The sequence below is a fragment of the Carassius auratus genome, chromosome 32 (assembly GCF_003368295.1).
Source record: "Carassius auratus strain Wakin chromosome 32, ASM336829v1, whole genome shotgun sequence".
NCBI classification, from domain to species: Eukaryota; Metazoa; Chordata; class Actinopteri; order Cypriniformes; family Cyprinidae; genus Carassius; species Carassius auratus.
The window spans coordinates 7,250,950-7,311,897 of NC_039274.1; the positions used below are offsets into that span (position 1 = coordinate 7,250,950).

Genomic DNA, 60,948 nt, shown 5'->3' on the forward strand with positions numbered 1-60,948 from the left:
TGTTTCTCTGATGATGCCAGTGCTGGAATAAATAGAGTGAAGTGAGAGCCTCAGAACAATAAACCGAAAGAAACAACAACAACAACAACAACAATAACCCAGTAAACACATCTTAAATTTAAACATGAATTGATGTGCTAAAAGCTTGGGCTTTTCAGTTCTCGGTTAAATGTCAGCTGAATAACACAAATAAATAAAAAAACAACAACAACAACAACAACATGACAGCAGTTTCAAGGTGGATGTCGTCTTAAGGTGTCACTCAGAATCAAAATCAAGCAATTGTGGAGCTTCACTTTTCATAAATTTTCCTGCATCATCCACCTTGTGTACACGCAGGTTTGAGACTGACCAGAACTGATCATTCGGTATTAATGTTATACAATTTATTTCAGAACACAGTTTTTCATACATCTTTGGATGACTCTGAGTTTTTATTATTATTGGTTGGGGAGGGGAGGAAGGATCAGGAGAATTCAAGGCCATTGAGGACAGCTGGATCAACTGATAAAATAGAATAACTCTTTGCAATTTTGCCTTGGAAACTAATTCCAGTATAGGGTCCAGCTCATCGGAGTGCGGCATATGGCACATAATAATATCTGTGGCTCTGCATAGACCCCTTGCAGAAAGAGATTCATGCGGTTGTCATTGTAATATCTTAACTCTTCTGAATATTTGGACATTTTGAGGGGATTTCACAATAAATAAAAAAATTACAATTAAAGTGTAAAATGTAAGCTAAGTCAACTGAGGGCAATTTTTTTTTCATTAGTTTGAAATTTGTATTCTATTTATAGTTTCTTTACAAGTGTCTTCAGTAAAGGCATCTTTACACAACGTAACACAGGCTGCTCTGTGTCTGCTCAAAATTCTGTGTAGAGACATAATGCAGCATAAAAGCCAGACAAAATTAAGACTGCCCTGATCCACCAACAGCCTAAAGTGTCAAAGTACACCATTATAATTGCTGTTTAAATTAATTTATAATCATATATGATTTATAAATAAAATCATATATAATCAATAGTATGGGAATGATTATAATTTGTAAATATACTATTGATCACTGTTAATCAAAATACATTAACATTGTAATTTACATAATTCATAACTGATGTCTAAAACAATTGTAGTTCTGTATTAACATTAACCTTAAAATAAATGCTTTAAAGTACTGTTTATTGTTAGTTTATGATGAACAAAGCATTAGCTAATGTTAACTAACTGAATTAGCTAATGTTAACTAACTAATAATGTATAATGTATATTTAGGCAGTACCAATATGTGCAAATGAGCATTTTAATGTAGTGGTGAATGAAAAGCATTTTCATATTGAAGAAAGCACACAGTACAGTAACTTTACTAGGTATATTATCCTGTACTTCCACTGTACATGATGCTAAATTCTCCAGTAAGTGTATTTTTCAATAATTGTATTTCACATGTTTAAAGTTCAATGTACTTTCAATGTTTGAACTCAGATGTTGCTCTGCATTGCTTTCACAATATTGTATTACGGCTCAATAGGACAGAAAGTATGAAAACAAAAGATATGGAATTATTCAATTTATCTGAATGCAATGGCTTTTTTATCACATTTGATTACACGAGCAGTAATTGCATAATGTCTCCATCTTCCCCTTAGTGTATCTCTTTTTATTTTCTGTTTCATTTTATTCATAACACTCAGCCTCATCTCCATAATAGTCTAAGTCATTTATTTGCATCACTCCTTCTTTTTCTTTTACCTCTTATTTCTTATTACCTCTTGGTTTGTGTCCTCCCTTGGAAATAATCTGTGAACCTAAGGCACCTACTCCTCAAATGAACTAGATAGCTTTCATGTGTTTTATCTGCCCACAGTTGGAAAGAGAAGATCAAAACTGCCAAAGTCAAAGTCAGCAGGACATGAGAGTAGCAGCCCACCTGGGACACATGAAGTGTGCTATTCTTTGATACTGCTTCTACCTACATAGTGAACGAGTGGATGAGTTTGTGAGTGTGTGAGGCTTTAAAAATTCTCCAGTGGTGAGAACTGAGACCCATCCTAAACTTTCACCCAACACCCCTGTCTGTCAATATACCACATTTTGTACCTGTTTCTTTGTTTAGCTACAATCAGATCCTGAAAGAACAGTCCATACAGCCTCTCCATTTGCTCAAGACTTGCTCGCTCGCCCTCACTCTCTCTCCTCGGGCCTGATGATATCAACCTCACTTTTGACTTCTGAAAATCCCATAGTCCCACAGCCTTCATTTTCCATTCCTATTAATTATTTCCTTCACTACGTTCTTATTGTTCACATAATCTTGAGGCGAATTAAATTTACTTTAAGATTTAATCTACAAACACTAATTTACAATGAAAGTTCCAAAATCTTTTCTGGGGCTAAATGAAAAATATTGAATATACAGCCTATGAACAGCTCTTTATTTAGCCTTAGCATGTTAACTGCAATAATCTCTCTCATTTCAGGCATAACATAATTAAAATATCCTGATCCTGGTGGAAAAACACTAGGCTACAAAAATCCAACATTAAATGTCATTAGGGTTAGTCTAGTTTTGTGTATGCATACTGAACACCATTATATGTATATTGTTTTAAAATGTCCAATGAACACATTGTGTGGTTGCATAACCTCAGCAATGTTCCACTTCAATAAATGAGGAGCATGGCAACATCACTCATCTGTTGACAGCTCTTAACCTTATCAGAACATTGACCAGAAATTATGAAAGGGATGAACTCTCCAACTGACAACTTATAGCAAGACAATTTGGTTTCTGATTCCTCACAAATAAACAAATTGAGTGTGCCAGAGAGTTAAAATAAACCCATTACGATTAGAAAAGATGCTTTTTAAAACATGTACACCAATAAAAAGAAAGATTAAGTGCATGGCAGGAGGAGTCCAAGGAGAATGTTGTGGATGTCCAGAGAAAACATTTGGAAACCTTGATCCAAGTGTATTTAGATCATTCATCATACTCCTTCCACAAAGAATTTCTAACTAAGCACCTTGAAATAAAACAACCAAAAGCCTTTAAAATAACACTGAACTAAAGAGCTTTACCCACCCCACTGGGCATGGAGAAACATGTTCCAGCTGATTTCTATCCCTCTGACCCAGCTCTTACACATCTCACACCACTGCTAACACATGGCTATATATACATTTCCTGTCCTTGACTTTCTTTAGTGTTTATTTTCATAGGACTTCTCATTGGTGATAAAAATTTATCTTGATTGCCCCACAACCTTGATTTTAAAACAACTTTGAAGATAAATTGATTCAAGGACGAAATGTCTGAATCATGGTCTTTAGAAGTACATACTTTAAGATGGCTGAACATTTTCTTATACAGTGTTTATGCTATTTCACACCAGTGTAGTTATTTTTTAGTTTTACTGTCTGTGCTAGGAGAAAACAAAAATATATCAGATAATCAGGTTAGTCAGGTGAGAAAAATGTTGCTAACTGTTGATAGCGATCAACAGTAAAGCATTGTGTTAGCAACAACAGCATCATAGCTTTGAATCCCAGGGATTGCATTATGTGAGGAAAATTGACCTTGAATATAAGTTAAACTGTTTAATATCAGTATTGTAAGAAAGAACATATACATTTGTACTTGGTACTCCGTATACTTTCAGGTTGACAATACAGGCAAAGTTTGCTTCCATAACTAGCAAACTTGACTGACCATATTGGAAAGAAAATATCCAAAAATACACATCTACTTGCTTTTGTATAGTTTTATTACAATACATAACCTTAAAGTTTTTTTCTCTCCTGCAGAAATCTCCATTTCAATAGCACTTAAATACACCAAAAGTTTTATTTCTATCTGTAGGTTTTTACAGAGGGGTTTGTTAGTATATTATTTGTCTTATTTAAGAAAAATTGTAATACAAAACAGCTGTCCTAATGTAATTTGACTTATCAAACTGGGAAAGTATGTTGATATCTATTAGTTCAAAATTTTACCCTACATGTGGTGTCAAGACCCATTGCTTTTTGCACTTGTTACTCCTGGACTACCATGGTGCATTCATCTGAATGCTGTTTGTGAGATTTAGTTCTGAAAGAAGTACATTTAACACCATCTTTGTGCTAGTGGATAACAAACACCTGGGATACAACCTGTCAAACCACATACTATAACTGTGAGGACTGGAGTGCTTCAGCGTTGCTCTTTCTGCCTCTTGAAAATGAACCCATCTTTTCTTGGAAATAGGAGCGGCTGCAGATATGATTGAGTTACTTAAATTCCTTGGGAATAACCAGTCCCTTTACCACAGCACATTAACACAATGGAAAAAGAAGGCCACATGTGAGCCACATGTAAGATCTTAGTCCAGTTCTGAAAAAAACATAACTGTGTGAGACTCCTCCGATCCATAATAGTCGATATGACTCTTCCCTTCCCTCTTTTATGGGAATTCTGCCACATATTTTCTGATGAGAAGAACACAGTGCCAGAACAAGGTTGCATATTAATTCCCCACCTCAATCAAAACAATAATACTATGATTCTGAATCATCTAATGAATCATCTAATGTACCACTCAATTTCAACTTGAATGCAACATGAATGTTTCTGAAAAAAATGTATAGCCTCAAGCATTTAGTATGCACAATAGGACAGTGATATTTAAAACTAATTATAAAATTAAAGAAATAGAACAGAATCATACCTGAGTGACATTTCATTGGATTTTAACATTGAAAAATGTACAACCTTGCCATTCATTAGTAAGCACAGAAAACACTTACAAAGCAGTTTCAATGTTAATTATTTCCAGTGCTATTATATAGCAAATATATAATTTACAACTACATTTACCATATTTCACTCAGGTGTTGCATTTTTCTTACTAGTTTTGCTCTGAATTTGTATAAGCTAGAAAAACATTGCACCCTAATGCATCCCCAAATTTCTTTTATTCATTTTAACATATACAGTCAAAACTTTGGATTGCTGGGTTGCTGAAACCTCACTGAAAGTTTTATCAGTTTATTTATGAGTGGATCTCGAATGTGTCTCCAGGGACCCCACAATCCTGCAGTAACCACCATGCCAGAATCTACTCATGTCATATCTACCAAGCCAGAGCCTGCTCGCGTCATGCCTGCTGCTTCAGAGCCTGCTCACATCATTCCTGCTACGCCAAAGCCAGCTACTCCTGGGCCTTCTAACGTCATGCCTGCTACTCCAGGGCCAGTTCACATTATCTCTGCTACGCCAAAGCCTCTTCACTTCATGTCTGCCAAGCCAGAGCCTGCTCACGTCAAGCCGGCCTTCAAGAGTCTCTTTGCAAAATGGCAGCCCCGCCTGAGTCCCTGGCCAGGATGGCCACTACACATGAGTCATCAACCAAGATGGCTGCCATATATAGTACTGAAGCTCCTGCAGATGCGGAGCTTGGGCCAGGACTGATTGGCAGTCTAATGGACCCCCCACTGATGTCAGTGTGAGCAGATGGCATCCCCAGGGCCTCGGCACTGGCTATCACAGAAACAGTTCCCCTATCCTCTGTATTTCCTGTTATGGCGGTAGTCATCCTGAGTGTTCTGGCTGCACACTGCACTTTAGAGGCCTCTCCTGTCCAAGAGTCTGTCCCAGAGGTGGTGGATTCCACTGCAGAACCTCCCAAGGCAGTAGCATCCACTCTGTCTGTTCAGCCATGGCCAAGGAGGCTTTTCTTGAACTCACAGTCCTCCCTGTCATGACCATGGAGGCCATCCATGAACTCTATACCTGTCCTTTTACGGCCGCAGAGGCCGTTGTTAACCTCTCTGATCCGCCTTGGTGGATACTTGCTTTGGTGTGGTGGTCATCTGTTCCACTGTGGGAATCTTTGCTCCTGTAGGCTCTGCTGACCTGGTGGTCCTCTGTTCCGCCAGGGCTCCATGCTCCTCTGGATCTTACCTGGCAGACTTCTGCTCCACTGTTTCATGGGGCGTTTCTCAATGTCAAGGATTCTTCCTTGGCCGGACTGGACCTTCCAAGTCACTTCCTTCAGAGGCTAGACAAGGCTCCTCTTTAGCATTTGAAGAACACGTAAATGGAACAGGCTAGCAAGTGCACGTCATTGCGTCATTATGTCAGTGACAAGGTCCACTTTTCTAAAAATAATTTGCTTTCTCACCGATATCCGTTCGCCATGGTATCCCCGGTAAACAGCTGCTTGTTTTTCTCCACGGAGACATATGAACGCCTCCATTTGTTACTTGGTCCTTGTTAAAAAAGACAAGAAAGCTATGAATAACGCTGTGAATGGTATAATGGTATAATATTAACGTTGAATTACTTTGGACAACTTAACTAGTTGTTTATAAAGAAATGACAGTAACAGCAACCAAGCTAACAATTGTTAAATGACAGTTCCGAATTGAATTCGGTTGAATTTTTTTAACAAGATAGCAAAGCTGCACGCATAGGATTGTGGGTGATTTGAGACCGCAAAGAGCGCTAAGGCTACACATTTGCATACTTTCCTGTATATGGGACATTTTTCAAACAAAGGACTCAGTCCTTGGTTGAAATTCCGAGGATCCTTGACATTGGAGCAGTCCTTCGACGGATGTCGATGACGTAGCATCCTCAAAATTCTGGCTTCCAAGGATCCTTCCTTGACATTGAGAAATGCCTATGGTCTGCCTCTACTCCATGGCCCTTCATCCATCCCCCTGTTCCACCTTCACTCTACCACCCTCCTGGACTTTTTAGGATTTGTTAGGGCATTTGGAGCCGCCCTGAGAGGGGAGATATGTAATGGGGGATTTGTTCCTTGTTCATTGTTTTCATGTCTTTTATTTTGGAGTTTAATCATGGTTCCTGTTTAGTCATGTGGTTCCTTTGCACTCTTATATTCCTGCTATTGGTTCCTTTGTTCATTGTGTTATGTTCTGATTGGTTGTCTTGTGTCCTGTCTCTTATTGGTTGGTTCTTGTAATGTGACCTGCACTGCTTGGTATAATGTCGAGTATTGATGCTATAACCTGCTGTTTGTGAGTTAAGTTTCTTCATGCAAAGTCAAGTCTGTTCATGCCAAGTCAAGTCTGTTCATGCCAAGTCAAGTCTGTCCATGCCAAGTCAAGTCTCTATTTTGCTTAAGTTTGTATCTCGGATTACTTTTGAAATAAAGTTTCACTTGGGTTCTTAATCTCGCCTTCAGTGGACTGCTCGTTACAGTAGTTTGGGAGCTCTCAATACTCAGGGTTTCACTACTATCCGGGCTGCTATTCGTTATGATCAAGAATTAAGTATATTTATCTATGTTTACTCTACCTGCAAATAAAAAGAGACTAGATAATTCAATTGGAGGACCTAATTAAAAATTACATTTCTAAAGTGGCAATCCATCACCTGTGCACAGATTACTGCTCTGCACACTCTCTTCCACATTCTCTCAACAACTTCATAAGGTGCAGCCTGCTGTGCTTTTGAAACAGTATTGAAGGTGTTCTTATGCATGCTGTGTTTTTGTTGGCAGCTTTTCTTTTACTTTCTAGAAGTCTGTGGTGCTGTGGTAAGTTTTGGAGCATTACACTCAAAATCAGTATCCACTTTTATTGTATAGAAAAGAGCAGCTCGCAGGCCTACAGCTAAAAGTCTGAAAGTTGCAGGAAAGAGTACTTATTATGTCATAGCACCAGCACTGAGGGTAATTTTTTTTCCACTTTGAATGATTCTACCACTTCTTTTCCCATTTTCGATATTTTGAATTTATGTAAGTTTAATTTTCATTGCCATGTTGCTTTTGCAGTTATTGTGGGGCAGCTATTCATGGATTAATCTATTTAATTAGTCTTTAGAAAAAAGTCTGTTACCTTGATCCAACCTTTGCAGTTTTTCTGCATTCAGCCTTTTGACATCAGGTCATATTTTTCATTATTTATTTATTTTAATATCATATTCATTATTATTTTCCATTAGCACATTTAATTATTTATTTTCCTCCTATATTTTTATCAGTTTTTTTCTATCTTTCACATTTACCTTGTGTAACCTGCCTAACTAACTATCTAACTAACTAACCACAAACCAATTTATATAATAATTTGGATTTCACACCATCCTACTGGAATGAAAGCAAAAATTAATTATCTTATTGTTTATTAGTAAACTGGTTTGAGTACTACTTTGGTAATGGGAGTTACATATCATAAAGTTTTTTTGACTATGACAGTGCTCTTACCAAGCTTAGAAGAGCTTAGCACAGTGTCATAATTGGAAAATTGCTAGCCTCACACAAAGCCTCCTGACAGTCTACGATTGAAAATGTCACTCTGTTAGAACCAGCTTCATGATATTTACGGAATTAAAGCTGAAAGACTGAATGAAAGAAATAAATGGTGAGGTTGAGCAAAATTCTCCTGACCTTGAAACGCACTGGAATCTATTAAATGTCTCTAAATAATTGGTTTCCAGGTCATGATTATGGAAGCATATGGGTAGCATTATTCAATTTGGGGTGTAATATGTAAAATGGCAATGCATTTCTGTATTTGCATTTACATTTTCCAATACATTTGTGCAACGTTTGGTGCAAAATGAAAATGAAAATTAAATAACATAAGTTTAATTTGCCATTTCATACACATGTAAAATGAATACTAATTTTAACGCTTTATAAGTTGCAAAATTAAAATGAAAATGTATTACAGAAATGATTAGATATGTCTAACACGTTAAAGCAAAAACTGTGGCAAAATGATCATTTAAATGCTATTTTTCTTAAATGCATTAACACTCACAGTCAAGACACTTGCGATTGCATTTTCATTCAATGACCCGCAATGAATGTAGCAAAATTCAATGTGCACATTGAAAATGCATTCCGAGCCGATCACATCTCCGCCCCCTCCCGCCCTGTCAATCACTGCGTGAACAAGGCGGGGCTTACAGAAGGTCAAGAGACTCAAGTGAGAGAAAATGGAGAAGACAGTTGGCCCGTGTACGATTTGATCATTTCGGTTTATGGCTTCAATATTTCATTCGCACTTGTGGGCGGAGCTGAAACGCTGCTTTCATCTGATTGGTCGAATCGATCCGCTTTCAGCTCGGTCTTTTTATTCTTTCAGGCAGAATAAGAATCAGTGCAAGTGAAGCACTGTAATGTCTGAAACCACCGCTCACTGTTAATTAGCATAATATTTGAATCAGATATAGTAGCTGGGCACATAATTTGTGCTGCTGAGACCTGCAAGAGAACCCGTTAAATTATTGTGTGAATATTGTCCCACTGATAAATACAGTGCAAATAGTTCTCTCTCTTTGGATAAAAGTGAAGTGGAAATAAAAATCAATAATAGACTGAACAGTTCCATGTCTGTAAAATTGACCACTCTCATCTTTTAAGTCATAAGGCACTAGGTATGTGTGTGTGTGACATTAATAAATAATTGTAAAAATTAATATAGTTACATTTCTAAATAAAAATAGTAAAATTAGCTCTATGCTGCTCAGTGCTCATGCTGCTCAGTGCTCCTATAGCCTACCTCAGAGCGCCCTCTCGCGGCTGTAGACGGTAATGTTTTCTCTTGGTCCTGAATAAATGCGACTTATAGTCCAGTGCGACTTATATATGTTTTTTTCCTCGTCATGACGTATTTTTGGACGGATGCAACTTATACCGAAAAATGCAGTTAACATTATTATTATTATTTATTATGAGAGTAAATGACACAGACTAGAACTTAAATGTTTCACCCAATTCAGCTCAGATCTTCAGAATCGTCCGACTCGTGTTGCTTGTATAACTGGCCAGACTTACCTTCCCAAAAAATCCTATTTAATTTTATTTCATAAATGTTACTATATTTATTTCCACTTCACTGTTATCCAAGGAGACAGAACTATTTGCACTGTATTTATTAGTGGGACAATATTCACACAATAATTTAACGGGTTCTCTTGCAGGTCTCAGCAGCACAAATTATGTGCCCAGCTACTATATCTGATTCAAATATTATGCTAATTAACAGTGAGCGGTGGTTTCAGACATTACAGTGCTTCACTTGCACTGATTCTTATTCTGCCTGAAAGAATAAAAAGACCGAGCTGAAAGCGGATCGATTCGACCAATCAGATGAAAGCAGCGTTTCAGCTCCGCCCACAAGTGCGAATGAAATATTGAAGCCATAAACCGAAATGATCAAATCGTACACGGGCCAACTGTCTTCTCCATTTTCTCTCACTTGAGTCTCTTGACCTTCTGTAAGCCCCGCCTTGTTCACGCAGTGATTGACAGGGCGGGAGGGGGCGGAGATGTGATCGGCTCGGAATGCATTTTCAATGTGCACATTGAATTTTGCTACATTCATTGCGGGTCATTGAATGAAAATGCAATCGCAAGTGTCTTGACTGTGAGTGTTAATGCATTTAAGAAAAATAGCATTTAAATGATCATTTTGCCACAGTTTTTGCTTTAACGTGTTAGACATATCTAATCATTTCTGTAATACATTTTCATTTTAATTTTGCAACTTATAAAGCGTTAAAATTAGTATTCATTTTACATGTGTATGAAATGGCAAATTAAACTTATGTTATTTAATTTTCATTTTCATTTTGCACCAAACGTTGCACAAATGTATTGGAAAATGTAAATGTAAATACAGAAATGCATTGCCATTTTACATATTGCATTGTCATTTTGCATTTTACACCCCAAATTGAATAATGCTACCCATATGCTTCCATACATGATAGAATAAAAGGTGAAGTCATTCTCAGCTCTATGACTTTTGAAGGCCAAAAAATAAAAGTATTAAAATAACCACCCACTTCCAATATTACTGCCATACTGTTTACAAGTATTTAATTCAATTTGGAAAAATGGCATCCATAGCATCACACTGTTGTTGGTCAGTCAGTTATTTTGTGCTTTGGTCACATAATTTGATTCATACACATATGAATAAATACGGTAGGCTGAAAACGAAGGTCTATGCGAAGAATTTCTCTAACCTGCAAATTTACACAGCAAAATAACATTTAACCAATAAAGCAATTAAATATCATGGCTTGACCTCATGGCTGAACTCAAAGTACACAAACTACCCCATTTTGCTGTGGGGTCGGAGCCTAGTGTCTGCAGCTTTACTGTTAATGTAGACAGTTCTTGGGCAGAATAAGCTAAAATGTGAAATCTCAAGCTAACTAGCATTTTGCATAACGATAACTATTTAACATGTCACAGTAACAGTAACAGCTGCTATAAAATGCAGGAAACTGTTTAGGGATATTCTTTTATTGAGTTCAATGAACACTCTTGCATCATTTTATTAAGGCTATTTATGTGGGTGGAATGCTGCTTGTGTTAGCAGGTTCTTATAAAGAACTGGGTTATAAGAGTACTAGTAATACATGAAAAGTATATACCTATTAAAAAACATATTGCTTTGTGAGTTGTGTATTTCAGCAGTAGTAGCTGATTAAATGCAGCCTACAAACACTGAGTCTGCGCGTCTTACTGTAGGTTATCTGTATTGTGACACTGACACCTGAAGATAATGTGAGAACAAGTGTAAAGGTCCAGGAAAGGCGTTTTTCTAGATGAAGCCAAGTTCATAATGACAAATACAAACATGTTTGTGCTCTTTGACCCAGCGACATAGTTATCTTTACGACAAGTAAAGATGTTTATACGGCTGATTAAACTTCCGAAGAACTCTACTATTATAACACTGAACCGATCACGACCGAATCACGGGGCCGTTTTAAGCGCTTCCGGACGGGAACTTTACGCATTGAGCGTGTGTCCGCGTTCCAGCTTCTTGCCGTGAAAGAACACGCGCCAGTGTTGAAGCCTATGATGTGCATTTGCATTTCCCAGCCTGCCGGAGTACTTCACAAATGAGCCAAAGATTTGTCAGCCCGCGCTAACTTGGAAAAAATGAGAAACCAAACCGGGGAATGATTGTTCTGTGTTTCTGAACGGATTTATGTTTTTTGTTTCGATCGGACTTATTGAGTTCCTTGTAGGCTAAACATGGGGTTATCCCGAAATGAAACGGAAATTTGGACAGAGGAGCATATGGACACGAACCACACGACCGACACTTTCGGTCCGGAGGTAGTGATTGTGCCCGTCATATTTGGATGTATATTTTTCGTGGGAATCATTGGAAACACTCTTGTGATGATTGTCATTGGGAAAATAAAGTCGAGGCGCTCGAGAAGTACCACTAACATTTTCATCCTAAATCTCAGTATAGCAGATTTATCTTTCCTCCTGTTTTGCGTCCCGTTTCATGCCACCATATACTCTCTCCCCGAGTGGATTTTCGGGGCTTTTCTTTGTAAATCTGTGCACTATTTTCACATGGTCAGCATGCTGGTGAGCATTTTCACGCTCGTGGCCATGTCGGTGGACAGGTACATTGCCGTTGTGCTCTCCAAAAAGTCCCCGTGTATTCGTAACCGGAGGAATGCGCTCATTGCCGTCGGTGTCATTTGGATGCTTTCCTTCATCTTTGCAGTCCCGGTTGCGCAGCACCAAATTTTGACGGATCACCCCAATGCTCCCAATAGCACGTTCTGCTGGGAGATTTGGACCGAAAGGTTGGCCAAGCACACTTACAAAGTGACTATTCTCGTGATAGGGTATCTGTTACCGCTGGTTTTGATCACATGCTGTTATGCCAAGGTAAGGCAAGTTAACGTTAGAACATTTATATGCAGAGTGCAATCATTTCATTTTGTATCAGCCGATTCATTGTTTAAAGTGAAAATGTGAAGATGATCATGTTTTTATGAGCGTTTACGCAATTACACGGTTTTAAACTGCAAGCTCTTTTGGTGCGTGTTTGTTTACTCCAAAATGAATGCGTGTTCGCTTCCTCGTGTCCTAATGACTATCTAATAATAATGTAATAATCCACTGTGATCAAAATAACAGTGCTCATATCACTCGAACTTTCAGAGAGCATTCGTGTTTTAGGTTAGCCTAGCACGTCATGGATGCAACAGGTGGCCACGCGCCCACACGGAGAGTTAAGATTCCTCCCGTCTGGATTCGGAGATTTGGGCAAAGTCGCCTAAAACAGTAGCCTAAAGCTCACAGGAACGTCACTGAGCATTTGGTAATCTTTTCCAGACTCTTCATAATCAATTAATGCCCGCTCCTCGGTTTTCTTCTAGCAAAACGGTATTTGTAGTTGTATTTGTAGTGCCAAGTCAGTTTAGATGCTGTAATCGTGGAATTACGACAAACAATCGATGTTGCCACGCTGCAGTTATTGTAAGAATCTCCTGTAGCCTGCATGTTGACAACCAGTAAGTGTCTAAATGACTGTATAATAATTAGGGATGTCCCAATCAGGGTTTTTTTTTTTTTTTTTGTGCCCTCGATCCTAAACCTTAGTAAAGCTGGCAACATATGCACAGATTCGAATTTCCCGGATCAATTACTCGTGAGCTTAAATTATTACTACACAAATAATAATAATAATAATAATAATAAGACGACGAAGAATGATAACCTAAAGCTAGAACCTAATATTCCTCAAAACAAATCGGCTTAAAGTTGGTTTGACGTTGGACTTGGATATGCGCAAATTTAGGGACCGCCTCTAAAGGTGGATTAGGGTCATGTGGGACACTTTATGCAATTTTGACATGTGTATTATATTTCCATATGAATACAAAACAGCGAATCAAAAACGTATATCATTATGAAATCTCTTAAGATGTTCCCTTACTAAATCTGAAGAAACTTTTCAGATAGTCTATTGTAAGAATGTGTGTTTTTTTTTTTTTTTGGTTAATTTAGTAGGCCTGCTGTCTTCATCAGTTTGTCTTAAAAACTAGTAGCCCATGTTCCTGTGTTCATGTTCATGTGGAATGTTGAATACAACTACATAACACAGAAATCATAAAGGCCTACTATTTAAAATAATGTATTACACACAAAAAAAGAATTTATTTCAGCAACAATAATAACCATATAATAAAGTAATGAAAGATATAACACCAACATGTCAGATAAAAAAAAAAAAAAAAACAATCACTGAGTTGGTCCTACTGTATGTCGTACAGTGGGAGAGTTTCAAAGACAGCCGTTGTCTTGCGACCAAAGATAGTCTATGATCTTTTTCTGACAGCATGAGAAATTCAGCATCATCATCGCAATGTGTTTGCTGCTACAACCCACGTTTACTGACCAGCCAATAAAAATGTGACATGAAATCAATGCAACACGATGCTAAAACATAAAACGTCTTACCTCAAGCTCTTATCCCCTCCTCTTTTGCCGCTTCCACCTTTTTTCAGCACACATAAAAAATACAACTGCCAAAGTGTGATTCATCATGCTCTTTTTGCTTACCACTAATGCATGCTGATGACATTTTATTCTTCAAAAGTAACATGAGTCGTAGCCTACGAGTCAGTAGGTGTCATCATTGTACATTCTGCATACTGCACGTGTTGTAAGTTTATCAGATCCATTTCGCACAGTGTGATTTGCAGTGATCTTATAGGATTGCTAAAATCGTGCAGTGTGTAGAAGGCTTTAGAAAAAGGATCACCCCCCTCCTAAAAATGACTTGAAACTCAATCAGATGTAGCTAGTCAGCTTCTAAATGGCAAACAAAGTTGTTGACAGGCACAAGTCACATTTCAAAGTTTTTTTCAGTGCCTAGAAGCACAGTGAAGTCTATTATTAAGAAGTGGAAGGTATTTGATACAACACAGACCCTCCATTTGGCCCTCTAGAAAGGCCAAATGCAGTCACAAATGTGGTTTGCCAAAATGCATTTTAAAGTTTCAGAGGCGGAAGAGACTAAAATTGAATTATTTGGCCTCAACACCAAACGATATGTCTGGTGGAAATCCAATACAGCTCACCATCCAAATATCAGCATTCCTACAGTAAAGCATGGAGGTGGTAATGCCCTGTTATGCACTTGTCAGGAAAAATGGATGTCAATAGGAAGAGATGTCAGAGACATGTCAATAGGAAGAAACTTTACCTTCCAACATGACAATGACCCAAAGCACACAGCAAAACTGAGCACACTGTGGTTGAAGCAGAAAAAGGTGAATGTCCTTGCATTGCCTGATCAGAGCCCAGACTTAAACCCCACTGAAAATCTGTGGAATGACTTAAAGACTGCAGTCCACAGACATTCCCCATCAAATAGAACTGAACTTGAGCAGTTCTGCAAAGTAGAGTGGGCAAATATTGCAAAGTCTAGGCTGTAATTAAAGCAAAAGGTGGTTCAACTAAATACTTTTTTGTTGTTTTTTTTGTTGTTGTTATGTTGGTGCTATTGGATGTTATAAACTGTACGAGTTAAAACAGCTGGTTAAAACAAAAATTGTGAAAACGTCTTCATTTCAGGCTGCAAAGCAACAAAATGTGATTATTTTAAAGGGGTTTGATTTTTTTAGTGTAGCCACCATAAAAAAATAATAAAAAAACACACATTTTATCAATTGAATAACATATAACTGTATATTTGACTATCCCTCATTACTCAAATCATGCTGTCCCACTTTTGAAACATCCTTTTCTAAAGTGGAACGACAAAGATCTTCAAATATGAAATATTATTAATAGATTTTAACAATATATTACTGCACAATTTGATGTACAAATACATCATAAATATAATTTGATAACAGTATAGAGCATTGTTTAATTTATAACATTTATATCCTCAATATTAATTTTGTCTAATGTCACTGACCTTTGAGGGAACTTCACAAGAGGTACTTTGTGTTTGATGATTTTCATGGCCACATTTATGACATGATTTCCAGAAGGTCAAGTGATTTCAATAACTTGACACCCCTTCTTGAATTCAACACCAATCATTTTCACTTTGATATTGTAAAATCGGTACATCGGTAAACACATTTCTAACTTCAGTAGCATTTGTAGAGAAAGAATTACAGTCATATGAATAAAACAAATAATATATAAATAATATAATCCTACAGAACTGTTGGATTTACTATAGCATAACTGACAGTTGTAGAGAATTAATAAATTGTGGCATATTTTGAGAATGAGCCCAATAACAGTAGTGAAAAAAGTAATTGTGCAGATGATTTGACAGTTTATTTTAACAAATATCAAAAATCTGAAAGGTGTGTATTATGGATGACACCTAGATGAACACTTTACAGTTGGTTTTATGACTACAATTCGTTCTCTTCAAATGCTATTGAAGAAATGTGTATTGTTTACCAATGCTGTATGTAACTTTTGAGACCAACACCAACTTTATGCTGGTTCAAAACAAGCCTTTCATAACACTGGAGAAAATACATTGATCAAATCACTGAGAGAGAAGTCTGAAGGCACTGTCTGCAAAGTGCAAAAACGTCATCCTGCTGGTTATAATACAACACATCAAACAATATAATAATTATTTTGAAGAAAAAAGGCTTTTGCATAATTTTTATGATTTTGTATTGAAGAATATTCAATAACTTTCCTGTAACACACTGCCACCAAATACGGATCATACATCAGTGCTCTCCTACTGATTATGCTGCAACACTTAATTTGAAGAAAAAAGGCTTTTGCATAATTTTCTATGATTTTTTTATGAAAAATGTTCAATAACTTCACTGTAAAACACTGCCACCAAATTCAGTTCACACATCAGTGCTCTTCCTGCTGGTTATACAACAACACTTATTTTGAAGAAAAAGGCGTTTGCATGATTTTTTATCATTATAAATCAAAACAAAACACTAGCCACACATTGCCATCACTCATTGCTTCTTTCATCCCTTTTGTGTTTAATATGTAACCTAGGGGTGGGTAATACGGCAAAAATATCATATCAACTTTTTTTTTTTTCTCAGGATTCTTTCTCAATGTTGTTTTAGTATTTTGCAAGTTGTCTGAGAAGTACATCCAAACTAATTTCCCTATTTTAAAAACAAAGCTTTACTAGGTAACAAAATATAAAATAAAAAGAATGGCAGACATTTAGGCCAAAATGGGCAAAGATTTTATAAATCATTTTATTGTAGTTTTTAAAAAAATAATAAGAACAAAGATACACATTATAAATACACATAATATACAAATATAACAAATATTACTTTATTTTTCAGCTGCAGTACAGTATGTGTATTTAGCAGTAGCTAAATATACTGTACATACTGTAGTTCAAGAAACTGAATGAATAAATATAAAAATAAAACACTGCATACATGTCACTGTATGTATTAGACAGTACATTGGTTTGTATTAAAGCTACTGTATTAAAGTTCTTCGGTCAAGAGCAGTGAGTGATTTTGCTCTTGTGTTTTTATGAACATTAAAGGGATATTTCACTTAATGTAACATTTTGTTTAATGGTGGATGGGTAATGGAATACACCTCTAGGCATTAATGTGTCATTTTCTCCGAATTTCAGGTATTGTATCATCTTCATAAAAAAATGAAAATTATGTCCAAAAAGTCTGAACGGTCAAAGCGAAAGGTAAGACAATTTATTATTAGTAGTAGTATTTTAATATATGTGTTGTTTTTCTTGTCTTGATGACTTTATTCATAGTATGTTCTGTAAAACTAGATTTTGTATGATTTTACCAGATACGATGGCATGCTGGAGTGTAATTACCTTTAAAAATCTATGGACTTTATTGCATGGATAACAAAATACCAAACTATGCTGGCACTTTTCACAAGATATATCTAACAGCAGAACCACCAGGCCAGCAGTCTCAGACTGGATGTTAGCGAGGTGCTGATGGGCACATATCCCGCTCCAACCACTAAACCTACCCTTTACTATAACTATAAGCTCTACCCTAACGAATGGCCAACCCAACACTCACCAGTCTGAAACTGCTGGCCTGGTGCTGCTATCCTCAGACTGCTGTGACATAGCGCTGCGGTTGGTTATTATTGTTTTTTACATCTATAGCAGAAAGTAACCACATGTCTATTCTACAGCTATTGTGGGAAAATTACTGTACATTGACTGTGTTGAGAACCAGTAAGTGTCTAAATTACTTAATAATAATAATTAGGGGTGTCCCAGTCAGGTTTTTTGTGCCACGATCTGGTCCGAGTAAATGAATATCAAGTATCTGCCAACTTTTAATCCCAATCCAATACTTTTCTTAGTGATTGGAGCTCTCTTCAAGTACATATAGTATTCTCTGGGACAAGTGCTCAGATGTAAATGAAATCAACAGAAATATTGCAACATAAAGGGAAAACAATTGGAGATAAGGTTAGAAAGCTTGTGAATGCCAGCCTGTCAGTCAAGTCTGGAGCAAGACACAACCCATATCAATGTGTTATTACAACATCTCAGATTATCTGACAGCAGATAAAATTAAACAGTAAATAAATTACAGTTGGCAAACCAACTGGAAGGTGCATACCGCTAGCTAATGCACAACTTGGGAAGACAGCTGGTGTAAAATAAGAATCGGGCTTAGGATATCCGACATCGATCAGTTAAAAAATGGTTAATCGGCCACCGACCCCTATCCTTCAGAAAAACTGATAAATCGTGAAAAGCTGGTTCTATTGTTTTATCATTTGAAACAAGATTTACAATCAAAACATTTTGTGACATGTTTTGCTTGTGCTATCTTGTGCTAAGTCCCATTTAGTTTGATATTTTTTTAATGTAATGCAGTGACATTCATGTATTGTTAAGTGTGACTTAACTGCCTAAATACTGTATAGTGTGGTAAGCCTTTATGTGTATCAGAAAGAAACATTTCACATGCTTCAAGAGCCTTAATAGTTCACAACGGCTCCGACATATTGACTTTCAAATCAGATATTGTAAATGCATATATTAATTAAACATGTCAGAAACCATTGCATCTGTGGTTTTAGCACCTCACTTAAATAAATGGTCCATAATAGCCAATATGCTCTAGAGTGGTCTCTTGTTACCAGTGGCAACCAACGCACCCTTTTTGCGCTGGACCTGGAGCAGTATGAAGGGTATGTTATGGGATGGCTGGAGTCAGAAGGGAATTGTAATGATGATTTTACTTGTTGTTGAAAGTAATAATCCTAACCCGTGTGGGGATCTGGGGATCTCACTAATGAAATGCACTAGACCTGAAGACAGTCATTTTTATGCTGAGATGAATTTGACCTTTAATGTGAGAAAGATTGGTGGTAGAGCACATCTGCAAACTTGAGATCTGTATCTAAAGCAACAAGTCACTAACCTCGGATCCTTTCATAGCAATTGATGTACTAATTCATGGGTATTATGGGAAATTTGTTTTGGAACACAAATTTCATGTCAGTCAAAACAATATATATATTACAATAGAGCTACTGTACATTAGTTGTGGAAAATGCAGCAAGAAAATGAGTCCAAGAACTTGTTGAAGATAGCAACTCTCATATTGTATTTATTTATATTTTCTGGGATGGGCTTAAAAGATTCCATGAGTGAATACAAAATATTTAAACTGGAATTTTTATAGCTTGATTACATTAGTAATAATGGGAAAGAAAGTACAGAAAACAGATAGTTAAAATCACATAATATTCAAACTCATTGCTGACATTTTTTTTCTTACACTGCAAATTTGACTGTATTACAACCAGAATATTCAGCAAAAAGTGTACTTCGAGGAGGTAGCATTCAAAAAAGATTATTGTTGCTTCACTGTTAGCCTGGATTTTGTATCTAATTAAACGTTTAATTACAAAATACTTAAATATTGAAGTTTGATTGCATTACTTGTAAAATATAAATAGATTCTAATCATTTGTAGACATATTTAAACCTGTGAACGAATTTAAGTTACATCAACTCGTTTTATGAAGTTTATCTCCTGACCATGCCTCCCCCCCACACCGATGCTGCGGAGTTAATAATGTCGCTGTTAAGAAGTTGGCAAATTTGTTTTAGCTACTTCTATGGATGTTCCTTTCTGCCATTTACCTTTCATTGTTTATTTCTTTCTTTTGAGAGACTGTTTGCGATCGGCGAAAACTTTTGTTTGTCTAAATGATGAGACATTTCTATCTAGTTTCAGCGGACATCGCAGAGCTTGCGAGTTCGATGGACATTTTCCGCCTTTTCATTCCGGTAATTTCTTTTTCAATTCGAGGAGCTGTTTGTGAGGAGTGTAAAGTTATTTTTACTCACACAGCACTTACACACACAACAGCCACGCTACAGATGAGGAGAGACAATGCCGGTGCTAAAACGGTGAGTGCAATAATTTAACGACCACGTATATATATATTGTTTTAAAGAGTATGTTTAAGGTAATGAATGGTTTAAATACAAAAATGGATGTACTCCTGTTTTGTCTAGGTTCATAGCCCTCTTAACGACAGACTAATGAGACGGTCTTGTTTTGGAAGGAAGAGGAAACAGAAGAGATGCTTTGGACGTGTAAGTATGCTCATAGCTGTGAAAAAAGAGCACAGATGTTTAAACATCATCCCCTGGTTCCACAGACAATGCTTTAGGCTAGTCTCAGACTAAAATGCATGTTCAAGTTTTCTTAACTGAAAATACCTTGCACCAACATATTTTAAAATATGTCAGTGTCATTGTTTTGTCTCAAGATGCACACCAGTAATGTTTTAAGTTAAACTAAGCTAAACCCTGTCTGTAAAACCGGGCCTAAATGCTCAAACATGGTTAGAAGTTATACGAGAACAGAACAATTTCCTTGTTAACATCAGGCATGTACAATACATTGAAATCACTTTATGCACAACAAATTTGCACTAGTCCCACCTTCACACCAAAACTCTAGATCATCAGTGTGTCATGTGGGTTAACTGAGACCTGTTCTGAGGATTATCACTTTATTGACCTGCACACTGCACAATTACATGTAAACCATAAAGTCAAATGCCCTTATAAAAACTGTAACTTTAATGTTTGCTCTTCACAGAAAACTTGTCACCGGCAAGCCTGACATCACCCACAGGCCATCTTTTTATAGTAAACCAGGTACATATAGGAGCATGCATGCCATGTTTTAGGCCTGATTACCACAATTACAAGATTCCATCATGGAAAAAACATACATGTCCTTGTAGAACTCATAATTACAACCATAGTGCGAACTACGGGGGAGCTAGGGGGAGCTCGGCTCCCCTTAATAAGACATGGGCTCCCCTGAAAACGAGAAATGTGAAATTTTGGGGGGACTCAAAAATATTGACAATGTGAATATTTTGAAGTGCAATTTCAGTTGTGTAATGTGATCATGATGGATTATTAAGAGTAAAATAGCAAAAATATTATTCATTCATGCATGACGGCAATTAAAGCCTAATTTACTTCAATAAAGATTACTATACTTGCTATTCTTGTAATGAGCATCAAGGTGTGGGAACGCTGCGCTACAAATTCCACGTATGTTAGTACGTCATACATATTCGTAGAAAAAAAATAAACGTTGGAGGCTATTTATCGCGTGCAAAGTCCTTAATTCATTTTGCAGTTATAGCATCATAGCCATGGCAAAAAGAAAACAAGGCAGTTTAATAAATTTTGGTTTTATTAAGAAATTGTTAAGTGGTGACGTTAATAGCACGACTGATTCACCTGCTGCAAGCACTGTTACCTCCCGCCACGTCCATAGTGACAACACAAGAAGCTGAAGAAAAGACAACTTTGGATGAAGATGGTAACAGCTCGTCAGAGGCCGGTCTGTCTTTATAAAGTATCTTCTTATTAGTACACTTAAAAAGTTCTCAATGCTTCATATTCCTTAGGCTCATTTTGCTCCGAAATTGTCCTTTAACCTTTGTTTATGTGAAGTCAAAGACAGCCTATTTATAGACATTTTGTGGGTGGCTGTTTGTTTGCTGTTTGACCTATCAATTTGTGTCGATAAAGTATAATAGTGCATATACAGTTGTAGCTGTTATGTATCTTTGTAAGTCATTGTAAGTCCTTTTTTGAGGCACTCGTGTCGATAATGTATAATAGTGCCTTGTAGCTGCTGTAAGTCCTTACCCCCCACCCACCCCCCACCCCCCTCCAAAAAAAAAGTGGGCTCCCCCAAAAGACAAGGTATAGTTCGAACACTGATACAACTTGTAAACTGGGAATTTTCTGAGAGCTCCTATTTGTATCACGTGACCACTGGACCTGACTGCTACTTATTCATGTAGCTGTTGGTAGTGTTGACATAGAAATGCATAATTAGCAGTCCAAGGACATGAGCAGGTCCACGTAGAACATTACATGTTGTCATCACAGAATTACATTAATTATGACATGGTGTGAACACAGCATATGACCTTGAGTATTTGACAACAGCATTATCTAACTCAGGGGTCTTCAAACTGTGGATCGCCGAATGGAACAAGGTTGGACGCACAAAGTCACTTGGCTGCAGCTAAATTTATGTTTTATAGATACACACACACTCACACAGTTCAGTCTAGGGCTGCACGATATAGCCTACCAACATTAATTATGAATTGGATTATCATTAGTGTGATTTTCAAATTGCAATGAAGTCCATGATTTACAACATGCGTTGCGTGTTTTGAAGTGTAATAAAAGTGAGGGTCTCAGAGCAACGTCATTATTGAAAGGTTCAATCAGTCTGGATTATTAATGAGAAAAAACTTGCTCACTTCATGATGTTTTGATAACAAGGTTCGGGAGGAGCGCGTCAGATACTTAGCCTAATTAGCACAGGTGGAACACAATCAAGTTAATTAACACTATGGTATAAATACAGCTGACTACCTCTTTCCATTGACGATTTATCAGCATCCCCCCTCCACCCCATCTCCTCACTTAGAGTTCATATTATACTTATACAGGGGGTACTCTAGGTTAGGGCCATTGCCGAGCTCGGAGCCCTCCGCCAGACAGCACGCCATAATGCATTACAATACTTCAGCTAATTATATGTAAGTGTGTACTTCTGCATGAGACTGCATACACTTAAAAATTCAGATGTTACAAAAATGGTTTCTGGTAGGCTATCTTCATTCACTTCCGTTGTCTGTTTGAACTCTGGACTGTTTTCATCTGAGAAACGGTCTATAAAAAGCATTTCACGTGTATGGGGTGAGCAGGGCACAAATGCAGCGTTAATTGTAACACTACAAATTTTTACGTTTAAACACTCTATATAGAGAAAAAAATGCCATTTTTTTTTTTTCATATTTCTAAACATTTAACCATTGCAAAAGTACATTTCTGACTGAAGTAAATTTGTCATCTTGTTTTTAGTGTTTATTTAAAAGGAGACACATCTGTTTATTTTTACCTATTTCACAATTATTTTAATCTTCAAACTGTTTTAGATAGTCCTGCTTTGCTTATGCTTTCTAAAAAAGTGTTGAATTGTGCTCCACTCTCCCATACACACACGGAAGGACCATGAATGCAAATAGATTATATTTGTCAAGGAGGGTCATGTAATGGAAAAGTTTGGAACCCCTGATCTAACTGACTTGATCTGTTTCTTCATCTGTTAGGATGCAGCTGGCAAGACAGACTCCAGTAAGAACCCTCACCACTGGTCAAGAAAGTCCACAGCTAAATCCATTGTGGGACTCATCTTGGAAGAAAGTTTAGTAATGGATGAACTGATCAATCTAATGTCTTCTGTGCATGCACCTGTGCATGCCCTGCACCTGGACCACCCTAAGTCTATGAAAAACACTTTTGTAATTCAGCAGGTAGTGTTATTTTTTTTATGTGGAAATGTTTTTCAGGACTTGAAAAATTCATGTTTTGTTGTTTTCAAATTAACATTTGGAATTAAATTGAAATACAACAGAAAACTGTATGAATGTTGCTTTATTTGTTTGCTTTTTTTGTTTAACAAATTGAAAAAATAAAACAACTGATATAGATTTAACTTGTGGAAATTAGTACATTGCATTTAAATATACTATAGGTGTAATAACTGCAAATGCATTGATATTACAAAACATTACAGTTAAATTAACTTATTTATTTTTAAGTTCACGTTACTTAAATGTTTCAAGTTTAAGTAAATTTAACTTATCCAGGTTTACAGTGGTCAGTTTACACTGACAAATCAAACTGGACAGTACATTTCTGTAGTTACCAGCATGCTCTGCCGTAGACATGCGCCGATTACTGGTTTCGAGGTATACCACGATTTGAAAATGTCATCGTTTCAAAACCACTCAAATTTTCTGTTATACCGTTCCTGCCTTATGTATGCGCTGTTTTAAGCAACAAGGAGAACAAGGAGAGATTACAACAGAAGAAAAAGGAGATACTACAAAAGAAGAAACAATAATGCAAGTGAATGCTAGTTTGAATCGTTTGTGTACATTTGTAGTTTTCCACAGCCGCTTTGTAACTCCTTCTTCACCAGACACTGGTGTGTTAGCAGTTACTTATTCTAGAATCCGTATCTTTCAATGAAAGCAGGTTTTCTTGTGTTTCTGCTTATATGTTACCGCTTACGTTTCATTGAGGTTCCAAATAATGGCACAGTAGCTTAGATGTTTATATGTGAAGCATATTCTCATGCACACTCAAAGTCTGTTGCAGTTGATATTTCTATTAAATTATTTTGTCTTTGCTATTTTGTTACTAATAAATTATTTGTTTCCACTGTTTGTCCTTCTTTGGCACAGTCGCTAAATTGAACTTGAGTAGTAGGACACTCATCTTATGAAATTGAATTGCTTTGTCAGACACATTCTACCTGCCATTCTCATATAAATTACTATACATTTGATATGGTAATTAATACTGATACACTAATTTGGGCAAAGAACACTAATGACTCATTTAAGACTTAAAGCTTAAAGTTGAGGACTTCCACACGGATCCGGCGTTTTCGCAAGTCGAAACCGTTATTTTTTGAAACCGGGTCCCAGAGTGGAAAAATTTGAAAACGCCGTCTTTGCGTTTTCATCTGGACGGCTAATCCGTATATATTCTGAAACGATGGCGTCATCAGCCCACGTCTCCCCCCTAGTCAGACACCTCTACGTCCCGTAACAATAACAAAAACATGAACAAACACTGAACGATTGTCTTTTTATTAACTAACATTAACACTGATTAATAAATGTATTGTTCCATGTTCGTTTGTGTACCACGCGCAAGGTTTATGAGCAAAGTCCAGGTCTTCTTCTCTGTTTTTAGTGTTTCTCTGTGGCAGAATTACAGCGCCACATACTGGTCTGGCATGTATACTACATCATTTTGCGGTTTCGTGTGGACGCGGATATTTCTTGAGACGAGGAAAAAAAAGACCGGATTGGGGTAAGCTCCGTCTCCGTGTGGACGGGGCCTTAATTGTGACTTGCAAAACAATGACTTGGTCCCACCTCTGCATATTTCTACATTGCTCATGAGTTCTGAAATTCAAATTATAGAAACTGTAGTTGTGTACATTTAACAATGTAAATAAATAATTGAGAGAGGGTGTATTCAAGCACTAATTGTAATTACAAGCTTTTCAGGTGGTCACATGGTCATTACAGTCAGAAAGTGAGCATATTTAGAATACCACTTCAGTTTAAGCTAGAGATTTTCCATGGATTTAATATCACCTAATTTACATAATTTGAAAACACAATGGTTTTTGCACAATGGTTTCTATGACCCGGTGAATGTAAATGGTCACCATGGGCAACAGTGTCTGTTTGCTAATGTATGAGCTTTTGCATCAGCAGAGGATTATTAACAAGAGAGAAAACGAAATGAGTTGAAAACAATTTGTTGGAAATAATGCTTGTTGTTTCTCAAGGTTTAACTGGTGGTGAGAATTTCTTTGGTCATTCCAGAGCCCATGAAAGCCTGTGTCTTCTATTGTCATTAAAATCCCCAAACAATTAATTGTTTCCAGAGTTTGGGAAAGGAGCTGATAGGGCTGTTAACTCAAGAGCCCATCCACACAGAGACACATTTAGCTGTATACTTAAAAATGTTGTATCGTATTGCCAATTCGTCCTGATGGATGGTGTTTTGGGAATTTTTGTATACAGCACGGTCTATTTGCATGCTAGAAGTCTTCTCCATTTTTGTTGTATCTCTGTAGCAGAATTATAGCCCCACATTCTGGCCTGGCGTGTATACTACATAGTGTTTACGAAAAAAAAAGATTGGATAGGGAAAGCTCTGGCTTCTTGTGTATGTGGCCTCAGTAGGGATTAGACCTAGTGTTGCTAATGAAGTTCACCTGCTGATACACAGTCACAAGCATCATGCATTGTCGATTGATTGTGTTAATCATAAAAAAAAAAAAAAAAAAAAAAAAAAAAAATTGGAGCAATTGATAAGAGGAATGCTTGGTAATATGTGAGCCCTCAAACTATATTTGGTTTTCAATTTCAGCAAAAGCAGTCAGGTGCGACATCACCTACTGCAATCAAGCTGTTTTGAGTTGGTTAGACGGCATCTGGCTTATTCCAACATGAATTGTAGAGAATATTATAAGGCTCTCTAACAGAGTGGGGAAAAAAGGGCTCTACACACTCACCTAGGCCTGGTCACATCTGACAGCAATAGCACACTGAGGACTCAGCAGGGTTTCTTTTCTCAATCCCAATTTCAGAGGACTAGCGAACATCAGGGTGTGTGCCTGCATTTTGATAAGGGTAATTTTCTCAAAAGAGAGTGGTTTGGAAGTTGACAGTTTCATCTTAGATGTGAGGATGCATACGGTACAATATACACTTGACTGACATTTCAATTTTTGATATTATGGGTACACTATTTTTGGAAAATTATGTGCTACGTCTGTAGGTTTGGAAATTTTGTGGGTTGGTTAAATAGTGTGAGCAAAACACAAAGACATGTTTCTTACTTTATGTTGCATACTAACTCTGTCCTTCTTCACTGTCAGGAATAAGTCCAGGATTATTTCTTCATATGCTCATAGAAAATATGGTGCTTGTCATGATTAAATAGATGTAGTCACTGTTAAATTAAAGAGAATGTAAGTATAATTAAATCTCCATTCGCATTTTCTTAATAACACAACACATAATGGCTAGTATTAACTGTAATTGTCAGTAAAAATAATTTTAATTTAGCTTACCAAAATTGTATAAGAGAGAGTGCAGTCGTAGCCCACCTAACGCTGGGTTTTATACATTAAAATTTGTATGAGCCAGACAAAAATGTTAAATACATACTGACAGTATGTATTTAGTGTGGATAGAATGAAATCTTGTGAGAATGTCAGAGGAAAGGATTAATTATTTGACAACTTGGTTCTCTCTCCAAAATGAATCTTATAAAACCTTTCTATTCAGTTTGTTAACTTCTATATTATAGAATGCAATAATGGCTTTAGAATCTGATTGGATGACCACACATCAGTTGAGTTCTATATTAAAGTAAGCATGAAATGGAAATTTTGCCAACTTTTCTTGCTTATTGCTGCTCTATTATATCCTAGTGAAGTGTAGATTAGGGCTTAACCAGGAATTGTTTATCAGGAATTCTTTGGATTGGAGAAATTGGCATTCCTATTGACTGTAGCTCCTGTGGCACCTGCTAACCTGCTCCTGCCATACATCTGACACTTGGTGACACTTTTCACCCATGGAAATCAACTTTGATATGATTAAAAATATTGCTGTTTGATACCATTTTCGATACCACAAGGAAGAACTGCCACAACTTTAAGGGCATACAATTTAATTTTTTTTATTGAAAGATAAATATAACAAGGCTAGAACATGACAATGAGGTATATTTTTCCATTAAAGAAAACAAGGTGAAACAATGGAGAAATACGTATGGATTTGCATACGTTTACTTAAAATTTCTTTAGAGAGAAGTATTCTTTTTCCTGTTTTTACCAAAAATATGAGTAATAGTGAGTAATCTCATGTAATGTCTATATGTTCATTCATACTAGAAGCCGGAGGGTGCCCTCGTACAGAACCTCCAAATATGCCTCACAGATGTAATAGAGTATTCCAGGAAATTCCTAATATGGACAAAGGCATCCAGATATCGCTGTAGCTCAACAAAAAGAAGACAGAAATGCTGTAACTGACCGAAAATGAAGACACAACAAACACACAACCGTGGCAATAGAAGAATATAGTCTATTTATTTCTTATGATAAGCCACATCAGATCACAAAGGGAAGTTATTTCAAACACACGACTGACATCATGAAGTGAGTTAGGGTTAGGGTTTATTTTTTTGGACAACATGTTTATAAATGTTCTCCTTACAGGGTGCATGAAGTGAATTCGCTGTCAGAGAGAAGAAAGAGAGAAAGAACAGCTGGTAGTATAGATACTGTGAAAAATTACACAGAGGAATGATTATTGAGAAACATCCCTGTGTTGTCATTTGTTCGCTGTCATGTGCTTAGCTAGTCAACACGTCGATTTCAGCTCTATACTGATGTAAGATTTTACCCATTTTAAATAGTAAAATAAAATATTTATGGGAAAAGCTAAGTCTATCTGTGGTGGTCAATGTTGATATTGTGGTGGACCGCTTCAAATAATTCTTTGTATGGCAAACACGATCTTTCTGTCTCAGCTGAACTTTTGACCTGAGGGTGTTTTGAACTGCTCCTACAATATGTCAACTTCCATATTACTGTACTTGTCAGCACTTTATCATCTTGAAAAATGTTGATTATCCATGTTTCTGCAATAGACTCTTTTCTGTAATTCTAGCTCTAGCTAGACTGAGGCAGTAACTCAACATGAAAAACGTCTAAGGTTACGTATGTAACCCTGGATCTTTGAAGGAATGAGACGCTGTGTCGATGACGCTTTGGGGAAACGCCTCCAGCGTGACGTCTCTGAATAACGTGTGTAATCAGTCCAATGGATGGCCGAGACGTCATAGGCGGGTGACGTCAGAGACGAGGATGTATAAAAGCATGAGCAGCGAAGCCGGTAACCAGCCTCAAAGGATGAAGCAAGCGCCGGCCAGAGATGCTGGAATTGTGGCACTGTGACGCAGCATCTTGTTCTCATTGTCTGACAGTAATCGGGGGAAGACCCGTCCAATGGCCAACTTCAGAAGGAGTAAGTCTTGACCCCCAAGAGAGGGGAGATCAGAGGACTCGAGGCTTAGGATAGCATCCTGATCACCGCTTAGCATATGCTTCTTCTGGCCGGAGGCCTCAGCCTCAGCGCACCCTGGAGTAAACATGTAACCAGAGGGTTTCTTCCCACTTACTGGCCACCGAGAGGGGTGCGGTAGGCCTGTGGGGCTGGATGAGTCAGAGGAAGCCAGAAGGGACAGTGCGATGTTTCTTGAGTTGCAAACAGATCCACCCGAGTCTGGCCAACCTGTCCAACTCTGCTTCATCACCTCGGTGTGAAGCCGATATTCCCCGGGCCTCGGCCCCTGCCTTAACAGGATGTCTGCTCCCAAATTTAGATGCCCAGGAATGTGGACTACTATCAGTGAGAGGAGTTCACCTGGGACCACACAAGGAACTGGTATGCTAGTTTGTATAAACGGCGTTAGCGCAGAACTCCTTGGTGGTTGATGTAAGAGACCACTGCTGTGTTGTTGGTGCACAGCAACACATGGTGACCTCTTAGGTCTGGGAGAAAGTAAAGTAGTGCTCGAAGCACGGCCAGTATCCTCGGGCAGATGATATGCCATGTCGGATGGCGGCCACTCCACAGACTGCGGGCAGGGTGGCCACTGATGACCGCACCCCAGCTGGTGAGGGATGCGTCTGTTGCTAGCATTACACAGCAACAAGGAGCTTCACATTGGACACAGCTGCCATCAGACCCAGCAGTCTCTGAGACTGCTTGACAGTGAGTGCTTGATCTCCTGAGGCCACTGAGGACAGACAGGCACCACGTAATTCCTGCCCTCTGAGGTCTTGAGCCGCAGCATCAGGACTCTCGTAGCTGAAGTCTCCTAAAACGACAGTCCTCAGACCCACACCGTCTGCTAGGAAGACTAAACCAGAGCCTGTTCGGGGCAGGTCCCTATGAAGCACACTTGTCAGGGGCTCCCACACCGCCATGTGACCTCCTAAGGAAACCAGTCTCGCGAGACTGGCCTCTGGTGCGCCTAGAGCTACTAGCTCGGTGCCCTGAAGTGGCGGACAGGCAGAGGATGACCGTATTAGCTGCTCTAGAGACCTCCATAAAGGTAGCTAGCCTCTTAGCACCGCTACTTTTCCGGGCGGTAACTGAGAAGATCATCGGAGACTCATCGGATGTCGCTGTGCCCTGGAACACCTGCAGGGTTGGCAGAACGATCTCCTGAGGGCACTGAGGAGAGATGGGCACCGTGTACACCGCTCTTCCCCAGAAGGAGCTGGCCCTCAAAACGTCCTAGGATGTCAGGACGTTATGACTAAGGCTATCCAGCGAAAACTTGCATAAAAACAAAACAGTGTAATACACGCGTTGCCTCGGCAGCATGCATGTTCTTTTTTTTTTTGCCATTCAATCACACAAACAACATCAACCTCCTCAGAGAAAGATGAATGCTGCAGCAAGCTCTGCCTCTGGGGCGAAGAAACCGCAGCGTGGGTTTCCAAGCATAGAGAACGAGCTCTAGATCTGGTAAACACAGGTGGAGATCGGACAAGCCGTCTCCAACCCGTTCACCAGATCATGTGTGATTCCGCAATCGCAGTCGCTGCCGTGACTCAGCAGCAGCGCGACCGCGACTGCAAGATTGCATGCACGGATACACTCCTCGGAGTGTGCCCAGCGAGAGCAGAGCGCTTAACTGTGAGAATGAAGCACTTAACTGCGCGACCACTCCTCATTAATGCTGCTTATTATAATATTAGGCATAATATGCTTGTGTAATATGTATGTAATATGCTGGTGCTTGTGAAAATGGTGCTTGTGCAACTGGTGAGCTCATCGACACCTTCCACATAAATCTCCTCAGAGAAAGATAGGCAGTGCATCGCACCCTCTCACCGGGGAGAAAGAAACGCAAACGCGGGCTTCCGAACCCCCGAGAGCGGGCGACAGATCTGGTGGTTAAGGAAGAAGATCTCCTCAAAGAGAGCCTTCTGAGAGTGAAGAAAAACACTTGCACCGCAGCCATCAACTCCCTGGAGATGACACTGCGCACTTCACTCTCAAGCAGAGAAGACACAAGCTGCGTGTGTCCCTGCCTTTATTTTTTATTTTTTTGCTGGCTGGGAAAACACACAGCCTGAACGGTGCCTGCTCTTGCTCAAGACTTCTCTTGATTGAAGCTTTGACAAATGGAGTTTATCAGTGGACAAACGACCCTAAATAAGACTCACAAACAGATAGCGACTGACACACACACACGCTTGCTAAAAGCAGAAGGCTGGTTACCGACTTTGCCACTCATGCTTTTATGCTTCCTGGTCTCTGACGTCACCCGCCTATGATGTCTCATCCATCCATTGGACTGATTACACACATTATTCAGAGACGTCATGCTGGAGGCGTTTCCCCAAAGCGTCATCGAAGCTGCTCGAGTTCCTGAAGAGGAACAGTATAGGGTTCCATCCTAGTGGAAATATATGAGACTTTAGCACACATTGCCCCAGGCTGCTGGCCTACTGTTTGCAGCAGTTTGACTCTCAGACTCAATCTTGATTCTCCTCACGTCATATTAGAGATCTTGTACTTTTTACCTAATTTTAAAGCATACACTATGCATTGTTGTTTAAACAACCTTTCCATTGCCATTACAATATTCTAGTGTAGTTTCTAGTGTAGATGTGGTATAGTTCATTTAATATACTTATCATTGAAGTGTTAAACGTTCTTAAAAAATCTTACCTCCAGTGAATGTTAGTAGATACAGTACCTATTCTAAAACTAATGATAACTTGTACAGTGACAGGAGTGAATGGGGGTGACCATAGGAATGTTAATATAATAACAGTGTTTATGTTTATGATATACAGTGTATATACATTCACTGGCCACTTTCTTAGGAACACCTTGCTAATACCGTGTTGGACCTCATTATGTTAAAAGTAAAATTTTTAAAATTATATTAAAGTACAGTGTAGGAAAAGTGTGTAAATGTTTTATCCTGCTCCTGTGGGGCCAACGTCTTGCAGTGTTTAAAGATTTGGATAGACCTCGCCTAGACTAATAACTTCTCCAGTAACTGGAGTCAAGAGTCAAGTAGTCTGGAGTGCAATCAGATGGAGGTGTTGCTGCCTTGCTCTATAAAAGATAATGTGTGCTATTCACTTGCCTTATACAAACCATCCCTCAAATAAAAGAGATCTCAGGATATCTAAGATTAAAAAGATCATACACTCAGCTTACTTTCTTCTTTGGAATATAAATATATATATATATATATATATATATATATATATATATATATATATATATATATATATATATGTATATATGTATATATATATGAATATATATATATATATATATATATATATGTGTGTGTGTATATATATATATATATATATATATATATATATATATATATGTGTGTATATATATATATATATATATATATATATGTGTGTATATATATATATGTGTGTATATATATATATATATATATATATATATATATATATATATATATATATGTATATATATATATATATGTATATAATATATATATATGTATATAATATATATATATGTATATATATATATATATATATATATATATATATATATATATATATATATATATATATATATATATATATATATATATATATATATATATATATATTGTTGTTGTTGTTGTTGTTGTTGTTGTTGTTGTTTTGGTCCACATAGTGAATGGCAGTGGACAAAATGGCAAAACAAAAAACAAAGTTTACTTCAAGACTGCAAATTAGAATACTCAGTAATGGTGTTTATGGGACACCACAGATATTCTGGTTGTTGCCTGCCATGCTTGGTTGTTCCACAGTGGTACTGGAAAAATGTCCTGTCGACAGATTAAATCAAGTTGAGTTGTTTGGGGAAACACACACGCACATGGTATGTGCCTCAAGGTCTGGAAAGCTTGCTGTATCATCAGTGGAAAAATGAATTCCTAGGTTTATCGGGACATTTTTCAGGAGAATGTGCAGCCCTCTGTTTACCAGTTAAAGCAGGAGTTGGGTGATTTAACAGAACGATATCCTAAAGCTGCAGTAAGTACCAGTAGTAAATCATCAACAGAAAATACACCTTGTATAGTGGCCCAGTCCTAATTTTGCCTCTTTATTGAGATGCTTTGGTATGACAGAGTGATTTACAGCAGATGTCCCAACAATATTGCTGAACTGAAACTATTTTGTTTTGAAAGATGGTCCAAAATTCTCGAACCATTGTGCAGGTCAGATTGTAGAAAATGTCTGGTGTTGACATAACCATAACCAGTTATTGAATCAAAGGTTCCCATTATTTTTCCATTTTCCATTGTATTGTGAATGTTTACACTGTACAGTACGTTTAGTATTAACATTATAATGAATATTAAATGTTTGTTTGTTAATGCCAGCTGTGTTTGTCTATTTTTGTGGTTATATTTTAAAATTATGTTAGGTAGAAATCCAGTTAAACCCAGCTAGGTTTCGCATTCATTTTCGCATACCTTTTCTTTTTAAAGGGTTAGTTCACCCAAGAATGAAAATGTGTCCACCTTCTACTCACCCTTAAAGCATCCGATTATTGAAAATGCGAACACACGTGATCGTTGTCGTGTGGTGAATCTGGCCAATCGTGAAACGTGCAGTCACTCTGGAGCAGTGATGGGAATAACGGCGTTATAAATAACGGCGTTACTAACGGCATTACTTTTTCCAGTAACGAGTAATCTAATTGATTACTTTTCTCATCTTAATAACGCCGTTACCGTTACTGCCAAAAAATGCGGCGCGTTACTATAACTGATGATGAAGCTGTTTTTTTTTTTTTTTTATCAGACCAACTAGATCTCTGAGCGAGAGGCAAATACTTTTTTTTACTGTTCTTCCTTGGTTAGTGGGCAGAGCACGAGACAAGCGCATAAATGCTGACGATTGGCTGAGGTAGAGTAAAATTTCATTGTAAGCCAATCAGAGGTAGAGTTGGGCGGGTTTTCGAAAGCACGCATAGTAGTGATGGGAATTCGGCTCTTTTGACTCAGCTCACTGAAAAGAGCCGGCTCTTTGGCTCACAAACGGCTCTTTAAATGACTTTGACTATAATATTTAAATTTTTATTACATAATTATTTAATTTCTATAGGCTAAATTTGAAAAAATAGAGTTGGCTCTTCAGATATGCGAGCCAGCTCCCGAAGTTCAACTAAAAAAGCCGGCTCTTAGAGTCGGCTCATTCGCGAATCGCGAACGACTCATCAAAAGCTCATTCGCGAACGAGTCGATCCATCATCACTAACGCTCATTCGCGAACGACCCATCATCGGACAGGACAGGACACACAACGAACAACACAAGCCAGTCAGTCAACGAGAGACAGGTATGGCGACGAGCCCAAATAATCCAAAAGTAGCCTTCTCTAAATGGAAGTATATACATTACTTTTTCCTTCAAGAAATTAAAGAAACAATAAAAGGAAATATCAAAAGTTCCCAAAAATCTATCGTGTTATTTGCATTGATCCACTATATAAACATAATATCTACATACATGCCATTTGATTGGAGGCTAGTCTCACTTTGTCCCACAGCAACTTTTTTTTTTAGATGTGTGTACAATGTTTCATGTTTCTGTTAATAATGTATTGTATTAAGTGTCCATTTCATTATAATATTCAGATTTATCATAAATAATTGAACATGCACATGTATTTTAAGTTCCTTTAAAGAGGGGTAGAGGTGGGGTCACGTTTGAGCATTTAAAATATAATTTTACTTGAAAGTAACGCAATAGTTACTTTCTTAAGTAACTAGTTACTTTAAAAATTTGTAACTGAGTTACTAATTTAGTTACTTTTTGGAAGAAGTAACTAGTAACTGTAACTAATTACTTTTTAAAAGTAACTTGCCCAACACTGCTCTGGAGAAACTGTGGCGGCTGTGTCGGCCGGCTGCTCTCAAAACGCTTTTGCGGTACTTTGATGCCACATGTGACATACATGTTGTATCATTGCTGTCTCAAGTCGGACAAATTTTCTAACCAGCATGCACTGCTTCAAGTCAGTTTGTGCGTCACTGCATGAAGTCGAACACACCTAGTAACTAATGTACAATGCAGTAATGTTGACGAACAAAAATGAGACTAAATGTGGTTTAAAAAATAAACATTATGCTAAAATGTCTCTTCATGTTATAATGGTTTTTTTTTTTTTTTCATTTAGTCAAGTATTATTATTTTGCAGTATTTCTGTTTCCTTTTTCTCACTTCAGGGGTTGCATTAGGTCCCACTGCACAGATGCATGCGACGTCACTTCCTCAAGCCCCACTCGTGGCATTTTTTATAAGACGACAACAAACCAACAAGACAAATGTTAAAACGTTGTTTCGTCTTGTTTAGTCGCGTTACTATTATTATTTTCCAGTATTTCTGTTTCCTGTGTCTCACTTCAGGGGTTGCATCAGGTCACACTGCGCAGAAGCATGCAACGTCACTTCCCCAAGCCCTACGGCATTTTTTATAAGAAGACAACAAAGGTTAACAATGTTATTGTTAACATTGTTAACGCAGCACGTTAACGGCGATAACGGCCCACCACTAATATATATATATATATATATATATATATATACAACACTACCTGTAAAGTTAAGTTCCTCTTCAGGAACTCGAGTTGCATTGGAAATGCTATGGAGAACGCGTCTAGCATATGCGACTCTGAATATTGTGTGTAATCTGTCCAATGGAAGAGCGTTACATCACAGGCGGGGTGACGTAAGTGACCAGGAAGCTATAAAAGCATGTTCGGCATCATCTTCACGTCTTTCAGCAAGCGCTCGGTGTATAAATGTCCTCAGTTTGTCTTGTGAGTCTTATTTACTGTTGTCTGTCCCAGTAAAAGCTCCAAATATGTCATGCCTATCTCTCCCTCTGTGACACTCCACACTTAAGGTTTACGTGTGGCCATTGCGGCCTACCATGTCATTCTCGATGGTCAGTCTTTGTGAAGACACCCCCTAGTTACACGTTTCTTCCGTGGTGGTGTTAGAGGCTCTTTATAAAGCTCCATTTGAGCCAATACAATATATATCAGACATCTGACCCTTAAAACTACCTTTCTGTTGGCTATCACCTCTCTGAGAAGAGTTGTAGATCTTCAGGCCCTCTAAGTGGCCCCTACTTATCTCGACTTTGTGCCCGGCACGGCCAAAGCATTCATATACCCTCGAGTGGGATATGTTCCTAAAGTTCCCTCCGTCATGCTACAACCTGTAGTGCTGCAGGCCTTCTGCCCTCCTCCCTTCCGAGAGCCCGACTAAGAGAAGCAAAATTGTATGTGTCCAGTTCGAGCGCTGGACACATACGCCCACAGAGCTGCCCTGTGGAGAAAATCGGACCAGTTGCTAGGGTGCTATGGTCCCCCCAAAAGGGGCTTTCCTGCATCCAAGCAGACTCTTAGTCGTTAGATAGTCGAGGCTATCAATGTCACCTATGAGTCCTCTGGTCTTCCTCCGCTGCTGGGAGCCAAGGCTCACTCTACACGGGGTAAGGCGGCCTTCAAGACCTTCTTAGGCAGGTGTATCCATGCTGGACATCTGCATTGCTGCAGGGTGGTCCACGCCCTCCACTTTTGCAAGATTTTATGGCCTAGATATGCCAGTTACTCCAGGCACTTCTGTTCTCTTGTCCTAAGCTGTGCTCTTCGGATACACACTAGGCAGGGATTTGGTAGTCTGGCAGCGTGGGCACCTCGTTCCCCATAGCGTTTGCGTCGCAACTCGAGTTCCTGAAGAGGAACGTCTCTAGGTTACGCATGTAACCATGGTTCCTTGAGGGAACGAGGCGCTGCGTCTCGATGCCATACCCCGGGCAGACGCTTGCTGGTACTCGAAAGCTGACGCCAGCTGTGCGGCACATGCTTTTATAGCTTTCTGGTCGCTTACGTCACCCCGCCCGTAACATCACACTCTTCCATTGGAAGGTCATGCTAGACACATTTCCCATAGTGTTTTCGACACAGCGTCTCATTCCCTCGAGAAACCATGGTTACATGCGTAACCTAGAGACGTTTCCACAGTTCATAACTGAAACTAATATATGTGCAGAAAAATGCCGTCATTAATTGATAAGGAGCTTGTCTAAGGTATTTTTAATTAATTCATAGGTATTCACTGCACTGTGTACAGCTTTGTAATGGAAATCAGGATCCATTCCCTCCTATGTGATTATCATTTGTAAGTGTTTTTAGAGTGTTGTCTCAAGAACCCTGGACAAATAAAATAATATTGTTAAAGGGTTAATAACTCAAGGCACATTTTATAGACAATAAAATGAACAGAAAATCAACCATAACAGAGCTTCAGACTGTGCCTAAAATATAAGTAATATTTTTGCTGAGATCTATATGAATTTACATGTTATGATTTAAAACATGTTATGATTTTTTGAATGTAATGCCTTTTTCATGATCTTTTTGTGGTCGCATCTTTTGTTATGTTCACGTAATAAACTGAAATTTTAGAGGAAAAACTGTCCTCCATTCACAGCACACCTGTTAAAAGCAGCTCCAGTTATACTGTCAATCATTACCTTCAGCAAGTATGAAAACAGAAAAACAAAGCCAAATTCTGGATATTTCAGGCAGTGTAGAAATCCTGGCCAGGACGTGTCAGGGAAAAATGGCATGTAAGGTCACCCTAAATAAATAAATAAAACGTTTGTTCTGTGACAAAAAAAAAACAATTTGGCACCTGATTTTGTTTCTTATAGGAGCCAATAAGAAATCGTTTTTTTTTTTTATCTGAATCCTGCATATGGTTATATTTCAAACATTTTAGTAACATGTGAATATAAAATCATGATAAGAATTCTGGCATAGTCCCTTCCACTTTACTTCTATTCCCACAATCAGAAATCATATTCCTCTATAGATATCTTTTTTTTTTTACGTCTCCTGTATATTATTATATTCTGGATTTCTGTATTGGACCTAGTGCCCTGTCTCACTATGCTGCTGTGGAATGGGAAGTTCATTTGCATACAAAAAATATACAAGGGTTTGGTGGAGTGATGCTCTGTTGCAAGATGAGATCTCAGTTTTAAATCAGCATATTATGCATTGATATGACTGCCGTCTCTCTCCCTTTATGCCATTTACCTTGAACCCTTTGTGTGAGACTGTGCAATTTAACTTTTGAAATGGCAAACATTCCCCAGCAGCAGTGCACAAATGACATGGGTCTCTTTTGGGTAACAATAGAGAGGGATCTAACCTGGCCATTTGGTTCAAACAAAGTTCTTTCACACTGGCGGGAGAGTAGGTCAGTACTTGAAGTCCCATTATGTTTCTATCCAGAAAAGATTGGGTTCAGAATTCCTACCTGCTTCACTAAGCATCTCTTTGGCACTATCCTAAACTTTATATTGGCTAAAAAAGCAGTAGGCTATACTGGATTAATGGAATTCACACCATTGGGCATGTATTTTGTGTATTTTTAACGTTCTCAAAAAATATAAGGATAAAATAAACTTCTGGTAATATCCTAAATGTTAGTTTTAGATTAAAAACAAATGATCAGAATAATCACTTATTTGTCCTATTCTGTGTCTTTGTATAATTTATTTTGTTATTCTGTTTCTGCCTGCTGTATCTCTGCCAAGTATCATAATTAGTATTGGTCTCGGTTTCACAAAGCAGCAGTGATTGTGAAATGGAAAAGTAGACAGTGCCTGTTATAAGTAATAGTCAATCTAAAATTCTGCACAGATTCTGTTTGGCCCCTGTAAAGCTGGATAGAATTAGCCCGAGTGAGGATTTATTGAAGAATTGCAAACAGAAAGGCATGGATTGACTTGGGATTTCCTCATAGTAAGCACATTTTGAAAGCAATTTTTAGAGAATCTTGGCCCATTGTTATATTCTTCCATTCTGTTGTCTCTTAAGCACTGCATGCTGGGCTATCTCTTGTCTCATGTGCTGAATCCTCTGTGAGTATAGGTGGCCATTATCACAGCAGCTAGCACAGTCTGACTCCACTGGAAAGTCTATCCCAGAGAGAGAGAGAGAAAAAAAGAGATTCACAAGATGATCATATACTCTTGTGAATGGGGCTATAACTTGAAACAATCTCTTCACCAAATATTTTCTTTATTTTCTGTAAAATTTTCCACAGCTATTCAATGTAACTCTTTTATTTTAATTACAAAAATAATAGATTATTTTAATCTGGCCACCAGCTCCGGAGGAATAATAAACCTATGGCAGGTGTCTGTCAAAAAGTTCTATTAAAATTATACATTTCTTTGCCTACCTGTGATAAAGTGCTGGAAATAAGATTTTAATTATGATTTGGGTGACAGAGCCAAATGTCATGCATGTAAAAGAAGAGTTAGGAGAAAATGTCATTATGAAGGATATTGTACATTATGATTGCTTTATTCATTATCTGTATAATCAAGTAATATTTAAATGTCTGGTTCCATGTATTTTGCCAAGTGGTTTTTACTGTAGATGGAGTAACAAATTGTCTCCTGTGGTAACTGGCAATGTGAAATTGTTGTTTTAAAAACTAAACATCACGCTAAAGCATCCAAAAAATATGTATTTTTTGTAAATTGGGCCCTCTTTATACGCCTGGGACCATGTTGCTGCTGTTTCCCACCCAGGTGATGGTTCTGGCCATTATTCTACCGTCATAAACAGTCTGTGACACCAGAGCTGATAAATTAACAAGCATCTCTCGTCCCTTTCAGAATAAAAGTTACAAAATACAATGACGTTAACAGAATTACAATATCTAACAAACAGTAGAAAAGAATAATAAATCTTATAAAACTAAACTATATTAGACTACAATGCACATTGTGAACAAAGCTTTGTATGTGATTACTGGTCCTGGCTCAGTGGAAGTGATAAAGCTGGGTGAGACACTGAGAAAGAACAGCTGAAGTTTAAATACAGCAGAACTATTGAGAAAGAGAGAGAGAGAGAGAGAGTGTGTGTACATGTTACAGCAAACGAGTCATTGAGAAAAAAAGCTTTAGTATAAACACATCCGCTCCTCTGTTAAAGATAACAAAATCTCTGATGGGCAAACCACTCTGAAGCTCTCAAAGCAGAACAGATGCTCAATAGTCATGTTCACTTGAATCTAATCCAGGCCCTGCTCTTTTTCCTCTGTCACTTCAAGTGACTGGTTTACACATACAGCTACACCTACATGTAACTACTATCTAAAACATTTACTGTCATTAGAGGTTTTTATCTATTCTTGATTGCATGTTTCATTGTCTAAAGCTGATTATGGGAACTGGTTTAAGGCTAATAAAAATCTTCCTAATACTTGAAGGATTAAAAAATCAGCATATGCTTCATGTTCCACTTTGATTGCAATCCTGTTTATATAATGTTAAACTAAATGTTTCAGACAAAAGACTGATAATTCCAAGCAGCACATTTTCACGGTCTGATTTATAAAAGCGGAAAAACTTTTTCGACTTATTTATGTTATTTTTCTATTTAGTTGCTATTTTCCACAGGACTCCTTTTATAGTTGGTCTGTGTGATGATTAATCTGAATGATGTAAATCATAACACCTTTCATACAGTACATAAAGACTGTAATGGTAAATCAGGCGTGAATATGCCTTTGGCCATTGCACCATGTCACAGCTTTTTAAACTTCTTATGCTCGTGATCCTGACTTCTTTTCCATTCATTAGCATTGTGCCTCTGCAGTTACTATTGTGCTATGTCATAGGATAGGTCAATACATTTTCATCAATCCTGTTGATCTAGACCTCTAGTTTTATCATGTCAACTTTTCATGCCACTTTTCTCTTTTCTTGCACCTGTTTAGAAGTGAAGTGACATTCAGCCAAGTATGGTGACCCATACTCAGAATTTGTGCTCTGCATTTAACCCATCCGAAAATGCACACACACAGAGCAGTGAACACACACACACACTGTGAGCACACACCCGGAGCAGTGGGCAGCCATTTATTCAGAAATGTTCCAAATTCGGTAAAAAAAAAAAAAACATTAAAAGACAAACTGTGTATTGTCCATTGTCAGATCATTTGTAATCCATCAAAATGTCAAATATATTAGCTTTGGCTGGGCCACAGAAAATAATTTTGTCTTGTCCTTCGCTTTGTTAAAACTAAAAACGTGTTTTGATGTAAAATAAATGTCTAACGAATTTCACAGATCGTGATAAAACTAATATCAGCTTCATGTGTCTGCTTTTCAACCCTGAATGCATTGCCCTTTGCTACCATTGTAAGTGCATTACTTTAAATGTGATTTGTGTTTGGTTTTAACAAACTGCGAGATCAATCAAAATGATTTTCTGTGGTAAATTACAGCCTGTCACAAATCCTGTTGATAGAGGTTAACTTCTATTGAACTGAGACTCTTAGATACTATATGGAGTATTCAGGACCCTGAGACTTACTATATGGTAAACAACACGAGTATATAAATAGATGTTTTTATCTCAGTCCTCTTACTCTATTTCTGTTCTCTCTCTTTGTGTATTGGATATTGTGTAATCTTTATTAAGTTCTCCAAGGGGAGAATTTAGATCTTAAGTCAAGTCTCATGCTTGACCCCTTCCGTCATAGATAGGATTCCAAATATGTTTATCTTTACCTCCCGTAAAGGATTATGAAGTTATGATCTCATAAATTATTATGGTTTATTGTGTAAGGGCCTGGACACACTATATAGTTAAAACATTAAATCATTCTGCAGGAATTTTGCAAGTGTTTTCAAGTCAAAATGTGAACATTTTCCTTCTGTGCTCAACAATTTTGTTTGGCATAACTCTAACAAAACACATTACTGTGTGAGGACCATCCCAGCAGTAAAGCATGATAAGGGCTGCTTTACAACTGAAGGGAAACAAATTGCTTAAGTTTCAGATGAAATTCGCTAGAATTCAATTTAAGACACTGTTCCTGGTTCACCCTACTGTGAGTGACTCTTCTTGATTGCATTTTGTTGGGGAGCAACATGATCAAATAAACATTGTATTGATTGTAGACTTGTAAAATAGAATCTTTATAATATATATATAGAGTTAGTTCAGCTTTCACTGTGCTTTATGTTCACAATTCTTGGTTTCATACATTGCTTATCAGTTGAATGCTGTCAGTGTTGTACACACTGTTCACGTCATTAACATGACACAGTGTAAAGCTATAGATAAAATGACTGTGACGAGATGAAATGATTCATATGATGCGTTTTCATATTTTCTTTTTACTTTAGTGTGTTTTGTAGCTGTTTGTGTATGTATAAGATATATTTATGTATAAGTCTCCCACAGAATAAATTTTTCTATGTAAAAGAGAAAGCTGATCCAGACTGGCCAAAAATGCCTCGATTGAATTCTCCCTCACATATCTACGTCACTATGTCGAAATATTTGCATAATACCACCAAAAATGGATATGCAGAGTTAGAAGGCATGGTTTTAGGTATCACGGTGGTGTTGTTGCCAACATGCTGTGGAGACACTTTGTGTTTCTATGCGAAAGCAAAAGCACTTTTTGTTGGCCTTCCAAAAGTGGATACAATTAGGAGTCAGAGGTTAACATTTATTTACAACACTTCCAGAACAGTACAACTCAAATGTTCAATGCTGAAAGCATTGAGTGTCACGCCAGATGCGTGAGAGTTGGCAACCCTGCACTATAATAATACACATCTGATTTCTTTCTCAACTGTTTGCTTTCACTTTAGACATAACCGACAGTTTTTTTTTTTTTACATACTTTCCAAGCAGGGTATTCTGACATATTTTGTATTTATTTGTCGGTACAAGAGCAAGAAGAGGCAATTTCGGTTTTCAAGCGTTTTGAAACGTGTTTCTCTGGCTGCGCCCTGAACACCAGAACACTGCGGGTGCTAAATTGGGCTCTTTAACATCTTTTTCTGTTTGTTTAAACTGTGATTTGTATTTGTTCATTTAGGTGCAGGAGGACGCAAACTTTGCATGGAGAGCTAGGTTCGGTGTTGCTGTCTGTGAGACGCGGCTCTCTCCGTGCTCACCAAACACAGGATGCGAGTAGCCTGTTACCGCGTCTGGTGTTTGAATGCTTTAAACTCTTTTGAATATTTCGATTGGCAAGGCTTAAAAACACGTGAAAATGATTAGCTTTCAGTTGAGATCACTAGGGGGCCCCTCTCAGCTGTGGGCCCCTATAATTGTCACCACCTTTCACTCCACTAGCAACGGCCTTGAGCACACCCTTATAGCATGATACAAACACCCGATTAATATTTGACTGTGAGATTGGTAGTTGAATCGGGCTCCACCTATCGAAGCATCAAATCATCGACTATTCAGGGTCACCCCTATCTTTTACAACCATTTCACAAAATAATGGGCTTTGAAAATAGCATCATATGACCTCTTTAAGTATGAGAAAGTGAAAGATGTGTTAGTGTGTGTATAATGTAAAGCATACATAAGAGACACTCAGAAGACAAAGAGTCTGAGCTAGCAGCCACATCAAAGGGATACCCATTACAAGGGTGTTGCACACCACAGCAAGGTTTCCATTTCCTTTGAGATCAATGCATTAATGTCGCTGCCAAAACTAACAGTGGCTGGCGATGTGCAGTGCCCCGAGAGGATAAACAGCATATCAAAACACTAACTTAAATTTTACTTTTAAAAACGTTTGTCAGCAGTGACCTTAAGCTTTTACATATTTAATGACCACCGTGCATTGATTCATGCTTGCGACACAAGCTACCAGTGGCTTTTGTCCTAAATTTTACTGTTAATTGCTGCCAATGTGCTGTGATTGGCTGATAATACCCACCTATCTGTCTGCAAAAGGTCACACTGGTCTAAATGGATGGACAAATAACACAGTGAACAACTTACTCATCCAGATGCATCACTTTCAGTGACATCTAAATCAAAACTAACTCAAAACTAAGTAGAAAGTTTCTGTGAGTGAGCTGGTTCTTAGTGAGCTCACAGCTCTGTTAAATTAATGCACCTCCGAGCCTGTGACCTTCATGATACCTGAGGTGTTCACGGAGCATTTAATGATTAATGGTATGGAATGAAAGTGGCTATAAATAATACGTAAACAACAGCCTGTAGAAAGAAGTACAAGTCACAGAAAATGTGATTGGTATTGTTGGTGTAGTTATTTTTGAAGCAAGATAAAAGATTCATAAACATGACAAGAAGTTTAAAAAAAAAAGAATTCTGATTTTAAAAAAGTGTTTTGAGACACCTGCGATTTGTTCTGTTCTGCTCCATCTAGCTTTTTTAAACACAAGAATGCACACTGTGTGAACAGAACTACCTCTCTCTTTCTTCTTCACTCTGCACAGAGCTGAAAGGATCTAATGGTATCAAGGTTGTAGCACTAACATAAGTACTTGTACCTAAATGCTTTAACTGTTGTTCTGTATCTGTTTCTTTTAGTTCTATAGCATTAAATCTCACTTTGCCAGTCAGATGTGGTACTGAGTAAGACAGACAGTTCTAAAACTTGAATAAAGGGTACATAAGTGGTAAAACTACTCAAATAAAAGTACTGGTAAAAAATTATTTCTCCGATAGAAGTAACATCATGATAGGTATTATTTAAACGTAAAATAATTTTCTCTCTTCTTCTTGCACATGAAAAATATAGTTTTAAATATTCATAATTTGAACAATAAATCTCTGACATCATCCTAATGATTTCATAATTTCAATAATGTAATAAATCCAGTACTCCAGTCTCAGAATCAAATGAAAACATTTTAATGTTCAGTCTTTCCTTTTATCATCTTCCCTTCAAAAAGGAATGTCTGTGTCTCTGGGGTTGGTTTGTTGTTATTGGGTGTGTATGAGGAGCCAAGGTTTTTTTTTTTTTTTTTTTTTTTTTGCAAAGGCAATAGATAAAGAAAAGAAGTACTTAAAGCCAAGGATTCATTTTGTCATCTTAAATTCACTTAAGTAAGAGAAAAAAGTACCTCTCTTGAAATACATATATAAGGGGTCATAAGATGTTGCTAAAAAGAACATTATTTTGTTTATTTATTGTAATGAAATGTGTTTATGCGGTTTAAGGTTCAAAATACACATAATTGTCCACATACTGTACATTATTGTTTCTCCTCTATGCCTCTTCTATCTCGTTTTTTACAAAGCTCATCAGTCTGAAAAGCGAGGTGTGTTCTGATTGGCCAGCTATCCAGTGCGTTGTGAGTGGCCAAATGCCTCAAGCGTGTTACGGAAATGTTACGCCCCTCAACATACTGTGATGCGTTGTAAATACAACTTAACCACTGATTTCTAGTTTTGTTCTCTTTTGGAAGGTCAAACTCAGGGACATGCAGAGACCTTTGGAGGGGCAGGTGCTCAAAGAATAAAAGGGGCACATGGAGCATGACTTCTAATAGAGAATTATATTATATTAATATTTAATTATTTTTTTTTATTTTTTTTTATTGAGTTTACAGGGTATGGTTGTTTTGTTGTTATAAACACTATTGTTGTTGTTGAATTTTTTATTTATTTATTTATTATTTGAAATAAAATTAGGCTATATTCTAAGAATTTTTTGAATGATAATGATAGTATAAACAGGATTTATAAGTATAAATCAGAGGATGATAAAATCAGTATAAGCCTGTTTTATCAGTGATGTGATTATTATTTTTAAGGCACTCTAAATTTTTTAAATAAATACTGTAAAATAAAAGTTCTAAATAATTGTTTTTAGTCAGAAAATATAAAGACAAGACCCCTCGATGCCCTTTAAACGTTTCCCAATCTAACAGCACGAATGAAAGAGAACAGGCACCTGTGTGTACTGTATAACTAGCTGCAATTTTTATATTTCATTTAAATTTAATGTAAATGCTTCTCCTATATTTTATTCGGGCTGGTGTGTTCATGGAGAGTTTTCTAGATTTAAATCTAGATTTAATTTGAAAGAAACAGTTTCGATCGTCTATGCATGACCTGACGTTTTATTTGTATCCAAAATGAGAAGAAGTGAATATCTGGAGTGCTCAACACGCTCATGCAGTGTATTTTTAATTCATACTCGAAGCCGTACGGTGATCTCCAAAACAAAACAAAACAAACCCATATAGAAGTAATAATGTATGATGAACAGGAAATCTCAGTTTAAATAGTGTCTGTGCCTTTATTTGCAATCAAGTCAATGATATCGATGTAGATGAAAGCAAGCCAGAGGCGACGGCGGCGACAAAGAACCGAAACTCCATCGGTGACAGATTAGAGAAAAATACCTTGGGAGAAACGAGTCTGTAATGATATGATGTTAGCAAATATTAGTGATTTTTTGCAAACATTTCTTTGAGTAACATGACCGTTAATATAAACTCACAATTTAGTGTAACACAAAACAAATGATAACTTTTTGTTAAAATCTTTATTTATGCCAAAAAAGCTTACATTTACTTGTCTTTCTGTTCGCTCAGGCAGCCATTTTGCAGAGATAAATCATACCCCTTCGTTTCAATTGTGGTCCCGAAAAATCTTCATTTGAAGGGCTATATGGCCCTTCCCCTTACCCCTACCCCTCCAACCAAAAGAGAATCGAGACACCCCTACCCCTTCACGAAAGGAAAGGGGAAGGGCTAAGGGGTAGAATTGGGATTGGGCTTTAATTTCACATTTAAACTATTTTTCCCCCCATGTTTCAAATTATTTCAAATATCAGTATTCAACGTTTTATGTCAAAAACATATCATTAAGCTTATTTATGCATCTGTAACTGCAGTTTAAATGAATCTATGTCCCCTGTGAGATACATAAACTGTGTAAATACATGCTATTTCAGATGCAGATTCCAGAAATGTTTTCATCATATAGTACATCACATGACCCCTTTCAAAATTTGCTTGATTAGCTAAACATAAGGGAATATCACACATCATATTACCAACCACCAATCTCTATAGAGCTAATGAATTTCTAATCTGTCAAAAGACAGTTTTCATTGATTCTGAAAACACAAACTGCGATCTAATGTGTTAGTATATTAACTAGATCATGATCAAACCTTGACAGATTATGATTAAACACATTCTTCACAGCCAAAACTAACCCGACTAGGAGAACATAAATCTTCTCTTAATGATTTCCCATACTCAGTCTATTTGTCATCTGTTTAGACAAGGCCCCTGACAATAAATCTGAAAGTTATCTTCTACTTATTTGTAAGTTGTTAGCAGTTTTATATTGTTCACTCCAACACTTACAATTTCACTTAATAACTGACAAAAGCTCATTTTCATGTAAGCAGTGAACTACAATCCCGATGCAGCTTATGCAGATCGACTTATCTTCTTACTGTCTCTGTGTAGCATAGAAGGATAACACTAAAATGTGATGAAAATAAAGAAGACAGAAAAGTGATTATTTAAGTCAATGGGAAGAAATAGATCATTTTTTTGGGAGAAAGCAAAACAGAGAGGAAGAAAGAAGACCAAAGGTGAGAACACGGAGAAGGGAATGGAAAGATAATTGCAGACAGTGGAGGCCACAACAGGTGTCTGACCACTGACAAACCCCTTCAGTCGTAACAGGCAGCAAACTGTTACCTTCACAAACTGTGCTGTATAAACAACTTGTTTTCCTTCGCCCAGGGTTCAGACAGTTGGTTCTGTGGATGGTGGGAGAGGGAAAATAACAGTAATCATGTTTGAATTCAGTCTGAGAGCTGTTATTAGCCCCCCATTATGTTTAGCAGTCCATTCACACCATCAAAAATTTTCATATTCACTCATAATGTCAGTTTTTTTGTGTGTGTGTCTGTGAAACAGTGGACAGAGCTATGGTCAGTCATCAAATGCAAGGAAGAAAATGCCTCTCAGTGTGTGTATAGATTTTGTTTATTGTTTGATGTGTGGACACAGATATGATTTGGAGGCTTTCCATGGAGCCCGTCTTTCTGCTGAATTTCACAGTCAGAAAAATGAAACGTTTGTCATAATTTTGAAGATGTTTCATTGCGATGACCCTAGTGCCTCCAGCTTCTATTTCACCTTAATTCCACAGGCATTTCTGCATAGTTGGCATCATTATGACTGTTATGCCTGTCGATGAGAATGTGTTCATTTCTGGAAAACAGTGTTTGCAGTTTTAAGTGAATGTGCATCAGTTTCCCTTTAATAGTAAAGTACTGACTGTTTTTTATTTTATTTTTATTTTTTCATTCTTGAATCAGAAAAAGATAAACCCTGTAGAAGCTCAAATAGTTGTGATTTTCATGTACTATAGGAATTAATTATGTGTCCCTTGCTGATAAACATAGTTAACATGGCACTGACTATATTTGCTTTCATAAAAGCCTAGTTTACTCCAAAAAGAAAAATCTGTCATTATTTACTTAGCTTTATGTTACTCCAAACCTGTATGACTTTCTCTTCTGAGGAACACTAAAGACGATATTTGACCAAACATTGAAAGTGGTTGGGATGGAAAACAACAGTGGACCACACTGACATATTTTGAATGACTCAGTGGTAAATGGATTGTGAATGATGAGCATTGAGGGGAGAGATTAAAGGAAGATGAGATGACCATCAAAGGAGAAATTAAACAGTTGGTTTTTAGCTTATTTACTTTAATCCAATCCTGTCCTGTAATATCTCCAGCTGTGTTTTCCAAGAAAACCATGTCTGTCTTCATTTCTACTGAAGTCAAGAGCAAAGAAACCTTATTGTTGTCTATATGAGAAGCAGCATGGTATATTTGCTCCACAAAATGTCCTTAGTAATCCATAGGGAAAGATGTAGAGAAGGAACATGGCTTCCAAATATCATTATTTGTTCTGTGGTTCCCGCTTGGAGATTTTAATATTTATCTCTTTATCTCCCCAGTTAAATATGCCAGTCACTCTACGTCATTACCAGTAGTTTATCTGGACTTTGTGTATAACATTGCTTAATAACAATCATGCAATCTGAAATATATATGAGTATCAAACTATGATCACAGCTTTCACATGGTAGAGCCAAGAAACTAAAAGAAGTGTTAACCTTTTGTAATATTAAATCATTCTATCATGTTTTCAAGCTCTGAAGGATATTAATGGCTAAAGCACATCTCTAGGGCCAAGGGAGAATGGCACCAATCTACCAGAAAATTTCCTGCACTCTGCTAGACTCTCATCCTGTGACTAATCATAGTGGGGTCTCTCTCTCTCTCCATCACTCGCCCACACTTAGTTTCAAGTATCCAGGTCTTTTTAAACCATTTTACTGTGTATTTGTTTTATTTTGATGTCCTAACATTAAGGGTTATGTTTAGGGTTAACCCTAATCTGCCAAATATATTGTATATAGTCTATATTTGCATGCAACTATCCTGACTCTCCAGTGTTGATTTACTCAGAAGTATTCTGTTACAAGCAGTACTTAACCTTAAGCAAATCACAGTGTGTGGGCTTTGACGTCTGCTAGGCAGATGCTGTCTACTTGGCCGGTGCCAACTGATAATGACTTCAAATATTGGGGGAAGGCAATGTCTGCGTTCCCTGTGTGGTGAAAACAACCTGCTGCAAAAAGTTGTGGAAGTAAATGTAATCTTCAGGAAATTGGCATCCTTTTTCCAACCTCTCTGAAAACAGTGAGCTCAGCAGTCAGCATAATTCATATTGCCAGGCACCATCTATTTTATTGATTTTTTTTAACAGAGTGACAGAGCTACATAACATCCATTAGGAGATGTATTTCGTACCTCTACGCATTATTGCTAATTTTAGTGTCATATTTGAGTTCATTATCCTCTCATCATTCATCTTCTGGTGTGGGGCTTCATCTACTCACTCAAAGGATGCGTCGCTTCATCTGTGACAGCTATGCATTATCAAGCCCACAGAAAGGATCGCTTGGTTTCATCTGCTTTGTATCATGTTGAGAAAGGTTGAGAAAGGTTGAGAAATGAAGAAGAAATATCCTACTGTTACCACTTCAGTCTCCACATTTTCAACACCGTTATGGAAAACAATTCAGAGCAAACGACCAAAAAGCATCTGTCATCTGAACAGTCTCCTTTCTTATGCTATGGCCTTCTATAATGACTTGTCCGGCCTTTTATTCCCAGCTTACTTACAGTGACCCTCATCCCATTTACCGTAATGGCAAAGGCTTTATTACCATTCTAAATCATACGCTCTGTTGAGTCTCAAATTTTGTCATCTATTAACCTCTTAACACAGATTGTGTTTCACATTCACAGCACACTTAAGCATCACACTCTTACTTGAGTTGGACAAACTGTGTGTCATTAGAAAGATTAAAGACTCCAGCATCGATATTTGACCACTGTTTCGATAAAACTCAGTTCCAGTGACAGTAATTTCTTAATTTTTGTCAGCAGTATAAAAACATTAGAAATCTGTAATGTATGATATTCTGAATAGAATAACAACATGCATTCAAATTCAGTCACGTCTGCTGCATTACCCTTATTGAGTCAGCCTATCAACATTACGTATCAGGAAAACCTTTTTGTTTGAGGTGTTGAAGCCTGATTGTATCAGTCTATTGCTGTATTGTGTGCTTATAGACAGAAATCGAACATAGCGTTATTTCTGGCAGGTCACGTCAGTCAAGCTCACTTCAGCTCACTCTCAGCTGATCCACATCTACAAATAGGGATACCACAATGATTTGCTTGCTACTGCATGCATCTAGTCTACTGTATCGGCTCTTTTCGAGTTAGAACCAGCACAGTTTTCACACAGCGGGGTTTTATAAGTTCACGTATTGTTGAGAGGGGGGGAATGCGACATTAAGTAAACTGCCGTGTGGAAATCCTCCTCATAGACTCTTGCTTATAGTCGAAAGATTCAGAGGTGAATTGGCACTCGACATCAAATATAGTGTATCTGAGCACTGGCAATCAGATGAATGCTTGAACGCCATTGGCTATTACGGAGAAATAGAGTGATTCTATTATATTTCCCCTTATTTAATGTCTCGTTCCCTCCTCTAAGAGAACCACAGTTATGTTGAGAAACCAGACGTATATTTGTGCTCACATAGCTTCACTAAACAGCATCAATAAGTGCTTATAGTCCAAAAGTGTGCATACTTGGAGAAATATTGATATCAGGGCCGTCCTTAGGGGGGTGCAACTATTTTTTTTTTATTTTTTTTTTATTTTTTTATTAAAAAATACTTTTTAGAATAGGTTGGCAAATGTATATTGGATTCAAAGTGATATGGATTGGTAAGCCAAGTAATAACAGAATAAAGGCTAATAATGGCTGAATAAAAACAAAAATGATAATAAAAGAATAATAAGGATTATATCTCATACCTGGCAGAGGTATGAAAAGTTTGTCAAGTGAATGGAGTAGTTTGCTATGACAATAGCATCAGACAATAGCATGCAGAGGAGCTTATAAGAGGCAATAGATTATTTTATTAGCCTTCTATAAAAACACACATGACACAGTCTTGAAAATGTTTCATAAAATGCATAGTTTTAGATATAACGACCTCGGATTTGAGATGAAGCATGAGCACATTTGTGGCTTCAGTTTCATTGTGTTTCTAAAACCATTTACCACATTCACATAATTTTTTTAATATATATATTTTTGTTTTTATGTTTGAGCTTATATATCTCCATATTCATAATAGTCTGAGTCTTGGACAGTAAACTTATAAGTGTCAACTTTGTAAATACAGTATATGCATAGAATAGTCAGGAAGATTCATCAGCCAAAATGGTGTGGGCGGGGGGGGGGGGGGTGGCGGGTGCTTGAGAAGGGGTTAATAGAGACCTGTACCTTTTACAGAATAACATTTGCAAGTGCTAACACATTTAAACACTGTTAATTATTTAAGGAAAGTTTATTGTTTCTGTATACCTGAGAAAAATGAAGTAATAAAATCAGGTCATCTGAGGTATGATTAACCACCCTTTGTCTTCTCTCTCTCTTCCTGTGTTTTCTAGACAGCTCAGACGGTGTTGCTGGTTGTCACTGTGTTCCTCATCTGCTGGATGCCTCACCACATTATCGCTATGTGGGTCGAATTTGGCCATTTCCCACTGAATCATGGCACTTTTGCGTTTCGCATCATCTCTCACTGCCTGACCTATGGAAACTCCTGTGTCAACCCCATTCTTTATGCATTTCTCTCTGAAAACTTCAGAAAATCCTGCAAGCAGGTCTTCACGTGCCATTTCTTTTACTCCACTCCGCCTGTGGAGAAAGTGGTGCGTATTCGCGCGGAGAACTTCTCCATGACACATTCCACCACTAACCTGTGACTTCAAACTTTTTAGAGATACCAGTAGTTGAAAACTTCTCTTTTGTTGTTTCTGCTTCATGGATTGGTGTCATGAGTTACACGAAGAAGGTTTGACTAACAAGGACAGTAATAATGAATTGTAAAAACCATATATAATATCCTAATCCATGTTTAGTAAAGTCATTTGTCTATAACTATTTAAGTGTAAGTAGTGTTTGTCATTGAAATGTTATTGCATTTTTATGTTCACTGTTAAATGTAATGTTATTGAAAATAATTAAAACCTATGTAGAGATTGAATTAATTATATAATTACTATAATTCTATTTTGTAATGTTTCAGAGAATCACGTTAAAAGAGCATGACTGTTTGTGAAGGAACTGTGCCGTCTGAACACCTTTTTGCATAGTGTTTATGTAATATTCGAACAAACACTTTAAGTCTCAGTTTAAACATGCCATAAACTTCAATACTTGCTTGTATGCTGTAATTATATACTCAGTGACATTGGTTTACATGTATTATGTCCAGTCTTATGGTTATATATCCATTATGAAAAAGAAAATCTTAATGAAGGTTTACCCGTTTAAAGAATTTGAATAAAAATGTCTAATTCAATGAAAAAAGAAATGTATGTTTAAGTTTTCTTGTCCCTTAAGGGTAAGTTAGAGTGGATTATTGTTTAGAAAGGATGTCGCTATCTGTATCCTAATGCTTATGGTAAACTGTTTGACATACCGGAGATTGTCCCAAACAAAAGACCAATGGAAACTCTGTGTGTGTGTCCATCTCTCACCAGTCTATTACTCACGCCAGGACAGAAGCTCTCATAAACACAGATTGTTTTTAGAATCAAGAATGAGTCAAGAGATTCTCAAAGCTTAGGCACTTCCCTTTTAAGTGACGAGAAAAGGGCTGTGTGGCACATTTTCCAAGTCAGTTTCCTGTCAGGTGAAGATTCTACAGTACCATCACAAAGCTGTTCACTCATGCCTTTAATGCTTGTGAAATACAGCTCCAGTAAAATGCAGCTCTTACAGTAACTTGATATAATAGTAATACAAATATTAACAACAGTGCTGTAAATGATCCTGAAAAATGAAACAATTTATGCACAGATCACACATGACTTTGGAATGACTTGAGTCAAGTTGCACACTGGTAACTTGCTTCTTCTTCTTCTTAAGTCTATGATGTGTTATACCTTGGACCCTGGATCACAAAACCAGTCTTAAGTGGCTGGGGTATGCCAAAAACCATTAGGATATTAAGTAAAGATCATGTTCCATGAAGATCTTTTGTAAATTTCGTAACGTAAATTTATCAAAACCTAATTTTTGATTTGTAATATGCATTGCTAAGAGATTAATTTAGACAACTTGCAAGTTGATCTTCTCAGTATTTCGATTTTGTTTTTTTTGCACCCTCAGATTCCAGATTTTCAAATAGTTGTATCTTGGCCAAATATTGCCCTATCTTAACAAACCATATATCAAAGGTAAGCTTTTTTTATTAAGCTCTCAGATGATGTATAAATCTCAGTTTCTGGAAATTTACCCTTATGACTGGTTTTGTGGTCCAAGGCCACATATTTAAATATATCTATAAAAAAAATACTGTATTTCACATTGTGTCGGCACTATAGGTCTCTAGCAGTGAACCATGATAAGAGATTTCTAGACTGGGAGAACACGCAGGTGAGTACATCTTGGAAAATATCAAGAGTCTGGGGATGCTAAATCATGCTCAGACAAATCATTCACAACTAAGTTAACCTGTTCAAACAATATCAGATTTAAGAAATGTGACTTTTCTCCCGTTCTTTTTGTTCAAATCACAAGATTAGAATAAATCATTCTTGAGAGCATCACGTCTTTGTTGCATTTCAAAAGTTAAAAATGTGCTGTATTCTACAAAGTCAATAACATTAAGAGGCACTGTCCAAATTCAAGGCCATGGTAAGTTCCTCATGCATTGGATAAAGCCTAGAACTCATAAAATGGACTTACAGAAACTATTCAAGCATACTTAATGGGGGGCCAGCATGCTTTTTCTTTAAAATGAGCCCATCAGCTCCCAGCTCCCTGTTTATGTCTTTTCTAATCAATGTTTTGAAAGACCCTCTTCCCAATAACACCACTGCAAAGTTCAAATTTATCTCATGGCAACCCTCCTGTTGTGCGGTAATAATAAACAGCTGGTAGTGAAGCATACAGCCTCACTTTTAGCCCTCTCTATCACATTCATTCCCATTTAGCAAAAGATAACAATTACCAGCACATGAATAACAACAAACATAAAACATCACAACAACCAAAAAAAAAACAAAAAGGGAACACTGCAACTTCGCCATTTAAATGTGTTTTGGTCTTAGCAGCAATTACACCTTCTTTAAATTAGGCTGTTTGCTGTAAGATTTATTATTCAGTGTCAAATACCTTGCATAATGGCCTGGCCTATAAGCCCACACATAACGGTTAGAGGTTCATGGCAAACACTTTCAAAATGAACAAAACAACATTCAGTCAACTGCATTGGTGTTTAAGCTGTCCAACACAGAAATGTAAACAGAAGCCTCAGGCCAAAAGGTTCTTAAATATTAGTGCTTTTCTATACAAATACACCAAGCAACATTTAATTCCAAACCTGCAGGAGTTGCGAATGGCGCTATAGGTCACATGACAATAACAACATGACATGTGCAAGTTCAGATTGCATTCATAATATACAGGACATTTATAATGAACTAAATACACACAGGGTGTGATTTCAGACACAGCCTCAATGAAAAAATTATTTTCTTTTTTGAAGATCATAAGATGTCTAACACAAGTTTGAAAAGAGGCATTAGGCCAAAATGTTTTTAATGTTTAGGTCTTTAAAGGTTCAATACAACAAATATACAAAGAACGCTTTATTTCCAAATCTCTGTTTTTTTTTTCTTGTACAGAAGCTTTCAGCCGTTTGTGTCCATACAATGAATTTCAAGGGGGTCCAAAATAATAGAGAGAGAGAGAGAGAGAGAGAGAGATTTTAGAATATCTTTGTGTTCTACAGAAGAAAGAAAGACATAGTTTTGGAACAACATCAGGACAAATACATGACACAATTTTCAGTTTTTCAGGTGAACTAAATTTGAACATAAGATTCAGAACTGTTCTTTAAATGTTTATTTTAAAGTTTTAATACAACAAATATACAATAATCATTTCATTGTTTTGTAAGGCTAAAGTTTAGATCTTAATTTAGTCACTTTTCTCCATCACTTTTCTCTCATCTCTCTTTCTGTTTTATTGCTGGGTTTCTGAATCTCTGATTCCATCCCTGGTAAAGATGTTCTCCTCCTGGCTGCTTTCTCTATTCTCTGCACCAGTTCCACATCCCACCGGTGTGTGACGAAGCTCAGCACCTCCCCTCCCTCGGAGCCACCGGCTCGCCCCACGCGCCCTGCGCGGTGGATGTAATCAGTGTGGGTCTCAGGGAAGTCATAATTGACGATAAGTCCAACTCTCTGTGTGTCCAAACCTCTCGAAGCGATGTCAGTGCATATCAGAACATCAACATTCCCTCTTTGAAAGTTCCTGAAAATCCCTTCTCTCATAGTCGCAGGCATCTCTCCCTGGAGCCTCATATGACGAACACCCATTTCGTCCAGTGAGTAACCCAGCCAGTTCACAGTGGAAGCAGAGTTACAGAACACCAAAACGCCTTTGTGCTCCATTTCGGCCTTCTTCAGGGCCTGGTGAAGCTCTAGAATCTTGTCTGCACCTTTGACCCTGAGAAACGTCTGCTTTACATGCGGCATGAGATGATGTAGCATCCGGCTTTTAACAGTCACCATGCTGGCCAGGTCAGTCACCTTACTGAGCACCTCTCCAACGCCACCCGGAAATGTGGCTCCCACCACGACCAGCTGAGCTTTACGGATGAGCCCAACCGTCTCAGAAAGCCTGGAGGCCACCTCGGTATGTGAAAGAATATTCTCAAGCATGCCTGCAAAGCTTTCGTCAAACATAGTGTCGGCTTCATCGATGACTAGGAAGTTTAGTTGGTTCAAGTTAATGAAGCGCTTCCAGAGGGCCTTCAGCAGGGCGCCAGGAGTGGCCACTAAAACATCCGGCTGACCGTGAGTGAACGCCACTTTGATGTTTCCCACACCTCTCCCACCTCCTGCGACTTTGACCACAAGTCCAAATGGTTTGCTGACCGATCGAGCGACAGATGTCACTTGTTCTGCTAGTTCCCGTGAAGGCACGATGACCACAGCACGAATGTTTCTCTCGGTGTCAGTGAAGGGCTCCTCCTGCAGCCTGTGGATGATGGGAAGGAGGTAAGCGAGTGTCTTTCCGCTTCCTGTCTCTGCAGCACACAGAATATTGCGTCCTTTGAGTATTTTGGGAATGGTTTGCATCTGCACTGTGGTGGGGTGAATTATATTCTGACTGTGTAAAGTCTCGACCAGTTCTGGACAAATATTAAAGCATTTAAATGTCTTCTGTGGGGTGGAAGCACTGTGATCACCCACGTCCTTCTGCTTGAGGACAGATGGAGGAGCACTTTGGATGCTGTTTATGGAGAAGTAATCCCCCAACGCTTTGTTACTCTTCCATGCCTTGGATGTCAGATCAGGTTGTTCAAATTTCCCAAGTGTATAGCCGACAGACTGGTTTAGCTGAGGGTTCTTGCTCTTGATCAACAGTCTTCCAGGCTTGACTGTTGGCAGCTTGTCAAACTTCTTGCTTTGCATCTGTTTGATGTTCTCTATATGTTCTTGCATGCGTCTCGGGATGCGGATCACCACAGGCTGTGAGCTAGCGCTTGTCATTCTGCGTACACCCGCGCCAGTGCACGCGATCTGTCCCCAGCCGAACTGTGAACTACAAGAACTGCGCATTAACGTTACCTGCGAGATTTTGGAAGTGAGAAGGGCACAGCGTCCGATCTTCACTGACTGCATTTTACAGACGAGGTGCTGCCACAGTACACACGAAAGTGAATATCGGATGTCCTGTTTAATACGCAAACTTATTTAAAAATAATGTTTTCTCGTTACACATGCGATAAAACACTGATCTCACGCACCCATGCGTTTAGCTCTTCTGGGCGCATAATGATGACGTTTATAGGCCAGTCACGCCAAAATTAAAGCCCCATGGTATGATATTATGTACATTTGGTAACTTATCTCAAGATAATAAAGAGCATAGTGTCTTCTTGGACAAAGTGCATTCATGGTTAAAAGATGGTTGAGTCAAGTCTGTCTTTTATATATATTAAGTATGTAAACTATAAAGAACTATGAAAAACTATTTTTTTATTAATATAAGTTTTTTTTCCACATATGTAGATTTTTTTAATCAACCCCCCATATTTATAGTATTTAAAAATTATTTGAGACAATACTCAATTTAATAACTTAACAAATAATAATAATAATAATAATAATAATAATAATAATAATAAAGCTGGAATATAGTTACATTTATTTGATGAATATCATTTACTATAATGTTTTATTTTCACCCCATGTTTAATGTATATTTATTAATATGGATGGTTCAAAGAATGTTTGTGTGTGTGTGTGTGTGTGTGTGTGCTCTTGTTTTTGTGACATATCAAGACACAACTCTGTATAATGCCATGGGTATGACACAGGTATTACAAGGAGAGGGTGACTTATGAGGACATAACCCATGTCCCCATTTTTCAAAACACTTATAAATCATACAGAATGAGGTGTTTTGAGAAAGTTTCCTGTGAGGGTTAGGGTTAGGTGTAGGGTTGGTGTTGGGCCATATACAGTATGTACAGTATAAAAACCATTACGCTTATGGGATGTCCCCACTTTTAACTTTTTTGTGTGTGTTCTGTGTAATTCTAAGCCCCTCTTAAAAACTGTTGTCCTTGAGTGTAAGTTGTATGCCAATTTGTTCGGTAAATGTTTTATATTTTATTATACTTCAAACAATAAAATAAATAAATAAAGCCCCATGGCATAAATGTAAGGAATAGCATCCTACTCTTATATTTCTTCTATATATTACATTTATTCATTTAACAGATTCATCTTAAGGAAGTAACAACACTGAATGTTTCTAGCAATAAAACGTTTCAACCATCGTCTAAAATAGTACAATTTAGAACTGGGATTTAGAAAGATTAAGAAATAGTGAAAGCATTGAAGCTTTTTTAAGAGTTTAACTAAGTTCTTTATTCTAGTGCATTGATTGATTGTGTTGACATTTCAGAATCTTTATCCAATATTGAATAATATTGAACAATATAAAAAAATATATCATTATAATGGCAGATATTATTATGCTTTTATACAACAAATTTGTTAGTGTTAATTCAACTCTTTAAGTTAAGATCAACTCTGTGTGAGTGAACATATTGTCCCAAAAGTGTTAAAATTGTTTCCGATTATACTATGGACAGAGTTATATTTACAGTGTAAAACAACCCTTGTCCAGACCGCAGGGAGTTAATTTTTCTTCAACACCAGAGTAAAGAGTGACAATTTCACACTTAGAATATTTTAACTCTAGATATTTTTAACTCCAGTGTAAGGAGTTGACACTACTGTACTTCACCCAGGTTAAATTAGGAGAGCTGATAGAAACTGTAAGGAAATAATTTGTGACAACTTGCATAGATACATTGAAAACAACATATTACATCAAAACGATCCATAAAGTTAAATTTGACTTTAGTCTGGGATCACATTCTGCTCATTCTACAAAGTTAAAAATAAAGGCAAAAACACAAACAGTTGTTTTAACTAGATCTTTATTAGCAAACAAGCCACTTTACATCATGGAAGGTTCACTTTTAAAATAAATGAAGTAGGTACAATATAGGCATTTCTGTTGAATTATCAGATAATAATCAATAATACACAATAATCAGAATTAATATGAAAGCTGCTTATCAAATGGTATATAATGCTTCATGTCCTCCATGTGAATCCAATCGTTTAACCTCAGTACTATGAAGCAACACGAGTGGTTTATTTGTGAATAAAACAATAAATTTACTATTTATGTTCACACAACAACATCTGGTTTCAAATCAACACAAAATGCATGCAGTGTGATGTTCTCCAAACGTGTGCTAGAGATAATTTTTTTGCAAACAGCACCAGTAGCTTAATTAAACTGACGTTAAACCACTGGAGTCACACTGATTCTTTTAAGGAGCTACACTTTTAACTGCCTATATCTGCCTTGTGTCACAGGTTTCCATTCTTCATTTCAAAGTAAGATGTTTGCGGTTTGAATGCTCTTGAGTCTGAATGATTCAGACCTTACCCTACATAAAAGTGGTTTTATGATGGCATGAACGAGCTGCTGTGAAAGATTCAAATAGAGGTGCAGCAGTGCAAAACTAGTGTTCTTTTGTTCTCAGACTTCAGATTCATTTCATAACATTTATATAGGGTTCTGAAAAGCAATTATGAGAAGAAAATTTTTATTTATTTCTTTTTAATGTACATTTAAATCAATGTTTGAGACCCGTGTTCCCAGTGAGACGTTATAACTAACATAAACACAGACACAACTGACAGTTAGAAATCTTTACCTCAGCAACATACACACCTTCAGGAAGATAAAAAATGGTACAAATATCTGTCACTGGTGTGGTACACTTTCAAAATGTACACCTTACAGTAATTAATTAATTAGCCCTAAAAGATGAACAAATATTGAAAGTAAATGTACATATTTTTAGCTTAAGCCTGCATAATTGTAACTAAACGGGATGTACTATACCATTTGATAGAGAACATGCTCCAGTGACAGCTTTATACCTTTTCTTCGGAGGGTGCATATTCATTTCAAGGATAATGTAATCAACAGTCTACCTGAAAATTAGTTTTGTGCCCCGGTACTTTCATTAATCTCTGCTCCAGCCTGAAACCACAGAGGTGTGCTGCCACTGACCTATGCATTCAGATAATCACAGATGTTCAGCTGTGCCTGCAAAGGGAGATAAACATCTCCTGGTGAGAGTATTAGCCAAGTGTGTTCACAAGTCTCTGTGTGTGTGTGTGTGTGTGTGTGTGTGTGTGTGTGTGTGTGTGTGTTTATGTGTATGAGAGAGAGAGATTTTAATCAATAGTTATGTAGCCTTTTTTGTTCGTTTTTGTTAGAATAATCCCTATTGAGTATTTCTCTTTGCTTGTAATGGATACTGAAGAACAGATAAATACTTTGAAAGAACAAGTTATTGACTGTGCTGCTTAGTAAATGATCCCGTCATTGGATCATTGGTTGTTAAATATGTTAACATTTATTTTAAATTTTTCTATGGCAGTCTCAAATTATCAACATTATTCAAAATTCTGCAAAGTTAAATAGATTTAGTTGTTTGTTGGTTGGTTTATTCATTTATTTTAGAGAGTTCAATGGCATTTGTCACGGTGTCAAAAACAGTTGTAAAAGCAGTGTGACCTTTTTTCTTTGCTGTATATCTGCACAAACAAAAAAGCTAGCCACGAGTCTTGCAATAAACTGGTTTCACGTCAGTGTTTTTACTACAGTTATTGACAGGCAGAAGGTAAAACGAGCACAGAAAGGTTATTGCAATGCAAATATGTCAATGCACGCTCCATCTACCTCAGTCTCTTTAAAAATACATCATACCAATGAGAAAACGACAAATGCAATACCCAAACTTTAAATGTCAGCTCGGTGTAATTTTTTTATATT

The 60,948-nt window shown here is 37.4% G+C and overlaps 2 protein-coding genes across 2 annotated transcripts; one reads left to right on the forward strand and one right to left on the reverse strand.

The window, feature by feature from the left end:
- The first annotated feature begins 11,600 nt into the window (after nt 1–11,600).
- Nucleotides 11,601–52,814, forward strand: LOC113051486 (galanin receptor type 1). Its single transcript, XM_026215260.1, has 3 exons — nt 11,601–12,668; nt 17,404–17,469; nt 51,939–52,814. The coding sequence occupies exons 1-3, from the start codon at nt 12,012–12,014 to the stop codon at nt 52,254–52,256; spliced, it is 1,041 nt and encodes a 346-aa protein (XP_026071045.1). The 5' UTR covers nt 11,601–12,011; the 3' UTR covers nt 52,257–52,814.
- A 1,819-nt stretch (nt 52,815–54,633) lies between these two features.
- LOC113051487 (probable ATP-dependent RNA helicase DDX28) lies at nt 54,634–57,362 on the reverse strand. The gene has a single exon (XM_026215262.1). It carries the CDS (start codon nt 57,192–57,194, stop codon nt 55,500–55,502), a length of 1,695 nt encoding a protein of 564 aa, XP_026071047.1. The 5' UTR covers nt 57,195–57,362; the 3' UTR covers nt 54,634–55,499.
- Nucleotides 57,363–60,948: the final 3,586 nt, after the last annotated feature.

Bases quoted from the DNA above. Each gene is read 5' to 3' on its own strand.
- LOC113051487 (XM_026215262.1), bottom strand. From the start codon at position 57,194: ATGCAGTCAGTGAAGATCGGACGCTGTGCCCTTCTCACTTCCAAAATC.
- LOC113051486 (XM_026215260.1), top strand. From the start codon at position 12,012: ATGGGGTTATCCCGAAATGAAACGGAAATTTGGACAGAGGAGCATATG. The intron at 12,669-17,403 runs GTAAGGCAAGTT...TCCGAATTTCAG, and splicing joins TCACATGCTGTTATGCCAAG to GTATTGTATCATCTTCATAA. The intron at 17,470-51,938 runs GTAAGACAATTT...TGTGTTTTCTAG, and splicing joins CTGAACGGTCAAAGCGAAAG to ACAGCTCAGACGGTGTTGCT.